Source organism: Pseudophryne corroboree, chromosome 7 (assembly GCF_028390025.1).
Source record: "Pseudophryne corroboree isolate aPseCor3 chromosome 7, aPseCor3.hap2, whole genome shotgun sequence".
Taxonomy (NCBI): Eukaryota; Metazoa; Chordata; class Amphibia; order Anura; family Myobatrachidae; genus Pseudophryne; species Pseudophryne corroboree.
Window position 1 is genome coordinate 1,000,974 of NC_086450.1, and position 65,604 is coordinate 1,066,577.

The window sequence follows — 65,604 nt, forward strand, 5'->3', positions numbered from 1 at the left end:
CCAGCACATGTATGGAACGTACCTCTCTCCTAGTAATGCCCCCGTACGGTATTGTACAGCGCCGTGCACCAGCACATGTATGGAACGTACCTCTCTCCTAGTAATGCCCCCGTACGGTATTGTACAGCGCCGTGCACCAGCACATGTATGGAACGTACCTCTCTCCTAGTAATGCCCCCGTACGGTATTGTACAGCGCCGTGTACCAGCACATGTATGGAACGTACCTCTCTCCTAGTAATGCCCCCGTACGGTATTGTACAGCGCCGTGCACCGAACGTACCTCTCTCCTAGTAATGCCCCAGTACGGTGTTGTACAGTGCCGTGCACCAGCACATGTATGGAACGTACCTCTCTCCTAGTAATGTCCCCGTATGGTATTGTACAGCGCCGTGCACCAGCACATGTATGGAACGTACCTCTCTCCTAGTAATGCCCCCGTACGGTATTGTACAGCGCCGTGCACCAGCACATGTATGGAACGTACCTCTCTCCTAGTAATGCCCCCGTACGGTATTGTACAGCGCCGTGCACCAGCACATGTATGGAACGTACCTCTCTCCTAGTAATGCCCCCGTACGGTATTGTACAGCGCCGTGCACCAGCACATGTATGGAACGTACCTCTCTCCTAGTAATGCCCCCGTACGGTATTGTACAGCGCCGTGCACCAGCACATGTATGGAACGTACCTCTCTCCTAGTAATGCCCCCGTATGGTATTGTACAGCGCCGTGCACCAGCACAAGTATGGAACGTACCTCTCTCCTAGTAATGCCCCCGTACGGTATTGTACAGCGCCGTGCACCAGCACATGTATGGAACGTACCTCTCTCCTAGTAATGCCCCCGTACGGTATTGTACAGCGCCGTGTACCAGCACATGTATGGAACGTACCTCTCTCCTAGTAATGCCCCCGTACGGTATTGTACAGCGCCGTGCACCGAACGTACCTCTCTCCTAGTAATGCCCCCGTACGGTATTGTACAGCGCCGTGTACCAGCACAAGTATGGAACGTACCTCTCTCCTAGTAATGCCCCCGTACGGTATTGTACAGCGCCGTGCACCAGCACATGTATGGAACGTACCTCTCTCCTAGTAATGCCCCCGTACGGTATTGTACAGCGCCGTGCACCAGCACATGTATGGAACGTACCTCTCTCCTAGTAATGCCCCCGTACGGTATTGTACAGCGCCGTGCACCAGCACATGTATGGAACGTACCTCTCTCCTAGTAATGTCCCCGTACGGTGTTGTACAGTGCCGTGCACCAGCACATGTATGGAACGTACCTCTCTCCTAGTAATGTCCCCGTACGGTATTGTACAGCGCCGTGCACCAGCACATGTATGGAACGTACCTCTCTCCTAGTAATGCCCCCGTACGGTATTGTACAGCGCCGTGCACCAGCACATGTATGGAACGTACCTCTCTCCTAGTAATGCCCCCGTACGGTATTGTACAGCGCCGTGCACCAGCACATGTATGGAACGTACCTCTCTCCTAGTAATGCCCCCGTACGGTATTGTACAGCGCCGTGCACCGAACGTACCTCTCTCCTAGTAATGCCCCCGTACGGTATTGTACAGTGCCGTGCACCAGCACATGTATGGAACGTACCTCTCTCCTAGTAATGCCCCCGTACGGTATTGTACAGTGCCGTGCACCAGCACATGTATGGAACGTACCTCTCCTAGTAATGCCCCCGTACGGTATTGTACAGCGCCGTGCACCAGCACATGTATGGAACGTACCTCTCCTAGTAATGCCCCCGTACGGTATTGTACAGCGCCGTGCACCAGCACATGTATGGAACGTACCTCTCCTAGTAATGCCCCCGTACGGTATTGTACAGCGCCGTGCACCAGCACATGTATGGAACGCACCTCTCCTAGTAATGCCCCCGTACGGTATTGTACAGCGCCGTGCACCAGCACATGTATGGAACGTACCTCTCTCCTAGTAATGCCCCCGTACGGTATTGTACAGCGCCGTGCACCAGCACATGTATGGAACGTACCTCTCTCCTAGTAATGCCCCCGTACGGTATTGTACAGCGCCGTGCACCAGCACATGTATGGAACGTACCTCTCTCCTAGTAATGCCTCCATACCGTATTGTACAGCGCCGTGCACCAGCACATGTATGGAACGTACCTCTCTCCTAGTAATGCCCCCGTACGGTATTGTACAGCGCCGTGCACCAGCACATGTATGGAACGTACCTCTCTCCTAGTAATGCCTCCATACCGTATTGTACAGCGCCGTGCACCAGCACATGTATGGAACGTACCTCTCTCCTAGTAATGCCCCCGTACGGTATTGTACAGCGCCGTGCACCAGCACATGTATGGAACGCACTTCTCTCCTAGTAATGCCCCCGTACGGTATTGTACAGCGCCGTGCACCAGCACATGTATGGAACGTACCTCTCTCCTAGTAATGCCCCCGTACGGTATTGTACAGCGCCGTGCACCAGCACATGTATGGAACGTACCTCTCTCCTAGTAATGCCCCCGTACGGTATTGTACAGCGCCGTGCACCAGCACATGTATGGAACGTACCTCTCCTAGTAATGCCCCCGTATGGTATTGTACAGCGCCGTGCACCAGCACATGTATGGAACGTACCTCTCTCCTAGTAATGCCCCCGTACGGTATTGTACAGCGCCGTGCACCAGCACATGTATGGAACGTACCTCTCCTAGTAATGCCCCCGTATGGTATTGTACAGCGCCGTGCACCAGCACATGTATGGAACGTACCTCTCTCCTAGTAATGCCCCCGTACGGTATTGTACAGCGCCGTGCACAAGTATGGAACGTACCTCTCTCCTAGTAATGCCCCCGTACGGTATTGTACAGCGCCGTGCACCAGCACATGTATGGAACGTACCTCTCTCCTAGTAATGCCCCCGTACGGTATTGTACAGCGCCGTGCACCAGCACATGTATGGAACGTACCTCTCTCCTAGTAATGCCCCCGTACGGTATTGTACAGCGCCGTGCACCAGCACATGTATGGAACGTACCTCTCTCCTAGTAATGCCCCCGTACGGTATTGTACAGCGCCGTGCACCAGCACATGTATGGAACGTACCTCTCTCCTAGTAATGCCCCCGTACGGTATTGTACAGCGCCGTGCACCAGCACATGTATGGAACGTACCTCTCTCCTAGTAATGCCTCCATACCGTATTGTACAGCGCCGTGCACCAGCACATGTATGGAACGTACCTCTCTCCTAGTAATGCCCCCGTACGGTATTGTACAGCGCCGTGCACCAGCACATGTATGGAACGTACCTCTCTCCTAGTAATGCCCCCGTACGGTATTGTACAGTGCCGTGCACCAGCACATGTATGGAACGTACCTCTCTCCTAGTAATGCCCCCGTACGGTATTGTACAGCGCCGTGCACCAGCACATGTATGGAACGCACTTCTCTCCTAGTAATGCCCCCGTACGGTAAAGTACAGCGCCGTGCACCAGCACATGTATGGAACGTACCTCTCTCCTAGTAATGCCCCCGTACGGTATTGTACAGCGCCGTGCACCAGCACATGTATGGAACGTACCTCTCTCCTAGTAATGCCCCCGTACGGTATTGTACAGCGCCGTGCACCAGCACATGTATGGAACGTACCTCTCTTCTAATAATGCCCCCGTACGGTATTGTACAGCGCCGTGCACCAGCACATGTATGGAACGTACCTCTCTCCTAGTAATGCCCCCGTACGGTATTGTACAGCGCCGTGCACCAGCACATGTATGGAACGTACCTCTCTCCTAGTAATGCCCCCGTACGGTATTGTACAGCGCCGTGCACCAGCACATGTATGGAACGTACCTCTCTCCTAGTAATGCCCCCGTACGGTATTGTACAGCGCCGTGCACCAGCACATGTATGGAACGTACCTCTCTTCTAATAATGCCCCCGTACGGTATTGTACAGCGCCGTGCACCAGCACATGTATGGAACGTACCTCTCTCCTAGTAATGCCCCCGTACGGTATTGTACAGCGCCGTGCACCAGCACATGTATGGAACGTACCTCTCTCCTAGTAATGCCCCCGTACGGTATTGTACAGCGCCGTGCACCAGCACATGTATGGAACGTACCTCTCTCCTAGTAATGCCCCCGTACGGTATTGTACAGCGCCGTGCACCAGCACATGTATGGAACGTACCTCTCTCCTAGTAATGCCCCCGTACGGTATTGTACAGCGCCGTGCACCAGCACATGTATGGAACGTACCTCTCTCCTAGTAATGCCCCCGTACGGTATTGTACAGCGCCGTGCACCAGCACATGTATGGAACGTACCTCTCTCCTAGTAATGCCCCCGTATGGTATTGTACAGCGCCGTGCACCAGCACATGTATGGAACGTACCTCTCTCCTAGTAATGCCCCCGTACGGTATTGTACAGCGCCGTGCACCAGCACATGTATGGAACGTACCTCTCTCCTAGTAATGCCCCCGTACGGTATTGTACAGCGCCGTGCACCAGCACATGTATGGAACGTACCTCTCTCCTAGCAATGCCCCCGTACGGTATTGTACAGCGCCGTGCACCGAACGTACCTCTCTCCTAGTAATGCCCCCGTATGGTATTGTACAGCGCCGTGCACCAGCACATGTATGGAACGTACCTCTCTCCTAGTAATGTCCCCGTACGGTATTGTACAGCGCCGTGCACCAGCACATGTATGGAACGTACCTCTCTTCTAATAATGCCCCCGTACGGTATTGTACAGTGCCGTGCACCAGCACATGTATGGAACGTACCTCTCTCCTAGTAATGCCCCCGTACGGTATTGTACAGCGCCGTGCACCAGCACATGTATGGAACGTACCTCTCTCCTAGTAATGTCCCCGTACGGTATTGTACAGCGCCGTGCACCAGCACATGTATGGAACGTACCTCTCTCCTAGTAATGCCCCCATACAGTATTGTACAGCGCCGTGCATCGTTTTATAAATAACGTCTGATTGTCACTTCTCTGCCCCCATACAGTAATGTACAGCACCGTGCACCTGTGTATAAATAACGTCTGATTGTCACTTCTCTGCCCCCATACAGTATTGTACAGCACTGTGAAGAGAAAATGGCGCCAGTGTGCTGAGGGAGATAGCTCCGCCCCTTTTTCGCTGACTTTTCTCCCGCTTTTATATGGATTCTGGCAGGGGTATTATATCACAATATATAGCCCCAGAGGCTATATATGTGATAATTTGCCAGCCAAGGTGTTTTTATTGCTGCTCAGGGCGCCCCCCCCTAGCGCCCTGCACCCTCAGTGACCGGAGTGTGAAGTGTGTATGAGGAGCAATGGCGCACAGCGGCAGTGCTGTGCGCTACCTTGGTGAAGACTGATGTCTTCTGCCGCCGATTTTCCGGACCTCTTCTTGCTTCTGGCTCTGTAAGGGGGACGGCGGCGCGGCTCCGGGAACGAACACCAAGGCCAGTTCCATGCGGTCGATCCCTCTGGAGCTAATGGTGTCCAGTAGCCTAAGAAGCCCAATCCGGCTGCAAGCAGGTAGGTTCGCTTCTTCTCCCCTTAGTCCCTCGATGCAGTGAGCCTGTTGCCAGCAGGTCTCACTGTAAAATAAAAAACCTAAAATAAACTTTCTTTCTAGGAGCTCAGGAGAGCCCCTAGTGTGCATCCTGCTCAGCCGGGCACAAAATCTAACTGAGGCTTGGAGGAGGGTCATAGTGGGAGGAGCCAGTGCACACCAGGTAGTCTAAAAGCTTTCTTTTAGTTGTGCCCAGTCTCCTGCGGAGCCGCTATTCCCCATGGTCCTTTCGGAGTTCCCAGCATCCACTAGGACGTTAGAGAAAGTCTGATTGTCACTTCTCTGCCCCCATACAGTAATGTACAGCACCGTGCACCTGTGTATAAATAACGTCTGATAGTCACTTCTCTGCCCCCATACAGTATTGTACAGCACCGTGCACCTGTGTATAAATAACGTCTGATTGTCACTTCTCTGCCCCCATACAGTATTGTACAGCACCGTGCACCTGTGTATAAATAACGTCTGATTGTCACTTCTCTGCCCCCATACAGTATTGTACAGCACCGTGCACCTGTGTATAAATAACGTCTGATTGTCACTTCTCTGCCCCCATACAGTATTGTACAGCACCGTGCACCTGTGTATAAATAATGTCTGATTGTCACTTCTCTGCCCCCATACAGTATTGTACAGCACCGTGCACCTGTGTATAAATAACGTCTGATTGTCACTTCTCTGCCCCCATACAGTATTGTACAGCACCGTGCACCTGTGTATAAATAACGTCTGATTGTCGCTTCTCTGCCCCCATACAGTGTTGTACAGCACCGTGCACCTGTGTATAAATAACGTCTGTCACTTCTCTGCCCCCATACAGTGTTGTACAGCGCCGTGCATCGTTTTATAAATAACGTCTGATTGTCGCTTCTCTGCCCCCATACAGTGTTGTACAGCACCGTGCACCTGTGTATAAATAACGTCTGTCACTTCTCTGCCCCCATACAGTGTTGTACAGCACCGTGCACCTGTGTATAAATAACGTCTGATTGTCGCTTCTCTGCCCCCATACAGTGTTGTACAGCACCGTGCACCTGTGTATAAATAACGTCTGATTGTCACTTCTCTGCCCCCATACAGTATTGTACAGCGCCGTGCACCTGTGTATAAATAACGTCTGATTGTCACTTCTCTGCCCCCATACAGTAATGTACAGCACTGTGCACCTGTGTATAAATAACGTCTGATTGTCACTTCTCTGCCCCCATACAGTAATGTACAGCACCGTGCACCTGTGTATAAATAACGTCTGATTGTCGCTTCTCTGCCCCCATACAGTAATGTACAGCACCGTGCACCTGTGTATAAATAACGTCTGATTGTCGCTTCTCTGCCCCCATACAGTATTGTACAGCACCGTGCACCTGTGTATAAATAACGTCTGATTGTCGCTTCTCTGCCCCCATACAGTATTGTACAGCACCGTGCACCTGTGTATAAATAACGTCTGATTGTCACTTCTCTGCCCCCATACAGTAATGTACAGCACCGTGCACCTGTGTATAAATAACGTCTGATTGTCGCTTCTCTGCCCCCATACAGTGTTGTACAGCACCGTGCACCTGTGTATAAATAACGTCTGATTGTCGCTTCTCTGCCCCCATACAGTATTGTACAGCGCCGTGCACCTGTGTATAAATAACGTCTGATTGTCACTTCTCTGCCCCCATACAGTATTGTACAGCGCCGTGCACCTGTGTATAAATAACGTCTGATTGTCGCTTCTCTGCCCCCAGCTGTAAGGCTCCTCTCTACGATTTAGCTGCACATGAGGATAAAGTTCTTGCTGTTGACTGGACAGAACCCGGGGTGAGTACAGTGCTGCACATGAGCTAGAAGTCTGTACTGCTCTGATACTTACACCCTTTCTCCCACAGCTGATCCTGAGTGGAGGAGCGGACAACAAATTGTATTCATACAGATACACAGCGCCGCCTTCAGACGCGGGAGCGTGAAGAGCCACATCCAAATAGTCCCTTAATTTTATCACCGCTGCCGGACCTATTGCAAATCAAACTGTTTTGAAACCTGGGGCCAAATGTAATAGAGGGAGAGTGTCAGGAAGTGAGAGAGTTGGTAAGTGGCCATCACTCACACTGCAGAACCAGGCTGATCTCGCTGCCACTTACCTCTCCCTCTATTAGATCACATTTGGCCCCTGGTCTGTTTTATTAGTAAATTGTGTTTATACAGAACAGTAAGTGTGTGTGTGTTTATTGCTGCAGTTTTGTTTCTGATCAAACAGTCATTACTCTCCTCTGAAGTGCACATGGTATATTAGATGAACAGGCTGTAGTATTTGCCATTCTAATTTTGGTAGGTCACCAAGCAATTTCCGGCAGTCTGGGGATACATGTTATAAGGTATAAAGGTCGCCATGCACTCGTGCCGTTACCGCACTGATAAGATTGATACTATCATGGTTAGGGTTTCTGAGACAATGGGATGTAGTTAATATCCCGGTGGTCAGAATACAGACGCCGTGATCCCGACCGCCGAGAATGCCAACAGCTGCGCCAGGGCTATTCCGACTCATGGCTGTCCACAACACCCGTAGAGTGGGAATAGAACCTGTGGCGAGCATTCTAACAGGCTGGAGATGAATCCTGGCGGTCAGTATACGGTGTGGTTATGTGCTGTCTGTTAGACTGTTGGTATACAACGTGGATATGTGCTGTCTGTTAGACTGTTGGTATACAATGTGGATATGTGCTGTCAGACTGCTGGTATACAATGTGGATATGTGCTGTCAGACTGCTGGTATACAATGTGGTTATGTGCTGTCTGTTAGACTGTTGGTATACAATGTGGATATGTGCTGTCAGACTGCTGGTATACAATGTGGATATGTGCTGTCAGACTGCTGGTATACAATGTGGTTATGTGCTGTCTGTTAGACTGTCGGTATACAATGTGGTTATGTGCTGTCTGTTAGACTGTTGGTATACAATGTGGTTATGTGCTGTCTGTTACTGTCAGTATACGGTGTGGTTATGTGCTGTCTGTTAGACTGTTGGTATACAACGTGGATATGTGCTGTCTGTTAGACTGCTGGTATACAATGTGGATATGTGCTGTCTGTTAGACTGCTGGTATAAAATGTGGATATGTGCTGTCTGTTAGACTGCTGGTATAAAATGTGGATATGTGCTGTCTGTTAGACTGCTGGTATACAATGTGGATATGTGCTGTCTGTTAGACTGCTGGTATACAATGTGGTTATGTGCTGTCTGTTAGACTGTTGGTATACAATGTGGTTATGTGCTGTCTGTTACTGTCAGTATACGGTGTGGTTATGTACTGTCTGTTAGACTGTCAGTATACAATGTGGCTATATGCTGTCTGTTAGACTGTCAGTGTTCATGCTGCATAGCGGATAGCGTTCCAGCATTCTCTGCCAAGCATTAGGTAAGTGTGAGAGAGTAACAACATGGCAGAAGCCAGACGACTCTTCCACAGCTTATTGTGAGCTCAAATTGAGGAACAAATGTGTTTCTTATTCGTTATAACCCCAACTGATAGGAATATGAGGTGATGTAGTTAGGATCGAGGCAGTCAGAATGCCGACGCTGGAATCCCATAACACAGACATACTGGGAGGGTTAGGATTAGCGTTACCTGCCTACTGCGCCTCTGTTGCGTAGTGAAGCATTTGGGATGCAGGTATCCCGTATCCGACCCTGTATGAATGCACACGTTGTGGTTTTTTGCTCGGGGTAATTTCCGCTATGCTGGCCGGTACAGAGGTGTGGCGTTACTCTCACCGCTCGGTTGTTGCTCGGGGTAATTTCCGCTATGCTGGCCGGTACAGAGGTGTGGCGTTACTCTCACCGCTCGGTTGTTGCTCGGGGTAATTTCCGCTATGCTGGCCGGTACAGAGGTGTGGCGTTACTCTCACCGCTCGGTTGTTGCTCGGGGTAATTTCCGCTATGCTGGCCGGTACAGAGGTGTGGCGTTACTCTCACCGCTCGGTTGTTGCTCGGGGTAATTTCCGCTATGCTGGCCGGTACAGAGGTGTGGCGTTACTCTCACCGCTCGGTTGTTGCTCGGGGTAATTTCCGCTATGCTGGCCGGTACAGAGGTGTGGCGTTACTCTCACCGCTCGGTTGTTGCTCGGGGTAATTTCCGCTATGGTGGCCGGTACAGAGGTGTGGCGTTACTCTCACCGCTCGGTTGTTGCTCGGGGTAATTTCCGCTATGCTGGCCGGTACAGAGGTGTGGCGTTACTCTCACCGCTCGGTTGTTGCTCGGGGTAATTTCCGCTATGCTGGCCGGTACAGAGGTGTGGCGTTACTCTCACCGCTCGGTTGTTGCTCGGGGTAATTTCCGCTATGCTGGCCGGTACAGATGTGTGGCGTTACTCTCACTGCTCGGTTGTTGCTCGGGGTAATTTCCGCTATGGTGGCCGGTACAGAGGTGTGGCGTTACTCTCACCGCTCGGTTGTTGCTCGGGGTAATTTCCGCTATGCTGGCCGGTACAGAGGTGTGGCGTTACTCTCACCGCTCGGTTGTTGCTCGGGGTAATTTCCGCTATGCTGGCCGGTACAGAGGTGTGGCGTTACTCTCACCGCTCGGTTGTTGCTCGGGGTAATTTCCGCTATGGTGGCCGGTACAGAGGTGTGGCGTTACTCTCACCGCTCGGTTGTTGCTCGGGGTAATTTCCGCTATGCTGGCCGGTACAGAGGTGTGGCGTTACTCTCACCGCTCGGTTGTTGCTCGGGGTAATTTCCGCTATGCTGGCCGGTACAGAGGTGTGGCGTTACTCTCACCGCTCGGTTGTTGCTCGGGATAATTTCCGCTATGCTGGCCGGTACAGATGTGTGGCGTTACTCTCACTGCTCGGTTGTTGCTCGGGGTAATTTCCGCTATGGTGGCCGGTACAGAGGTGTGGCGTTACTCTCACCGCTCGGTTGTTGCTCGGGGTAATTTCCGCTATGCTGGCCGGTACAGAGGTGTGGCGTTACTCTCACCGCTCGGTTGTTGCTCGGGGTAATTTCCACTATGCTGGCCGGTACAGAGGTGTGGCGTTACTCTCACCGCTTGGTTGTTGCTCGGGGTAATTTCCGCTATGCTGGCCGGTACAGAGGTGTGGCGTTACTCTCACCGCTCGGTTGTTGCTCGGGGTAATTTCCGCTATGCTGGCCGGTACAGAGGTGTGGCGTTGCTCGGGGGGATTTCCGCTATGCTGGCCGGTACAGAGGTGTGGCGTTACTCTCACCGCTCGGTTGTTGCTCGGGGTAATTTCCGCTATGCTGGCCGGTACAGAGGTGTGGCGTTGCTCGGGGGATTTTCCGCTATGCTGGCCGGTACAGAGGTGTGGCGTTGCTCGGGGGAATTTCCGCTATGCTGGCCGGTACAGAGGTGTGGCGTTACTCTCACCGCTCGGTTGTTGCTCGGGGGAATTTCCGCTATGCTTGCCGGTACAGATGTGTGGCGTTGCTCGGGGGGATTTCCGCTATGCTGGCCGGTACAGAGGTGTGGCGTTACTCTCACCGCTCGGTTGTTGCTCGGGGTAATTTCCGCTATGGTGGCCGGTACAGAGGTGTGGCGTTACTCTCACCGCTCGGTTGTTGCTCGGGGTAATTTCCGCTATGCTGGCCGGTACAGAGGTGTGGCGTTACTCTCACCGCTCGGTTGTTGCTCGGGGTAATTTCCGCTATGCTGGCCGGTACAGAGGTATGGCGTTACTCTCACCGCTCGGTTGTTGCTCGGGGTAATTTCCGCTATGGTGGCCGGTACAGAGGTGTGGCGTTACTCTCACCGCTCGGTTGTTGCTCGGGGTAATTTCCGCTATGCTGGCCGGTACAGAGGTGTGGCGTTACTCTCACCGCTCGGTTGTTGCTCGGGGTAATTTCCGCTATGCTGGCCGGTACAGAGGTGTGGCGTTACTCTCACCGCTCGGTTGTTGCTCGGGATAATTTCCGCTATGCTGGCCGGTACAGATGTGTAGCGTTGCTCGGGGGGATTTCCGCTATGCTGGCCGGTACAGAGGTGTGGCGTTGCTCGGGGGAATTTCCGCTATGCTGGCCAGTACAGAGGTGTGGCGTTACTCTCACCGCTTGGTTGTTGCTCGGGGGAATTTCCGCTATGCTGGCCGGTACAGAGGTGTGGCGTTGCTCGGGGGAATTTCCGCTATGCTGGCCGGTACAGAGGTGTGGCGTTGCTCGGGGGGATTTCCGCTATGCTGGCCAGTACAGAGGTGTGGCGTTACTCTCACCGCTTGGTTGTTGCTCGGGGGAATTTCCGCTATGCTGGCCGGTACAGAGGTGTGGCGTTGCTCGGGGGGATTTCCGCTATGCTGGCCGGTACAGAGGTGTGGCGTTACTCTCACCGCTTGGTTGTTGCTCGGGGGAATTTCCGCTATGCTGGCCGGTACAGAGGTGTGGCGTTGCTCGGGGGGATTTCCGCTATGCTGGCCGGTACAGAGGTGTGGCGTTACTCTCACCGCTCGGTTGTTGCTCGGGGGAATTTCCGCTATGCTGGCCGGTACAGAGGTGTGGCGTTGCTCGGGGGATTTTCCGCTATGCTGGCCGGTACAGAGGTGTGGCGTTGCTCTTACCGCTCGGTTGTTGCTCGGGGTAATTTCCGCTATGCTGGCCGGTACAGATGTGTGGCGTTACTCTCACCGCTCGGTTGTTGCTCGGGGGAATTTCCGCTATGCTGGCCGGTACAGAGGTGTGGCGTTACTCTCACCGCTCGGTTGTTGCTCGGGGTAATTTCCGCTATGCTGGCCGGTACAGATGTGTGGCGTTACTCTCACCGCTCAGTTGTTGCTCGGGGGAATTTCCGCTATGCTGGCCGGTACAGAGGTGTGGCGTTGCTCGGGGTAATTTCCGCTATGCTGGCCGGTACAGAGGTGTGGCGTTACTCTCACCGCTCGGTTGTTGCTCGGGGTAATTTCCGCTATGCTGGCCGGTACAGAGGTGTGGCGTTACTCTCACCGCTCGGTTGTTGCTCGGGGTAATTTCCGCTATGCTGGCCGGTACAGATGTGTGGCGTTACTCTCACCGCTCGGTTGTTGCTCGGGGGAATTTCCGCTATGCTGGCCGGTACAGAGGTGTGGCGTTGCTCGGGGTAATTTCCGCTATGCTGGCCGGTACAGAGGTGTGGCGTTACTCTCACCGCTCTCACACATTTGTTAATCACTATAGTGGTGTTGGAATCTGCCAGGTTTCAGTAGGCTCAGAATCTGCCCTTCCCCCTCACAGCTCTGCTCTGTCCTGCCTCCGCATAGCATTTGAGGAAGCAATATCATTGATGTTTTATGGCCGATAGTGAAGAAGAGAACCCCACCATCGATGGAAGCCAGGGTTCAGATAGTGTTTTTTTTTTTTTGCTGTTTATATAGAAACATAGGATTTAACAGCAGATAAGAACCACTTGGCCTATTTATTCTGCCTCCTTTTTTTTTTCTACTTGAGGTAATCTCAATCCCTTTTGATCCTAATATATAAAAAAAAGGTTATTTTATCCTGCGCTAAAAAAACAACAATGTATTGTGCTGCTCTCCTCAAAGAGTCTCATGTTAGTGGAACAAGAGGTCACTATGGTTTTATAGTGTCTAAAAGGAGGCGCTTCAGTGAATTGGATCTAGTAGGTATTTCCTCATTGGTTCATGGATGTAAAATGACTTGACATGGGTATATACCCCACCTATCCCTCTGTGGGATCTGTCTTTGGTATCGGTGGGACCTCCATTTTGAACAACTGGTGTCTGTGTCTCACCTGGAAGGTTTGTGTTCTTGTGGCCTTTTCTTCGGCTAGAGGTGTCTCAGAGTTGGCTGCTTTATCTTGTAAGCCTCCGCTGGTTATTTTTCAGTCAACAGTGTAGTTTTTTAGGCAAAACACTTTTTATTTTATTTTATTTTTTTACCAGAGGTGGCGTCAGTGTTTTATTTCAGTCAGGTTATTGTTCTCCTGTCTTTTTGCGGCAAAAGCCTCATCTTCTTTGACTTTAGATTCTTCTTTCCATCATTTCAGATAAACTTGTCCTGGCTCCCCGCTGGGCTCTTTCCACTCGTACAGTGGGGTCTCTTTGGCAGTGCGCCATGGGACCCTAGTGGAGTACCTTTGGTATGGGGGGGCAGTAGTTTTAGGTGTAAAGTTCTTTGTGCGGCTTTTTCTGAGCAGTCTCCCCCTTTTCTCTTGCGTCCTAGAGGATACTGGGGTCCACATTAGTACCATGGGGTATAGACGGGTCCACTAGGAGCCTTGGGCAATTTAAGAAATCAATAGTGTGGGCTGGTTCCACCCTCTATGCCCCTCCTATCAGACTCAGTTTAGAAAATGTGCCCAGAGGTACCGGTCACGCTTAGGGAAGCTCCTGAAGAGTTTTCTGCATTTATTTTTTCTGTTTGTTATTTTCAGGCAGGACTGGTTGGCAGCAGCCTGTCTGCTTCGTGGGACTTCGGGGGGAGAACGGCCGGACCTCCTTATAGGGTTAATGGTCCCGTTCCCCGTTGACAGGACACTGAGCTCCTGAGGAAGCCATTAGCAAGCCCTACCGTGGCGAGTGTAAACTCCCGCAGCACGCCGCCACCCCTAACAGAGCCATAAGTCATAAGAGTAGTGAGTAGATGGCAGGCGTCTGGGTTAGCGGGTCGCCGGCGGTAATGGCGGCATGAGGGTAGCAGCGCTAACAGGCAGGCTGCGGCTCCAGGGACATAACATATTCTGCTGTGAGGGGCGCGCTGAAGCCACAACTAAATACCCACACTGGCAATGTAGCTTACAGGGGTTCTTTATATATTTAGTCTACGACCCAGTTAAGCTCAGCTTTAGCAAGAAGGGCGCTGTGTGGCTGGCTCCATCATACTCTGTCTCCCTAGAAGGGCTCTGTGTGGGTTAACTGGCCTTAACTTTTCTCGTGTGTGTGTGTACTTTCACATTACAATGGCAGGCAAGGAGTGTTTCATGCACTGCAGAGTGTTTTTCTTCCCCAGGGGGATCACTACAATGTACTCGGTGTAGTACACATTCTCTGACTAGTGGATCCGAACGAGCATGGTTGGATTCTCTAAAAGGGATGATCTCAAATATTTAAATTGTCCCATTATGAGAAAGACGCAACAATTAAGACAGTCTATGGATTACCTGATGAATAGAAATTCAGGTCCCATGCCAGAGTCTCATGCCCCTGCCATTTGTACACAAAAGCGTACACTGGCCCAAATATTGCAGGCTGACACTGATGATGAGGTGTCAGACCCAGAGGAGGGTGAGGTGGACTTAGGTGGGGGGATGCAGCCCTTTCACAAGGAATACAGGCCCTGATAGAATCTATTAGGGAGGTCCTGCACATCACAGATGACACAGTGACAGGAGAGGATGAGGAATCTTATTTTCTTTTTCATCCACTAGGGGTCACTGGAGTACTCTTGGGATATGGACGGCTTCCGTAGGAACAGCACTGAATATTTAAATTTAGAACACTCCACCCCTCCATATCCCCGAGTACCTCACTGTTTTTTCTGTGCTCGATAGCAACAGTTCGTTTGTGGCTGGGTCCACAATTACTTTGAATATTTCATTTTTATTTTTATATTTTTCTATTTCTCTGACGTCCTAGTGGATGCTGGGAACTCCGTAAAGGACCATGGGGAATAGCGGCTCCGCAGGAGACTGGGCACAAAAGTAAAGCTTTAGGACTACCTGGTGTGCACTGGCTCCTCCCCCTATGACCCTCCTCCAAGCCTCAGTTAGATTTTTGTGCCCGGCCGAGAAGGGTGCACACTAGGGGCTCTCCTGAGCTTCTTAGTGAAAAGTTTAGTTTTAGGTTTTTTATTTTCAGTGAGACCTGCTGGCAACAGGCTCACTGCATCGAGGGACTAAGGGGAGAAGAAGCGAACTCACCTGCGTGCAGAGTGGATTGGGCTTCTTAGGCTACTGGACACCATTAGCTCCAGAGGGACCGAACACAGGCCCAGCCTCGGAGCTCGGTCCCAGAGCCGCGCCGCTGGCCCCCTTACAGAGCCAGAAGCAAGAAGAGGTCCGGAAAAATCGGCGGCAGAAGACATCCTGTCTTCACCAAGGTAGCGCACAGCACTGCAGCTGTGCGCCATTGCTCCTCAGCACACTTCACACTTCGGTCACTGAGGGTGCAGGGCGCTAGGGGGGGCGCCCTGAGCAGCAATAAAAACACCTTGGCTGGCGAAAATACATCACATAGCCCCCAGGGCTATATGGATGAATTTTAACCCCTGCCAGATTCCACAGAAAAACGGGAGAAAAGGCCGCAGAGAAGGGGGCGGAGCCTATCTCCTCAGCACACTGGCGCCATTTTCTCTCACAGCTCCGTTGGAGGGAAGCTCCCTGGCTCTCCCCTGCAGTTACTACACTACAGAAAGGGGTTAAAAAAGAGAGGGGGGCACTAATTAGGCGCAGTATAACAATACAGCAGCTATAAGGGGAAAAACACTTATATAAGGTTATCCCTGTATATATATATATATATATATATATATAGCGCTCTGGTGTGTGCTGGCATACTCTCCCTCTGTCTCCCCAAAGGGCTAGTGGGGTCCTGTCCTCTATCAGAGCATTCCCTGTGTGTGTGCTGTGTGTCGGTACGTTGTGTCGACATGTATGAGGAGGAAAATGAGGTGGAGGCGGAGCAATTGCCTGTAACAGAGATGTCACCCCCTAGGGAGTCGACACCTGAGTGGATGAGCTTATGGAAGGAATTATGTGACAGTGTCAGCTCTTTACAAAAGATTGATGACATGAGACAGCCGGCGACTCAGCCTGTGCCTGTCCAGGTGTCTCAAAAGCCATCTGGGGCTCTAAAACGCCCGTTACCGCAGATGGCAGATACAGACGCCGACACGGATACTGACTCCAGTGTCGACGATTAAGAGACGAATGTGACTTCCAGTAGGGCCACACGTTACATGATTGAGGCTATGGAAAATGTTTTTACACATTTCTGATAATACCAGTACCATTAAAAAGGGTATTATGTTGGGTGAGAAAAAACTGCCTGTAGTTTTTCCTGCATCTGAGGAATTAAATGAAGTGTGTGATGATGCGTGGGTTTCCCCCGATAAAAACTGTTTATTCCTAAAAAGTTATTAGCATCATACCCCTTCCCGCCAGAGGATAGGGCACGTTGGGAAACACCCTTTAGGGTGAATAAAGCGCTCACACGCTTGTCTAAACAGGTGGCACTACCGTCCCCGGATACGGCCGCCCTTAAGGAACCTGCTGACAGAAAGCAGTAAAATATCTAAATGTATATACACTCACACGGGTGTGATACTGCGACCAGCAATCGCCTCAGCCTGGATGTGCAGTGCTGGGGTGGCTTGGTCGGATTCCCTGACTGACAATATTGATACCCTAGATAGGGACAGTATATTACTAACTATAGAGCATTTAAAAGATGCATTTCTATATATGCGTGATGCACAGAGGGATATTTGCCGACTGGCATCAAGAGTAAGAGCGCTGTCCATTTCTGCCAGAAGAGGGTTATGGATAAGACAGTGGTCAGGTGATGCTGATTCCAAAAGGCATATGGAAGTATCGCCTTATAAAAGGGAGGAGTTATTTGGGGTAGGTCTAACAGACCTGGTGGCCACGGCAACGGCTGGAAAATCCACATTTTTACCCCAGGTAGCTTCTCAACCTAAGAAGACGCCGTATTATCAGGCGCAGTCCTTTCGGCCCCATAAGGGCAAGCGGGCAAAAGGCGCCTCATTTCTGCCCCCTGGCAGAGGGAGAGGAAAAAGGCTGCAGCAAACCGCCAATTCCCAGGAACAAAAGCCCTCTCCCGCCTCCGCAAAGTCCTCAGCATGACGCTGGGGCTTTACAAGCGGTCTCAGGCACGGTGGGGGCCCGTCTCAAGAAATTCGAGACGTCTCCCCCTCGCCGTTTCATAAAGTCTGCTTTACCGACGTCTCCCTCAGACAGGAGACAGTATTGCAAGCCATTCACAGGCTGTATTCCCAGCAGGTGATAATCAAGGTACCCCTCCTGCAACAGGGAAAGGGGTACTATTCCACACTATTTGTGGTACCGAAGCCGGACGGCTCGGTGAGACCAATTTTAAATCTAAAATCCTTGAACACTTACATACAAAGGTTCAAATTCAAGATGGAGTCACTCAGAGCAGTGATTGCAAACCTGGAAGAAGGGGACTATATGGTCTCTCTGGACATCAAAGATGCTTACCTACATGTCCCAATTTACCCTTCTCCAAGGGTACCTCAGGTTTGTGGTACAGAACTGTCACTATCAGTTTCAGACGCTGCCGTTTGGATTGTCCACGGCACCCCGGGTCTTTACCAAGGTAATGGCCGAAATGATGATACTCTTTCGAAAGAAGGGAGTTTTAGTTATCCCTTACTTGGACGATCTCCTGATAAGGGCAAGATCCAGGGAACAGTTGGAAGTCGGGGTAGCACTATCTCAGATAGTGCTGCGGCAGCACGGTTGGATTCTCAATATTCCAAAATCGCAGCTGATCCCGACGACACGCCTTCTATTCCTAGGGATGATCCTGGACACAGTCCAGAAAAAGGTGTTTTCTCCCGGAGGAGAAAGCCAGGGAGTTATCCGAACTAGTCAGAAACCTCCTAAAACCAGGCCAAGTGTCAATGCATCAGTGCACAAGGGTCCTGGGAAAAATGGTGGCTTCCTACGAAGCAATTCCATTCGGCAGATTCCACGCAAGAACTTTCCAGTGGGACCTGCTGGACAAATGGTCCGGATCGCATCTTCAGATGCATCAGCGGATAACCCTTTCACCAAAGACAAGGGTGTCTCTCCTGTGGTGGTTGCAGAGTGCTCATCGTCTAGAGGGCCGCAGATTCGGCATTCAGGACTGGGTCCTGGTGACCACGGATGCCAGCCTGCGGAGCAGTCACACAGGGAAGAAATTTCCAGGGCTTGTGGTCAAGCCTGGAGACATCACTTCACATAAATATTTTGGAGCTAAGGGCCATTTACAATGCCCTAAGCCAAGCAAGACCTCTGCTTCAAGGTCAGCCGGTGCTGATCCAGTCGGACAACATCACGGCAGTCGCCCACGTAAACAGACAGGGCGGCACAAGAAGCAGGAGGGCAATGGCAGAAGCTGCAAGGATTTTTCGCTGGGCGGAAAATCATGTGATAGCACTGTCAGCAGTGTTCATTCCGGGAGTGGACAACTGGGAAGCAGACTTCCTCAGCAGGCACGACCTCCACCCGGGAGAGTGGGGACTTCACCCAGAAGTCTTCCACATGATTGTAAACCATTGGGAAAAACCAAAGGTGGACATGATGGCGTCCCGCCTAAACAAATAATTGGACAGGTATTGCGCCAGGTCAAGGGACCCTCAGGCAATAGCTGTGGACGCTCTGGTAACACCGTGGGTGTACCAGTCAGTGTATGTGTTCCCTCCTCTTCCTCTCATACCAAAAGTACTGAAAATTATAAGACGGAGGGGAGTAAGAACTATACTCGTGGCTCCGGATTGGCCAAGAAGGACTTGGTAACCGGAACTTCAAGAGATGCTCACGGAGGACCCGTGGCCTCTACCTCTAAGAAGGGACCTGCTCCAGCAAGGACCCTGTCTATTCCAAGACTTACCGCGGCTGCGTTTGACGGCAGGGCGGTTGAACGCCGGATCCTGAAGGAAAAAGGCATTCCGGATGAAGTCATCCCTACCCTGGTCAAGCCAGGAAGGATGTAACCGCAAAGCATTATCACCGCATTTGGCGAAAATATGTTGCGTGGTGCGAGGCCAGTAAGGCCCCGATGGAGGAATTTCAACTAGGTCGATTCCTGCATTTCCTGTAAACAGGAGTGTCTATGGGCCTAAAATTGGGGTCCATTAAGGTTCAAATTTCGGCCCTGTCAATTTTCTTCCAGAAAGAACTAGCTTCACTACCTGAAGTTCAGACGTCTGTAAAAGGGGTACTGCATATACAGCCTCCTTTTGTGCCTCCAGTGGCACCTTGGGATCTCAATGTAGTTTTGGGGTTCCTAAAGTCACATTGGTTTGAACCACTTGAATCTGTGGAGTTAAAATATCTCACATGGAAAGTGGTCATGTTGTTGGCCCTGGCCTCGGCCAGGCACGTGTCAGAATTGGCGGCTTTATCCTGTAAAAGCCCTTATCTGATCTTCCATTCAGACAGGGCGGAATTGAGGACTCGTCCTCATTTTCTCCCTAAGGTGGTTTTAGTGTTTCATCTGAACCAACCTATTGTGGTACCTGCGGCTACTAGTGACTTGGAGGACTCCAAGTTGTTGGACGTAGTCAGGGCCTTGAAAATATATGTTTCCAGGACGGCTGGAGTCAGGAAATCTGACTCGCTGTTTATCCTGTATGCACCCAACAAGCTGGGTGCTCCTGCTTCTAAGCAGACTATTGCTCGTTGGATTTGTAGTACAATTCAGCTTGCACATTCTGTGGCAGGCCTGCCACAGCCAAAATCTGTAAAAGCCCATTCCACAAGGAAGGTGGGCTCATCTTGGGCGGCTGCCCGAGGGGTCTCGGCGTTACAACTTTGCCGAGCAGCTACTTGGTCAGGGGCAAACACGTTTGCTAAATTCTACAAATTTGATACCCTGGCTGAGGAGGACCTGGAGTTCTCTCATTCGGTGCTGCAGAGTCATCCGCACTCTCCCGCCCGTTTGGGAGCTTTGGTATAATCCCCATGGTCCTTACGAAGTTCCCAGCATCCACTAGGACGTCAGAGAAAATAAGAATTTACTTACCGATAATTCTATTTCTCGTAGTCCGTAGTGGATGCTGGGCGCCCATCCCAAGTGCGGATTGTCTGCAATACTTGTACATAGTTATTGTTACAAAAATCGGGTTATTATTGTTGTGAGCCATCTTTTCAGAGGCTCCTCTGTTATCATGCTGTTAACTGGGTTCAGATCACAGGTTGTACGGTGTGGCTGGTATGAGTCTTACCCGGGATTCAAAATCCTTCCTTATTGTGTACGCTCGTCCGGGCACAGTATCCTAACTGAGGCTTGGAGGAGGGTCATAGGGGGAGGAGCCAGTGCACACCAGGTAGTCCTAAAGCTTTTACTTTTGTGCCCAGTCTCCTGCGGAGCCGCTATTCCCCATGGTCCTTACGGAGTTCCCAGCATCCACTACGGACTACGAGAAATAGAATTATCGGTAAGTAAATTCTTATTTTTATACACATCCCTTTCCCCCTTCCAACAGGCAGGGTCAGGGATAGTGCAAGCTGCTGATAGCAGCAGGGGCGTGTCGGTCCTCTCTAAAAGAGCACCCTCACAGCCACACACACACAGCTCTCCTGCAGGCTGGCCGGCTCTTACTGAGAAGCCCCGTCGGAGCCTCATCACAAGAAGTGCAGGTATGTGAGCGGGGCGGTAAGCTTCCGCTGCCGCCCCGAGGTGTGGGGAAGGCGCTGGGTTCCCTCTGCTGACGGAGCCGCCGCTGCTCCGGCCGCCGTGTCTAATAGCCTGCCCGCTGCTCCGGCCGCCGCCTCTCATAGCCCCACCGCTGCTCGGCCGCCGCTTCTCATAGCCCACCGCTGCTCGGCCGCCGCTTCTCATAGCCCCACCGCTGCTCCGACCGCCGCTTCTCAGAAGCCGTCCGCTGCTCCGCCCGCCGCTTGTTCATCATAGCGCTTCACAGCGCGCTCCCTGTCCCGCTTCCAAGTCCTGCTGGCGGCCCCACGAACTCGCTGGCCGGCCCGCACTGCATTCACAACGGAGCAGGCGCGGGGGGGGGGGGGGGGGGGGCGAGAGGTACAGCAGCAACATCAGCAGTGAAATATATATATAATATATATATCTGTTTTACTAACAGGGATGGTTACACAGCCGGTTTATAATATCAGTATGAATACAATAGCCTGCACTGTGATTATAAGTTAAGCATGGCAGCCATTTTAACCATGCTTCCTGTGTCTTCCTGCTGTGATTCCAGAACGTTCCAGTACTACATCTCTACTCCACCGGAGGCGCAGGGGTGTTAGTGGGAATTTGGGATCACATTTCATAGTACTGGCCACGTGTACTGCACTTGGCCAGATATATATATATATATATATATACAGAGACGTGCAAGTGTCTGTTTTTTGTGTATTGTATTGTCTGTCGCCATAATGAGTAAGGCACCAGCAAAAACTAAAAAGCATAATTGCAAAGTCTGTAGCAGTGTGTTACCGGATGGATCTACCACATGTACAGTATGTTTTGTGGATTCGGTTCAGAATACGATTTCTGCTCCAGTTTTACAGCCAATTTCCTCACCGAACCCTCCGTGGGAAATGTTAGTAAATGTACTGGATAGGTTACAATCAGAATTGACCGCCGCTCGACAGGAGCGGGAAACGGCAAGATCTGAGTCTAGGGTGAGACCGCCAGAACTACCGGAGGCGTCTCAGCCTTGCGTAAGGTCCAAATCCATTTTGGGTAAACGGGATAAATTTCATGTGTCTTATGATTTTCCGGTTTCTGCTATGTTGCATTCTGATGATTCCATGCCAGATCTCACGGAACAAGATGAGGGTAAGGAGGGCGAAGTGGAGTCAGATGGGGAGGATTTTAACAGTTCCGGCATTGATGATCTCATCAGAGCGGTACGTCAGTCTCTGAAGTTTACTGAAACTGAGGAGCCTCTCACAAATGATCAGGTCGTATTTACTAAACGACAAAGAACTCCAATAAGTTTTCCTGTCTCGGAATCTCTGAATCAGATGTTAGTAGAAACACGACAGAATCCAGATAAACGGTTTTCTATACCTCGCAGATTTAAGTCTAGTTACCCGTTTCCAGACTCGGTAACATGTACATGGGAGAATCCACCAATAGTTGATTCGTCAGTGTCGAAGCTTACCAAGAAATTAACCATACCAGTGCCAGCAGCTACTACGCTTAAAGACCCTTCAGATCGCAAGATAGAAACTATGCTAAAGTCCATGTATGTAGCAGCAGGTGTGATGCTGAGACCTGGATTGGTTGGCATCTGGGTCACTAAGGCGCTCATAATATGGATTACAGAACTCAAATCTGCTTTACATGACGAAAACCTGATACTTCTTGCAAATCAAATGAGTGAGGCTGTAGAGTATCTCTGTACAGCGTCTACTGACGTCTGTCAACTCACTTCTCGTATTTCATCGTCGCTAGTTACGGCACGAAGAGCACTCTGGCTGCGTGCTTATCATGCGGAGGCAGAGGTCAAACGAGGTATAGAGGCGTTGCCTTACGATGGCAAGAAGTTGTTTGGTTCTGAATTGGACGCATGGATTGCTGAGGCTACCGGACGTAAGTCTGTTTTCTTACCATTGCCTCCACCGGTATCAAGAAGGAGGTACGCTGGACCTTCGTTCAAATCCTTTAGACCTCAGTCCTTTCGAGGACGTGGCAGAGGAACAGCCACGCCTGCTAGACGTGGACGTGGTTTCCAACAAACCAACACAAGTCGCCAGGACGCTAAGGTTACCGACAAACCAGTGGCATGACGGGCTACCAGCCCATCTCGGTTCTCCGATTGTGGGAGCACGCCTTCAGACGTTCCATTTGGCGTGGTCCACACATCCGCGGATGGGTGGATCTGCAATTTAGTGTTAAAAGGGTACAAAATAGAGTTCGACTGTCTTCCGCCTCTGCGGTTTTTCAAGACAGGATTGCCTCTGTCGGACGACAAGAGGGCGGTTCTGCAAATTGCCATTCAGTCCCTACTGGATTCAGCAGTTTTGATTCCGGTCCCTGTACATCAGCAGGGTCAGGGTTATTATTCCAGTCTGTTTGTGGTACCGAAGCCGGATGGCTCAGTCAGACCAATATTGAACTTAAAGGGTCTCAATCAGTACGTAACTTACTACAGATTCAAGATGGAGTCTCTGCGTTCGGTGATTGCGGGTTTAGAGCCAAAGGAATTTATGATTGCGCTAGATCTCAAGGATGCGTACTTACACATTCCAATTTGGCAGCCTCATCAGAAATTCTTACGGTTTGCAATACGCCAGAACCATTACCAGTTTCAGGCTCTAACGTTTGGCCTGTCGTCAGCGCCTCGGGTATTCACCAAAGTGATGTCTGTGATGATAGCTCATCTTAGATCCCTGGGAGTGACAATAGTTCCGTATTTAGACGATCTGCTCATCAAAGCTCCGTCTCAACAGATGCTTCTCCAACATGCGCTGCTAACGTACAATGTACTGGTTCACCACGGTTGGATTGTCAACTTCAAGAAATCACATCTAATTCCGTCTCAACGCCTTCAATTCCTAGGTATGATTCTCGATACGGTCAATCAAAGAATTTACCTACCACAACAGAAAGTACAAGTTCTACGCCACCTAGTACAGTTAGTGCTCAAGCCACGCACAGTGTCTGTACACTTGTGCATTCGCCTCTTAGGCACAATGGTGGCAGCTTTCGAAGCGCTTCAGTTCGGAAGATTTCACTCGCGTCCATTTCAACTGAATGTGCTCGCCCAGTAGTCGGGCTCGCATCTGCAGATTCACCACAGGGTGAGGTTGTCGCCAAGGGCAAGAGTGTCTCTGCTCTGGTGGCTCAAGGAACACAATTTAACCGCAGGAAGACGGTTCGGAGGCTGGAATTGGATAATTCTAACTACGGACGCCAGTCTCAGAGGTTGGGGAGCGGTAATTCAAAATTGTCAGCTCCAGGGTCTCTGGGCGGATCACGAAAGATTGCTGTCTATAAATGTCCTGGAACTCCGCGCAGTTTACAATGCGCTACGACAAGCAGTGCACATGCTTCGCTCTCAGCCTGTCCAAGTGCAGTCAGACAATGCGACGGCGGTCGCATACATCAACAAACAAGGAGGAACGAGAAGCCGCATGGCAATGCGGGAAGTAGCTCGAATCCTCAATTGGGCGGAATACCACCAGGTGATATTGTCGGCCGTGTTCATTCCGGGAATGGACAACTGGGAAGCGGATTATCTCAGTCGTCGGGATTTTCATCCAGGAGAATGGGCATTAAATCCAGAAGTGTTTCACATGTTGGTTCAGCGATGGGGTTATCCTCAGGTGGACCTGATGGCGTCTCGCCACAATCACCAAACGCTCCAGTATGTGTCCAGAACAAGAGATCCAAAGGCAGTGGCGGTGGATGCTCTCACCGTTGCGTGGCCGTACAGCCTTGTGTATCTGTTTCCACCGTTTCCATTGCTCCCTCTGGTGCTAAAACGGATCAAAAGAGAGTCTGTCACAGTCATACTAGTGGCGCCTCATTGGCCTCGGAGAGCTTGGTTCTCGGATCTCCGAGGACTACTCGCAGACGATCTTTGGCCGCTCCCACTACGTCCAGACCTGTTACAACAGGGTCCGTTCCTTTACCCCGATTTAGCGCGGCTGCGTTTGACGGGGTGGCTGTTGAGACCGCCCTCTTAAGAAGAGAGGGCATCCCAGAATCGGTTATATCAACCATGTTACGAGCTAGGAAGCCGGTTACGGCAGCTCATTATTACAGAATATGGCGTGCCTATATAGGTTGGTGTGAAGCTCGGAAGTTTCCGACATCATCTTTCAAGTTATCCCGCCTTTTGTTGTTTCTACAAACAGGGTTGGATGGAGGACTGCGATTATCTACACTAAAGGTGCAGGTATCTGCTTTGTCAATTTACTTTCAAAGACGATTGGCTCTATTGCCGTCTATACGCACTTTTCTCCAAGGTGTCCTCAGAGTACAGCCTCCATTCATTCCACCTACAGCGCCATGGGACTTGAATCTGGTTTTAGATTTCTTACAGTCTTCATATTTTGAACCCTTACAGCAAGTGGATATAAAGTTTCTCACTTGGAAAACAATTTTTCTTCTAGCCTTAGCTTCGGCAAGGTGTGTTTCGGATTTGGGTGCCTTGTCATGCAAGTCACCGTATTTGGTGTTTCATGATGACAGAGCGGAACTTCGGACGAATCCCGCTTTCTTACCAAAGGTAGTGTCATCTTTTCACATCAATCAACCAATAGTAGTTCCTGTGTTGACAGCACATTCTGGAACTCTGGATGTGGTACGCGCATTACGCGTTTATGTATCCCGAACGTCTTCAGTTCGTAAGACGGATACGTTGTTTGTTCTCTATGATGCTGCCAAGATGGGTTGGCCAGCGTCTAAACAAACCTTATCCAGATGGATAAAACTGACCATACGTCAGGCTTACCTTCATGCTAGGTTACAGCCGCCTACATCAGTAACCGCTCATTCCACACGTTCTGTGGGAACTTCATGGGCAGCTGGTCGGGGAGCTTCTACGACGCAGCTTTGCCGTGCGGCTACATGGTCTTCGGTGCACACGTTTGTGCGCTTTTACAAGTTTGATACGTTTGCGGCATCAGCATCTAGCTTTGGCCGCCTAGTGTTACAGGTGCCAAACAGCTCTCCCGCCCACGGGGGAAGCTTTGGTACGTCCCAAGAGTACTCCAGTGACCCCTAGTGGATGAAAAAGAAAATAGGATTTTGGTACTTACCAGGTAAATCCTTTTCTTTGAATCCATAGGGGGCACTGGACGCCCACCCAGAGCAGTTTTACCTGGTTTGTGGTAAGTTCAGAGGATCTTATGGTAACACACACTCACCGACTGGTTCAAATTTATCAAGTGCTGGTTATGGTGTCAACTGTTTAGTTGTCAGTAACGTTATGTGTCAACTTCGTTGTTGTCCGTTATGTTATATGTAATACTCCATTGTCAACCTCTCTATAGTTCCTGTTCGGCTCAGTAAAAAACACTGAGGTACTCGGGGATATGGAGGGGAGGAGTGTTCTAAATTTAAATATTCAGTGCTGTTCCTACGGAAGCCGTCCATATCCCAAGAGTACTCCAGTGCCCCCTATGGATTCAAAGAAAAGGATTTACCTGGTAAGTACCAAAATCCTATTTTAATGTGATAAAGAAATCCTCTGTTACTTTCCCTGCATCTCAGGAATTAAATTCCCTATTTGAAGAAACTTGGGTTAATCCTGACAAGAAGTTTCAGATCCCTAAAAGGTTAATTACATCCTTCCCTTTTCCTCAGGATGATAGGAAAAAATGGGGAAACCCACCGATTGTTGATGCATCTGTATCTAGATTGTCACGCAAGATAGTCTTGCCTGTCCCGGGGGCAGCCTCCTTAAAAGACACGGCTGACCGCAAGATAGAGACCACTCTCAAATCTCTGTACACAACTGCGGGAGTAGCCTATAGACCTATTATAGTTTGTGTTTGGATCACAAGAGCCATTGCAAAATGGTCAGGTAACCTACTTGAGGGATTAGATTCCTTACAAAAGGGGGAGATTGTTTTACTCCTACACTATATACATGACTCTGGAAGTTTTATGGTAGAGGCCAAAAAAAGAGAGGCTTGCTAAATGCACACACCATGGCCATGGCAGTGTCAGCACGCAGAGGGCTATGTCGGTGGACTGCGAATGCGGATCCCAGAAAAGGTGTGGAAAGCCTACCATTCACAGGTGAGGCCCAGTTTGGAGATGAACTGGATACGTGGATATTCAAGGCTACGGCGGGTAAGTCTACATACCTTCCTTCCGCAGCTCCTCCACCTAGGAAGACCCACTTGGCTCCGACTCTGCAGTCTTTTCAGACAGCAACATGTAAAAATAAGACCAAAGGTTCTTCTACAGCCTTCAAAGGTTATAGAAGTAAACCCAAGAAACCAGCGACTGCAGGTTCACAGGAACAGCACTCAGGTTCTGCTTCCTCTAAGCCTTCAGCATGACTGTCGACCGCACTGCCTGGAAGACAGGCAGGAGGGAGCCCGATTAAGAGATTTCAGTCACACATGGGCGACATCATGCCAGGATCCCTGGGTCATAGAGCTTATTACCAAGGGTTACAGACTGGAGTTTAAGGAACTCCCACCTCACAGATTCTTCAAATCAGGCTTACCAGCTTCTCAAGGGGCAAGTATTATTTTACAGGATGCAATTCAAAAACTGGTACAGACTCAGGTTATTGTTCCAGTTCTGCCTCAGCTGCAGAATAAAGGTTATTATTCCAACCTGTTTGTGGTACCAAAGCAGGACGGTTCAGTGAGACCCATTTTAAACCTCAAGTCATTGAACCCGTATTTACGGGTGTTCAAATTCAAGATGGAGTCGCTGAGAGCGGTGATCTCGGGTCTGGAGAAAGGGAAATTCTTGGTGTCTCTGGATATCAGAGATGCGTACCGTCATATTCCAATCTGGCCGCCTCATCAGGCTTATCTAAGGTTTGCATTACAGGACTGTCACTACCAGTTCCAGGCCCTGCCATTTAGCCTCTCCACAGCACCGAGGGTGTTCACCAAGGTAATGGCAGAGATGATGTTTCTCCTCCGCAAACAGGGAGTGAACATACTTCCGTACCTGGACGACCTGCTGATCAAGGCACCATCCAGGGAGAGGTTGTTGGACAACATTGCCCTCTCAACTTGACTATTCCAGCATCACGGGTAAATTCTGAACCTACCAAAATCTCACCTGGAACCAACACGGAGGCTTCTGTTCCTGGAGATGATACTGGATTTTGCTAACCACAGACGCAAACCTCAGAGGTTGGGGAGCAGTCACCCAGGTGGAACAGTTCCAAGGAAAACGGTCAAGTCAGGAAACCATTCTTTCAATCAACATTCTGGAACTAAGGGCCATATACAACGCCCTTCTACAGGCATCACATAATCTACAAGTTCAGTCGGACAATGTGACGGCAGTAACGTACATAAACCGACAAGGCGGAACGAAGAGCAGAGCAGCAAAGTCAGAGTTGACAAGAATTCTCCTCTGGGCAGAAAGACACGCGGTAGCGTTGTTGGCAATCTTCATTCCGGAAGTAGACAACTGGGAAGCAGACTTCCTCAGCAGACACGACCTCCACCCAGGAGCGTGGGGCCTCCACCCGGACGTGTTCGGGTGCTTGACACGTCGGTGGGACATTCCACAACTCAACATGATGGCCTCTCGTCTAAACAAGAAGCTCCAGCGGTATTGTTCCAGGTCGAGGGACCCACAGGCAGTGGTGGTGGAAGCTCTGGAGTCCCCATGGGTCTACCAGATGGTGTATGTGTTTCCGCCACTTCCGTTGATCCCAAAGATTTTGAAAAGAATAAAAAGGGAAAAGGGTCAAGCAATTCTCATTGCTCCGGACTGGCCAAGAAGGTCTTGGTACGTGGATCTACTAGACATGCTCCTGGAGGATCCGTGGCCTCTTCCTCTTCGAGAGGGGGCCATTCATCTATCAAGACTTACCACGGCTACGTTTGACGGCATGGAAGTTGAGCGTCTAATTCTAGCCCGGAAAGGAATCCTAGATAAGGTTTTTCCGACTTTGATCCAAGCATTACCACTGTATTTAGAAAAAAATACGTCTCTTGGTGTGAGAACAGGAAATTTCCTGCGGTGGAATTTCAACTGGGATGTTTTCTGCTTTTTCTGCAAGCAGGTGTGGATGTGGGCCTGCGCCTGGGCTCCATAAAGGTCCAGATTTCGGCCTTATCCATTTTCTTCCAGAAACAATTGGCTTCCCTCCCTGAGGTTCAGATGTTCTTTAAGGGTGTTCTGCACATCCAACCGCCCTTTGTGGCTACCACGGCCCCTTGGGATCTCAACGTGGTGTTGCAGTTCCTCCAAACAGAATGGTTTGAGCCCTTACAGGAGGTGGTAGTTTCTTACGTAGAAAGCCGTCAAACTGTTGGCCCTGGCTTCAGCCAGGCGGGCGTCGGAACTGGGGGCATTGTCGCACAAGAGCCCCTATTTGATTTTTCATGAGGATAGAGCCGAACTCAGAACTCGTCAGCAATTTCTTCCAAAGGTGGTGTCTTTGTTTCATATCAACCAACCTGTTGTGGTTTCGGTGGTTACCGACACCTATTTACCTCAAAGTCCCTAAAGGTTGTGCGGGCTTTGAAGATTTATGTGAAGCGGACAGCTCGTCACAGAAAATCGGACTCGCTGTTTGTGCTCTATGATCCCAATAAAATGGGGTGTCCTGCTTCAAAGCAGTCTATTGCTCGTTGGATCAGGCTCACTATCCAGCATGCTTACTCTGCGGCAGGTTTGCTGGTTCCAAGATCTGTACAGGCCCACTCTACTAGGTCAGTGGGTTCTTCCTGGGCGGCTGCCTGGGGTGTCTCTGCTTTGGTCGGGTTCAAACACGTTTGTTAAGTTCTACAAGTTCGATACTTTGGCCGCAGAGGACCTTCAGTTTGGTCAATCAGTTCTGCAGAAACCTCAGCACTCTCCCACCCCGTTTGGGAGCTTTGGTACATCCCCATGGTACTAATGTGGACCCCAGTATCCTCTAGGACGTAAGAGAAAATAGGATTTTAATTACCTACCGGTAAATCCTTTTCTCGTAGTCTGTAGAGCATGGGTCTTCAACCTGCGACCCTCCAGCTGCTGTGGAACTACACATCCCAGCATGCCCTGCCTCAGTTTTAGCATACCTTAATAGCAAAACTGTGGCAGGGCATGCTGGGATGTGTAGTTTCACAGCAGCTGGAGGGCCACAGGATGAAGACCCATGCTGTAGAGGATACTGGGCGCACGCCCTGTGCTTCGTGTTTTCCTGCACTGTTTCTTCAGTAAAGTACTGTTGATTCAGCTGTTGCTGTTCCTGTCAGTTTGGTGAGCTTGGCTTTCCTCTTGTTTTGTGTGTGATGGTTCGAGTCTCACCACTGTCCTTTTAAATCCTTCTCTCAAGGTATGTATGTCTCCTCGGGCACAGTTTCTAGACTGAGTCTGGTGGGAGGGGCATAGAGGGAGGAGCCAGCCCACACTGTTAATTTCTTTAAGTGCCCAAGGCTCCTACTGGACCCCTCTATAACCCATGGTACTAATGTGGACACCAGCATCCTCTGCAGACTACGCAAAAAGGATTTACCGGTAGGTAATTAAAATCATATTTTTGCCTTGCTTTAGCCATTATATGTGGGAATTCCCAAACACAATGTCCCCTAGATCGATGATAGAAGAAATTGGATTTATGTACTCACCATAAAATCCCTTCCTCAAAGGCCATCTGGGGGACACTGATCCCTCCCTGAATTGATGCTCTTGTGTTTTTGGGCTCTTGCCCCTTTTCTTGAAGGGGAATGTTTTATATGGGGTGGGGGAAGAGGTTATAGAGGATGGGGGAGGTGTGTGTCTGTGTCTCTCTCTTTTAACTGGTTCCTGCATAGCCATATCTCCCAACATGACCCTCTCCAGGAGGACACAATGCTTTGCTCCTGCTCTTCCCTCTTACTGTATGATTACCATCACATGTGCTGAAACATCTTTATTATCCATTACCCTGTTCAAAACCAGTGATGATAAACATAAATTAAGAGGGAAGAGCAGGAGGACAGCATTTTATCCTGGAAAGGGGCATGTTGGGAGGTATGAAATAGGTATGAGCACTGGGTCAGTATTAGGGTACAGCACAGGTGATGGTAATCATACAGTAAGAGGGAAGAGCAGGAGCAGAGCATTGTGTCCTCCTGGAGAGGGTCATGTTGGGAGGTATGACATAGGTATGAGCACTGGGTCAGTATTAGGGTACAGCACAGGTGATGGTAATCATACAGTAAGAGGGAAGTGCAGGAGCAGAGCATTGTGTCCTCCTGGAGAGGTCATGTTAGGAGGTATGACATAGGTATGAGCACTGGGTCAGTATTAGGGTACAGCACAGGTGATGGTAATCATACAGTAAGAGGGAAGTGCAGGAGCAGAGCATTGTGTCCCTCCTGGAGAGGTCATGTTGGGAGGTATGACATAGGTATGAGCACTGGGTCAGTATTAGGGTACAGCACAGGTGATGGTAATCATACAGTAAGAGGGAAGAGCAGGAGCAGAGCATTGTGTCCTCCTGGAGAGGTCATGTTGGGAGGTATGACATAGGTATGAGCACTGGGTCAGTATTAGAGTACAGCACAGGTGATGGTAATCATACAGTAAGAGGGAAGAGCAGGAGCAGAGCATTGTGTCCTCCTGGAGAGGGTCATGTTGGGAGGTATGACATAGGTATGAGCACTGGGTCAGTATTAGGGTACAGCACAGGTGATGGTAATCATACAGTAAGAGGGAAGTGCAGGAGCAGAGCATTGTGTCCCTCCTGGATAGGTCATGTTGGGAGGTATGACATAGGTATGAGCACTGGGTCAGTATTAGGGTACACCACAGGTGATGGTAATCATACAGTAAGAGGGAAGAGCAGGAGCAGAGCATTGTGTCCTCCTGGAGAGGTCATGTTGGGAGGTATGACATAGGTATGAGCACTGGGTCAGTATTAGGGTACAGCACAGGTGATGGTAATCATACAGTGAGATTGAAGAGCAGGAGTAGAACATTGTGTCCTCCTGGAGAGGTCATGTTGGGAGGTATGACATAGGTATGAGCACTGGGTCAGTATTAGGGTACAGCACAGGTGATGGTAATCATACAGTAAGAGGGAAGTGCAGGAGCAGAGCATTGTGTCCTCCTGGAGAGGTCATGTTGGGAGGTATGACATAGGTATGAGCACTGGGTCAGTATTAGGGTACAGCACAGGTGATGGTAATCATACAGTGAGATTGAAGAGCAGGAGTAGAACATTGTGTCCTCCTGGAGAGGTCATGTTGGGAGGTATGACATAGGTATGAGCACTGGGTCAGTATTAGGGTACACCACAGGTGATGGTAATCATACAGTAAGAGGGAAGAGCAGGAGCAGAGCATTGTGTCCTCCTGGAGAGGTCATGTTGGGAGGTATGACATAGGTATGAGCACTGGGTCAGTATTAGGGTACAGCACAGGTGATGGTAATCATACAGTAAGTGGGAAGAGCAGGAGCAGAGCATTGTGTCCTCCTGGAGTGGGTCATGTTGGGGTGTATGACATAGGTATGAGCACTGGGTCAGTATTGGGGTACAGCACAGGTGATGGTAATCATACAGTAAGAGGGAAGAGCAGGAGCAGAGCATTGTGTCCTCCTGGAGAGGTCATGTTGGGAGGTATGACATAGGTATGAGCACTGGGTCAGTATTAGGGTACAGCACAGGTGATGGTAATCATACAGTAAGTGGGAAGAGCAGGAGCAGAGCATTGTGTCCTCCTGGAGTGGGTCATGTTGGGGTGTATGACATAGGTATGAGCACTGGGTCAGTATTGGGGTACAGCACAGGTGATGGTAATCATACAGTAAGAGGGAAGAGCAGGAGCAGAGCATTGTGTCCTCCTGGAGAGGTCATGTTGGGAGGTATGACATAGGTATGAGCACTGGGTCAGTATTAGGGTACAGCACAGGTGATGGTAATCATACAGTAAGTGGGAAGAGCAGGAGCAGAGCATTGTGTCCTCCTGGAGTGGGTCATGTTGGGGTGTATGACATAGGTATGAGCACTGGGTCAGTATTGGGGTACAGCACAGGTGATGGTAATCATACAGTAAGAGGGAAGAGCAGGAGCAGAGCATTGTGTCCTCCTGGAGAGGTCATGTTGGGAGGTATGACATAGATATGAGCACTGGGTCAGTATTAGGGTACAGCACAGGTGATGGTAATCATACAGTAAGAGGGAAGTGCAGGAGCAGAGCATTGTGTCCTCCTGGAGAGGTCATGTTGGGAGGTATGACATAGGTATGAGCACTGGGTCAGTATTAGGGTACAGCACAGGTGATGGTAATCATACAGTAAGAGGGAAGAGCAGGAGCAGAGCATTGTGTCCTCCTGGAGAGGTCATGTTGGGAGGTATGACATAGGTATGAGCACTAGGTCAGTATTGGGGTACAGCACAGGTGATGGTAATCATACAGTAAGAGGGAAGTGCAGGAGCAGAGCATTGTGTCCTCCTGTAGAGGTCATGTCGGGAGGTATGACATATCCATCCTATATAACCCACATGTAATGGCTGAATGCAGTATCCCTCAGAAGAGATTTTGCAATGAGTACAAAACTCCAATTATTATTCTGATACTCTGCAGTTATTGGGATGATTATCAGAATTATAAATGTGCAGTTATTGGGCCCGTCACCCAGCTGTGAGGGGCAGATGTATTAAGCATGGAGAAGTGATAAAGAAGTGATAAGTAGAAGGTGGTAACGCACCAGCCAATCAGCTCCTAACTATCATTTCTCTAACCTGTAATGATTGGCTGGTGCGTTATCACTTCTCCAGGCTTAATACATCTGCCCCTCAGAGCGGTACACATCAGGTCAGTAACTGAGCAGTGCATCAAACTGTCGGGCATGAGAAGTCTTCCTCCATACCTGACCGATGTGATATCGGGGTTTGGATCAGACTGTGGATATTCTCCCCAGTGGACAGACGCGCTCATTATACATTTGTCTTTTCTGAAGGAGTGGCATTCACAGTCCTGATTTACACAACAATTTCCAAAAACATAAATGTGTAGTGTATGGAAGAAGGACATCGATGCTGGGAGGTTAATCTATTTATTATTTAAGCCGAATCAGTTCTAAATAAATAATAATAAGTTGAATTCACTGATTTCATTCCCTGTATGAGATGCATTTCCACAGCACAGTCTTCCTGCATTATTGTGAGTGGAGGCTGCTGCCTGTGATGTTATTTTCCCTGGTGCTTTCTGCTCTTTTCCAGGAAGTGGCTGCTTCCTGCATCTCCTGACATACTCTGTGCTGCTGTGAGTATTCTGATGGCTTGCTAAAGGTTATTCTGTCTCTGCCGTCTACACACTCAGTAGCTCCTCTCTATCTAAGGTCTGCACTAAGTAACATAATATTCCCATGGCCGCTAAGCCTTTGATAACTCGTCTTTACTTCGTTGACTATTATGAATCGGAGCAGATCCAAGATGCTGGGATCCACTGTGGTTCATCCTGTGCCCGCCGGACAATGGACATGAGCTGGATACAAGCCGACTGCAGATCATCATTCACCAACACATGGTCAAAAAACTGATGAAACTGAGCTTCCATCTTTGCTGCAGATTCTTCTATCTCCTGGAAGTCTTCTTCCTACAGAGAAGAGAATTTCTCAGATATCACCCACAATACCGTGTCCACCCCGGAACCACAACACCGTGTCCACCCCGGAACCACAATACCGTGTCCACCCCTGCTGCATGCGGTGTGACATTACTGTACAACATCACAGCCCGGCAGAGGAAACGCTAGATATCTTTCACGGAGCGAAACGTCTAGTGTGTATGCACCTTTAGCTGCTAGCCCAGTGCTTCTCACACCGTGGGCCGGGGCAGTAGAATTAGTGGGCCAGGATCAAGTAAAATTATTTATGGTCAGTGGAATAGGCGAAACAGAGCTGGTGCCTCTCCTTAATAAAATATGTGGACAAACCGAAGCATATCCTGTCCCTCACCTCACAATATAAACACGATTTATTTAATTAAATAATTATTTCTAGATTTCTCAATAAGAAACAAACGTTTGGGCTAGGGGTGCCGTGGAAAAATAAAATCTGGATACTCTAGGGCGCTGTGACTCAAAAGTTTGGGAACCACTGTCCTAGCCAACAGGGATCAGGGTACACTGAATTCTGGCTTTAGCTTGGCTGATTTGTGTGCAAGCTAACAGAGCTCTCCCTCATATCTAGCTGTGTGGAGTTTGTGTGTTCTCCCCAGGGTCAGGGCTATTTTTGAAGTTGTATTAAAGACCACAGATTGCAGAGGGGAGGAGCAACTTTTAACGTTATACTAGTCTAAGTGCCAGCTCCTACTAGACTGGACTCAGAGAAAAAGATTTAATGGTAAATACATAAATTCAATTATTATTTATATAGCGCACACATTCCGCAGCGCGTTACAGAGAATATTTGTTTATTCACATCAGTCCCTTCCCCAGTGGTGCTTACACTCTATATTCCCTATCACATGTACACACACATTACAGAGAGTGTATCAGTCCCTGCCCCAGTGATCTTACACTCTATATTCCTTATCACATGTACACACACATTACAGAGAGTGTATCAGTCACATCCGCCTCTGCCCCAGTGAGCTTACACTCTATATTCCCTATCACATGTACACACACACATTACAGAGAGTGTATCAGTCACATCAGCCTCTGCCCCAGTGAGCTTACACTCTATATTCCCTATCACATGTACACACACATTACAGAGAGTGTATCAGTCACATCAGCCTCTGCCCCAGTGAGCTTACACTCTATATTCCCTATCACATGTACACACACATTACAGAGAGTGTATCAGTCACATCAGCCTCTGCCCCAGTGAGCTTACACTCTATATTCCCTATCACATGTATACACACACACACATTACATAGAATGTTTCTTCTTCATCCACTAGGGGTCACTGTAGTACTCTTGGGATATGGACAGGACGTTAGCAGGACAGACACAGGGGGGCGGGGGGGGGGGGGGGGGCGGGGGGAGATAATGCCCATGCAGCACTATGCAGGCCATTAAGCTTATATTAAGAAAGACTGCATTATATTGAGAAAAGGCTGCATTATGTTAACCTGTCACTGTTAAGGGCATGGTTTTAAGGGCACGGCTTTAAGGGCACATATTTATAACTTGGATATTGATATGTTATACATGGAATGTAAGCACACGGCTGGGGGCCATTTTAACCATGCTTCCTGCTTCCAGGAAGGTGTTGTCCTACAATACTACTCCACCGGATGGCGCAGGGGTGTTAGTAGGACTTTTGGTTCAGGTTTCATATAGTCTGGCCACGTGCACTGCACTTCGGCCGTATACACACCTTAGTAACATTTTACTGAGTCGTGGGACTTGTCTGTCTTTGTATATTTGTGTTGTCTGTGTACATAATTAGTAAGACACCGGCAAAATCAAAAAAGCAGTTTAACTGCAATGTCTGTAAGTGTGTGTTACCTGATGGATCTACCACATGCACAGTATGTTTTGTAAATTCAGCTACACATACGGTTTCTACTCCGATTTCATCCCCGGATCCTCAATGGGCAATACTAGCGGATGTAATGGCTGGGTTGCAATCAGAATTGGCCTGCCGCTCGACAAGAGCGGGAAGCGGCAAGATCTGAGGCTCGGGTGAGACCGCCAGAGATACCAGAAGGGTCTCGGGAAATGTCTCAGTCCTTGCAAAGGTCCAAGTCTAGTTCAGGTCACAAAGTTATCATTTGTCTTATAATTTACCAGTTTCTACTATGTTGCATTCTGACAATTCAATGCCAGACCTTACTGAGCAAGATTAACATGAGGAAGGTGAATTGGACCAGCAGTCAGATAGTGAGGATATTGACAGCCCGGGCATTGATAATCTCATCAGGGCGGAATGTCAGTCTCTGAATTTTACAGAGACTGAAGACCCTCTTACAAATGATGCGGTGGTATTTGCTAAACGACAGATCTCCAGTATGTTTTCCTTTTTCAGAATCTCTTAATAAGCAGTTCATAGAGGCATGGAAGAATCTGGATAAACTGTTTTCTATACCTCGCCGGTTTCTGTCTAGTTACCCGTTTCCAGAGTCTGTGACATCTAAATGGGAAAATCCTCCAATGGTGGATTTGTCGGTGTTAAAACTTTTTAAAAAGTTAACCATTCCAGTACCAACTGCTACTACACTTAAAGACCCGTCAGAGCGTAAATTCAGCACGGTTGGATTGTCAACTTCAAGAAATCAAATCTGATTCCGTCGCAACGACTGCAATTCCTAGGAATGATTCTCGATACGGTGAATCAAAGAATTTACCTGCCAGAACAGAAGGTACAGAGTATTCGTCATCTGGTACAGTTAGTGCTCAAGCCACGCACAGTCTCAGTACATTTGTACATTCGACTGTTAGGGAAAATGTCACCAGGTGATATTGGGGCAGATGTATTAACCTGGAGAAGGCATAAGGAAGTGATAAACCAGTGATAGGTGCAAGGTGATAAAGGCACCAGCCAATCAGATCCTAACTGTGAATTTACATATTGGAGATGATTGGCTGCTGCCTTTATCACCTTGCACCTATCACTGGTTTATCACTTCCTTATGCCTTCTCCAGGTTAATGCATCTGCCCCATTGTCGGCAGTGTTCAGTCCGGGAGTGGACAACTGGAAGGCGGATTATCTCAGCTGTCGGGATTTTCATCCAGGAGAATGGGCATTAAATGCAGAAGTGTTTCACATGTTGGTCCAGAGGTGGGGTTACCCATAGGTGGACCTGATGGCATCTCGCCAAAATCATCAAACACCCCAGTATGGTCCAGAACATGAGATCCAAAGGCAGTGGCAGTGGATGCTCTCGCGATCGCATGGCCGTACAGCCTTGTGTATCTGTTTCCTCTGCTTCCTCTGTTGCTAAAGCGGATCAAGCGAGAGTCCACCACAGTCATACTAGTGGAGCCTCATTGGCCACGGAGAGCATAGTTCTTGGATCTCCGCGGGCTACTCGCAGATGATCCTTGGCCGCTCCCGCTACGTCCGGACCTGTTACAACAGGGTCCGTTCCTTTACCCCGATTTAGCGCGGCTGCTGAAATCGCCCTCTTAAGAAGAGAGGGCATTCCAGAATCTGTTATACCAACCATGTTACGTGCTAGGAAGCCAGTTACGGCAGCTCATTATCACAGAATTTGGCGTGCCTATATAGGTTGGTGTGAAGCTCTGAAGTTTCCGACGTCATCTTTCAAGTTATCCCGTCTCTTGTTATTTCTACAGACGGGGTTAGATGGAGGTCTGCGTTTATCTACACTTAAGGTGCAGGTATCTGCTTTGTCAATTTACTTTCAAAGGCGTTTGGCTCTTTTGCCAACTGTACACACCTTCCTGCAAGGTGTCCTCAGAGTACAACCTCCATTTCTCTGACGTCCTAGTGGATGCTGGGGACTCCGTCAGGACCATGGGGAATAGCGGCTCCGCAGGAGACAGGGCACAAAAGTAAAAGCTTTAGGATCAGGTGGTGTGCACTGGCTCCTCCCCCTATGACCCTCCTCCAAGCCTCAGTTAGATTTTTGTGCCCGGCCGAGAAGGGTGCAATCTAGGTGGCTCTCCTAAAGAGCTGCTTAGTGTAAAAGTTTTGTTAGGTTTTTTATTTTCAGTGAGTCCTGCTGGCAACAGGCTCACTGCAACGAGGGACTTAGGGGAGAAGAAGTGAACTCACCTGCGTGCAGGATGGATTGGCTTCTTAGGCTACTGGACACCATTAGCTCCAGAGGGAGTCGGAACACAGGTCTCACCCTGGGGTTCGTCCCGGAGCCGCGCCGCCGACCCCCTTGCAGATGCCGAAAAGTGAAGAGGTCCAGAAACCGGCGGCAGAAGACTTTTCAGTCTTCATAAGGTAGCGCACAGCACTGCAGCTGTGCGCCATTGTTGTCAGCACACTTCATAGCAGCGGTCACTGAGGGTGCAGGGCGCTGGGGGGGGGCGCCCTGGGCAGCAATGATAGTACCTTATTCTGGCTAAAAATACATCACATATAGCCCCTGGCAGCCCATTCCCAGAAACAGAAGCCCTCCACCGCTTCTGCCAAGTCCTCAGCATGACGCTGTGGCCGTACAAGCGGACTCAGGTGCGGTGGGGGGGGTCGTCTCAAGAGTTTCAGCACGCAGTGGGCTCACTCGCAAGTGGACCCCTGGATCCTACAAGTAGTATCCCAGGGGTACAGATTGGAAATTCGAGACGTCTCCCCCTCGCAGGTTCCTGAAGTCTGCTTTACCAACGTCTCCCTCCGACAGGGAGGCAGTAGTGGAAACAATTCACAAGCTGTATTCCCAGCAGGTGATAATCAAAGTACCCCTCCTACAACAAGGAAAAGGGGTATTATTCCACACTATATTGTGGTACTGAAGCCAGACGGCTCGGTGAGACCTATTCTAAATCTGAAATAGTTGAACACTTACATACAAAGGTTCAAATCAAGATGGAGTCACTCAGAGCAGTGATAGCGAACCAAGAAGAAGGGGACTATATGGTGTCCCGGGACATCAGGGATGCTTACCTCCATGTCCCAATTTGCCCTTCTCACCAAGGGTACCTCAGGTTCGTGGTACAGAACTGTCACTATCAGTTTCAGACGCTGCCGGTTGGATTGTCCACGGCACCCCGGGTCCTTACCAAGGTAATGGCCGAAATGATGATTCTTCTTCAAAGAAAATGGACGATCTCCTGATAGGGGCAAGGTCCAGAGAACAGTTGGAGGTCGGAGTAGCACTATCTCAAGTAGTTCTACGACAGCACGGGTGGATTCTAAATATTCCAAAACCGCAGCTGTTTCCGACGACACGTCTGCTGTTCCTAGGGATGATTCTGGACACAGTCCAGAAAAAGGTGTTTCTCCCGGAGAAGAAAGCCAGGGAGTTATCCGAGCTAGTCAGGAACCTCCTAAAACCAGGAAAAGTGTCAGTGCATCATTGCACAAGGGTCCTGGGAAAAATGGTGGCTTCTTACGAAGCGATTCCATTCGGTAGATTTCACGCAAGAACTTTTCAGTGGGATCTGCTGGAAAAATGGTCCGGATCGCATCTTCAGATGCATCAGCGGATAACCCTGTCTCCAAGGACAAGGGTGTTTCTTCTGCGGTGGCTGCAGAGTGCTCATCTACTAAAGGGCCGCAGATTCGGCATTCAGGACTGGGTCCTGGTGACCACGGATGCCAGCCTGAGGAGCTGGGGAGCAGTCACACAGGGAAAAAATTTCCAGGGAGTGTGATCAAGTCTGGAGACTTCTCTCCACATAAATATACTGGAGCTAAGGGCAATTTACAATGTTCTAAGCTTAGCAAGACCTCTGCTTCAAGGTCAGCCGGTATTGATCCAGTGGGACAACATCACGGCAGTCGCCCACGTAAACAGACAGGGCGGCACAAGAAGCAGGAGGGCAATGGCAGAAACTGCAAGGATTCTTCGCTGGGCGAAAAATCATGTGATAGCACTGTCAGCAGTGTTCATTCCGGGAGTGGACAACTGGGAAGCAGACTTCCTCAGCAGGCACGACCTCCACCCGGGAGAGTGGGGACTTCATCGGGAAGTATTCCACATGATTGTGAACCGTTGGGAAAGACCAAAGGTGGACATGATGGCGTCCCGCCTGAACAAAAAACTGGACAGGTATTGCGCCAGGTCAAGAGACCCTCAAGCAATATCTGTGGACGTTCTGGTAACACCGTGGGTGTACCAGTCGGTGTATGTGTTCCCTCCTCTGCTTCTCATAACCAAGGTACTGAGAATTATAAGACGTAGAGGAGTAAGAACTATACTCGTGGCTCCGGATTGGCCAAGAAGGACGTGGCACCCGGAACTTCAAGAAATGCTCACAGAGGACTCATGGCCTCTGCCGCTAAGAAGGGACTTGCTTCAGCAAGTACCAGGTCTGTTCCAAGACTTACCGCGGCTGCGTTGACGGCATGGCGGTGGAACGCCAGATCCTAAGGGAAAAAGGCATTCCAGAAGAGGTCATTCCTACCCTGGTCAAAGCCAGGAAGGAGGTGACCGCAAAACATTATCACCACATGTGGCGAAAATATGTTGCGTGGTGTGAGGCCAGGAAGGCCCCACGAAGAAATTTCAACTCGGTCGATTCCTGCATTTCCTGCAAACAGGAGTGTCTATGGGCCTCAAATTGGGGTCCATTAAGGTTCAAATTTCGGCCCTGTCAATTTTCTTCCAGAAAGAATTGGCTTCAGTTCCTGAAGTCCAGAAGTTTGTCAAGGGAGTATTGCATATACAACCCCCTTTTTGTGCCTCCAGTGGCACTGTGGGATCTCAACGTAGTTCTGGGATTCCTCAAATCACATTTTAAACCGCTCAAATCTGTGGATTTGAAATATCTCACATGAAAAGTGACCATGCTGTTGGCCCTGGCCTCGGCCAGGCGAGTGTCAGAATTGGCGGCTTTGTCTCACAAAAGCCATATCTGATTGTCCATTCGGACAGGGCAGAGCTGCGGACTCGTCCCCAGTTTCTTCCTAAGGTGGTGTCAGCGTTTCACCTGAACCAGCTTATTGTGGTACCTGCGGCTACTAGGGACTTGGAGGACTCCAAGTTGCTAGATGTTGTCAGGGCCCTGAAAATATAGGTTTCCAGGACGGCTGGAGTCAGGAAAACTGACTCGCTGTTATCCTGTATGCACCCAACAAACTGGGTGCTCTTGCTTCTAAGCAGACGATTGCTCGTTGGATTTGTAGCACATTTCAACTTGCACATTCTGTGGCAGGCCTGCCACAGCCTAAATCTGTCAAGGCCCATTCCACAAGGAAGGTGGGCTCATCCTGGGCGGCTGCCCGAGGGGTCTCGGCATTACAACTCTGCCGAGCAGCTACGTGGTCGGGGGAGAACACGTTTGTAAAATTCTACAAATTTGATACCCTGGCTAAAGAGGACCTGGAGTTCTCTCATTCGGTGCTGCAGAGTCATCCGCACTCTCCCGCCCGTTTGGGAGCTTTGGTATAATCCCCATGGTCCTGACGGAGTCCCCAGCATCCACTAGGACGTCAGAGAAAATAAGATTTTACTTACCGATAAATCTATTTCTCGTAGTCCGTAGTGGATGCTAGGCGCCCATCCCAAGTGCGGATTGTCTGCAATACTTGTACATAGTTATTGTTACAAAAATCTGGTTATTATTGTTGTGAGCCATCTTTTCAGAGGCTCCGCTGTTATCATGCTGTTAACTGGGTTCAGATCACAGGTTGTACAGTGTGATTGGTGTGGCTGGTATGAGTCTTACCCGGGATTCAAAATCCTTCCTTATTGTGTACGCTCGTCCGGGCACAGTATCCTAACTGAGGCTTGGAGGAGGGTCATAGGGGGAGGAGCCAGTGCACACCACCTGATCCTAAAGCTTTTACTTTTGTGCCCTGTCTCCTGCGGAGCCGCTATTCCCCATGGTCCTGACGGAGTCCCCAGCATCCACTACGGACTACGAGAAATAGATTTATCGGTAAGTAAAATCTTATTTTATATCACCTACAGCGCCATGGGAACTTGAATCTGGTTTTAGATTTCTTACAGTCTTCATATTTTGAACCCTTACAACAGGTGGATGTTAAGTTTCTCACTTGGAAAACAGTTTTTCTCCTAGCCTTAGCTTCAGCAAAGCGTGTTTCAGAATTGGGTGCCTTGTCATGCAAGCCAACGTATCTGGTGTTTCATGATGATAGAGCGGAACTTCGGACGAATCCCGCTTTCCTACCAAAGGTAGTGTCATCTTTTCACATTAATCAAACAATCGTAGTTCCTGTGTTATCAGAAGGGGCAGGAACTTCAGCTGCTTTGGATGTGGTACCTGCACTACGCGTTTATGTAGCCTGAATGTCTACAGTACGTAAAACGGATACATTGTTTGTTCTCTATGATGCTGCCAAGATGGGTTGGCCAGCGTCTAAACAAACCTTATCCAGATGGATTAAACTGACCATACGTCAGGCTTGCCTTCATGCCAGGCTACATCCGCCGACATCAGTAACAGCTCATTCCACACGTTCTGTGGAAACTTCATGGGCAGCTGGTCGCGGGGCTTCTACGACGCAGCATGGCCGTGCGTCTACATAGTCATCAGTGCACACGTTTGTGCGCTTTTACAAGTTTGATACGTTTGCGGCATCAGCATCTAGCTTTGGCCGCCTAGTGTTATAGGTGCCAAACAGCTCTCCCGCCCACGGGGGAAGCTTTGGTACGTCCCAAGAGTACTCCAGTGACCCCTAGTGGATGAAAAAGAAAATAGGATTTTGGTACTTACCAGGTAAATCCTTTTCTTTGAATCCATAGGGGGCACTGGACGCCCACCCAGAGCAGTTTTACCTGTCTTGTGGTAAGTTCAGTGGATATTATGGTAACACATTCTCACCGACTTGTTCAAAGGTTCAGGTTATATCGGTTATGGTGTCAACTGTTAGTTGTCAGTTACGTTATGTGTCAACTTTATTGTTGTCCATTATGTTATATGTAATTCTCCATTGTTCATCTTCTCTATCGCTCCTGTTCGGCTCTGTAAAAAACACTGAGGTACTATGGGAGTATGGAGGGGAGGCGAGTTACTAAATTTAAATAATCAGTGCCTGTCCTGCTAAAGCCGTCCATATCTCAAGAGTACTCCAGTGCCCCCTATGGATTCAAAGAAAAGGATTTACCTGGTAAGTACCAAAATCCTATTATCAGTCACATCAGCCCCTGCCCCAGTGGTGCTTACACTCTATATTCCCTATCACATGTACACACACACATTACAGAGAGTGTATCAGTCACATCAGCCCCTGCCCCAGTGAGCTTACACTCTATATTCCTATCACATGTACACACACATTACAGAGAGAGTATCAGTCACATCAGCCCCTGCCCCAGTGATCTTACACTCTATATTCCCTATCACATGTACACACACATTACAGAGAGTGTATCAGTCACATCAGCCCCTGCCCCAGTGAGCTTACACTCTATATTCCTATCACATGTATACACACATTACAGAGAGAGTATCGGTCACATCAGCCCCTGCCCCAGTGAGCTTACACTCTATATTCCCTATCACATGTACACACACATTACAGAGAGTGTATCAGTCACATCAGCCCCTGCCCCAGTGAGCTTACACTCTATATTCCCTATCACATGTACACACACACATTACAGAGAGTGTATCAGTCACATCAGCCTCTGCCCCAGTGATCTTACACTCTATATTCCCTATCACATGTACACACACATTACAGAGAGTGTATCAGTCACATCAGCCTCTGCCCCAGTGAGCTTACACTCTATATTCCTATCACATGTACACACACATTACAGAGAGAGTATCAGTCACATCAGCCCCTGCCCCAGTGATCTTACACTCTATATTCCCTATCACATGTACACACACATTACAGAGAGTATCAGTCACATCAGCCCCTGCCCCAGTGAGCTTACACTCTATATTCCCTATCACATGTACACACACACATTACAGAGAGAGTATCAGTCACATCAGCCCCTGCCCCAGTGGTGCTTACACTCTATATTCCCTATCACATGTACACACACATTACAGAGAGTATCAGTCACATCAGCCCCTGCCCCAGTGAGCTTACACTCTATATTCCCTATCACATGTACACACACACATTACAGAGAGTGTATCAGTCACATCAGTCCCTGCCCCAGTGAGCTTACACTCTGTAATGTGTGTGTACATGTGATAGGGAATATAGAGAGTGTATCAGTCACATCAGCCCCTGCCCCAGTGAGCTTACACTCTGTAATGTGTGTGTACATGTGATAGGGAATATAGAGAGTGTATCAGTCACATCAGCCCCTGCCCCAGTGAGCTTACACTCTATAATCCCTATCGTACGTACGTACGTACATACGCACACATTACAGAGAGAGTATCAGCCACATCAGCCTCTGCCCCAGTGAGCTTACACTCTATATTCCTATCACATGTACACACACACACACACACACACACACACACATTACAGAGAGTGTATTAGTCACATCAGCCCCTGCCCCAGTGAGCTTACACTCTATATTCCCTATCACATGTACACACACACATTACAGAGAGAGTATCAGTCACATCAGCCCCTGCCCCAGTGAGCTTACACTCTATATTCCCTATCACACATTCACACTAGAGTTAATTATTGTTGGGAGCCAATTAACCTACCAGTATATATTTGGGTTGTGGGAGGAAACCGGAGTACCCGGAGGAAACCCACGCAAGTACGGGGAGAATATACATTGTGTATAAATCACACACAATGAAACATGTCAGGGTCAGATATTACATCACCTGTTCGCAAGGATTGTGTACGGGATTAGTCAGGATGCTGACCCTCCCCCCTGATACTTACATTCAGAATCTAATTGTCGGGACGCCAGCTATATCCCATTAGCAATGTGTGCGGCCCATGTAATATAGTATATGAGCAGGAGTTACCTTATATCTCAGGTTCACATAGTAATCTGTGATGATGCGGGCGTTCTCTCTGGTCTGCCTCATGCAGTGTCTGCTTGGTGGTTTAATAAATATGATATACGGTTTAAGTTCATGTGTTCGGGCCCCTGGAATACACTGTAATAAAGCAGAAAAAGAAAAAGCTGAAAACTCATTGGCAGCAATAGACACTAATACAAGTGCTGTGCCCTGGATTCCCTACATCGTGCTTTGCTGCTCAGCGGTTGTAAAGTCTAGAGAATGGAAAACAACTATGCTTCCAGCAGGGTTTCTTTTCTTTCTTTTTCATCCACTAGGGGGCACTGGAGTACTCTTGGGATATGGACGGCTTCCGCAGGAACAGGGCACTGAATATTTAAATTTAGAACACTCCACCCCTCCATATCCCAGAGTACCTCAGTGTTTTTTCTGTGCTCATCGTAGCAACAAGGCTTGTGTGGCTCATCCACACTTCTTTTGAATTTATTTTTATTATATTTTTTATTTTTTCACTTTCTCCACATCCCTTCCAAAAGACGTTGGTCCGGGATAGTGGAAGCTGCTAGAAGCAGCTGCTGGCGTGTCGGTCCTCACTACAGAGCACCTTCACAGCCAAGTGCAGACATCCTGCAGAAAAGGCTGGACGGTGCTTTCAGAGAAGCCCCGTCATAGCCTCACCACAGGAGTCCAGGTATGTTGGAGGATGGGGCGGTCAGCTCACGCTGCCGCCCCGCAGTGTGGGGACACTTTCTGAGAGCGCCGCCCGCCACAATGTAAGCCGCCCGCCGCCGCTGCTTAATGCCCCGCCGCTCAGAGCCGCGCCGCCCGCAGGTCTTTCATTCATAGAGCTGCTTCACGGCTCTATGGAGCGCGCTCCCCGGCTCCCGCTGTCCGTTCTTTGGCTCCCGCTGGCCATCCCCCGGCTACCGCTACCCGCTCCCTGGCCCCTTTTAGATGCGCCTGGTGTTCCAGTACACGGAGCACATGGTGGGGGGAGAAGCTCACAGCAAACGCAGCTGCACGGGGGGGGGGGGGGGGGGGGGTGAATCAGCAGCAGTATGCTAGGCTGCACAGATTATAGGAAAAGTATAGACTATTAGGCTTTTGCTACCACTATCCCAGGTTATATATCTGCTTTAAAAGATTATAACCTGTACTGTGATTATCAGTGTAAGCATGGCATGGTGGCCATTTTAACCATGCTTCCTGTTGTGATTCCAGAACGTTCTTGTCCTACATCTCTACTCCACCGGAGGCGCAGGGGTGTTAGTGGGAATTTGGGATCACATTTCATAGGACTGGCCACGTGTACTGCTCTTGGCCAGATAGATATATATATATATATATATACACACACACACACACACACACCTTAGTACTATTTTACTGAGTCGTGTAAGTTGTCTGTCTTTGTCTATTGTATTGTTTGTCTGCATAATGAGTAAGGCACCAGCAAAAACTAAAAAGCAGTTTCACTGCAATGTCTGTAACAGTGTGTTACCGGATGGATCTACTACATGTACAGTATGTTTTGTGAATTCAGCTACGAATACAATTTCTGCTCCGGTTTTAAAGCCAGTTTCCTCCCCGGACCCTCCATGGGAAATGCTAGCCAATGTACTGGCTGGGCTGCAATCAGAATTGGCCGCCGCTCGTCAAGAGCGGGAAGCGGCAAGATCTGAGTCTAGGGTGAGCGTCTCAGCCTTGCCAAAAGTCCAAATCCATTTTGGGTAGACGGGATAAATTTCATATGTCTTATGATTTACTAGTTTCTGCTATGTTGCATTCTGACAATTCCATGCCAGACCTCACTGCGCAAGATGAGGATGAAGAGGGCGAAGTGGACCAGCAGTCAGATAGTGAAGATATTGACAGCCCAGGCATTGATAATCTCATCAGAGTGGTGCGTCAGTCTCTGAAGTTTATAGAAACTGAGGAGCCTCTGACAAATGATGAAGTCGTATTTACTAAACGACAGAGATCTCCAATGTGTTTTCCTGTTTCGGAGTCTCTTAATAAGATGTTAGTAGAAACACGAAAGAATCCAGATAAACGGTTTTCTATACCTCGCAGATTTGTCTAGTTACCCGTTTCCAGACTCGGTGACATGTACATGGGAGAATCCGCCAATGGTGGATTTGTCTGTGTTAAAACTTACAAAGAAATTAACCATACTAGTGCCAACTGCTACAACGCTTAAAGACCCTTCAGACCGCAAAATAGAAACTATGCTAAAGTCCATGTATATATCAGCAGGAGTGCTGCTGAGACCTGGGTTGGTTGGCATTTGGGTCACTAAGGCGCTCATAGTATGGATAACAGAACTCAAGTCTGCCCTACATGACGATCACCTTATACTTCTGGCTGATCAAGTCTGTGAGGCTGCGGAGTATCTATGTACAGCTTCTACTGACGTCTGTCAGCTCACTTCTCGCATTTCATCGTCACTGGTTACAGTACGACGAGCACTCTGGCTGCGTTCTTGGCAAGCGGAGGCAGAGGTCAAAAGAGGTATAGAGGCGTTAAGTTGTTTGGTCCTGAATTGGACAAATGGATTTCTGAGGCCACGGGAGGAAAGTCTGTTTTCTTACGATTGCCTCCAACGGTACCAAGACGGAGATACTCTGGCCCGGTGTTCAAATCCTTTAGACCTCAGCCCTTTCGCGGGCGTGGCAGAGGAACAGCCATGCCTGGTAGACGAGGTCGAGGACGTGGTTTCCAACAAACCAACAACAGTCGTCAGGACGCTAAGGTCACCGACAAGCCAGTGGCATGACGGGCTCCCAGCCCATCTCTGATCTCCAATTGTGGGAGCACGCCTTTAGACGTTCCAGTTGGCATGGTTCTAGACATCCACAGATGGGTGGATCCGCAATTTAGTGTTAAAAGGTTACAAAATAGAGTTCGACTGTCTTCCGCCACTGCGGTTTTTCAAGACAGGACTGCCTCTCTCGGACAACAAGAGGGCAGTTCTGCAAATTGCCATTCAGTCCCTGCTGGATTCAGCAGTTTTGATTCCGGACTCGGTACAACAACAAGGTCAGGGTTATTATTCCAGTCTATTTGTGGTACCGAAGCCGGATGGCTCCGTCAGGCCAATATTGAACTTAAAGGGTCTCAATCAGTACCTCACTTACTACAGATTCAAGATGGAATCTCTGCGGTCAGTAATTGCAGGTTTAGAGCCACAGGAATTCATGATTGCGCTAGATCTCAAGGATACGTACTTACACATTCCGATTTGGACACCTCATCAGAGGTTCTTCCGTTTTGCAATACGGCAGAACCATTACCAGTTTCAGGCTCTACTGTTTGGCCTCTCGTCAGCGCCTCGGGTATTCACCAAAGCAGGGGCGGATCCAGAAGAAAATGTTAGGGGGGGCACCATGGAAGGGGCAAGTACATTTGCGTGCGGCTTCGGTGCATGTGAGGTGGCGCTTCTTATACAATGCCCACAGTTGTAGCGCTCATTATGCAATGTCCACTGTACTGGTAGTGCCCCTTATATAGACCCCATAGTAGTGGTGCCCCTTTTGCAATGCCCGTATTGCCCCCAGTAGTAATGTTGCCTGTAGTAATGCCCCCAGTGCTAATTCCCCTGCAGTTATGACCCCAGTAGTTTACCCCCCCCCTTTAGTTTAGCCTCCCAGTGGTAATGCCCCCAGTAGTTTAGCCACCAGTAGTAATGCCCCCCTGTAGTTTGCCCCATTGTAGTTTAGCCCCCTTGTAGCATAGCCTTCAGTAGTAATGCCCCCAGTAGTTTGGCCCCTGTAGTCATCCCCCAGTAGTTTGGCCCCTGTAGTTAAGCCCCCAGTAGTTTGGCCCCCTGTAGTTTAGCCCCCAAGTAGTAATGCCCCTGTAGTTAAGCCGCCAGTAGTTAGCACCTTTGTAGTTGGGCCCCAGTAATAGTCCCACAGTAGTTTGCCCCCAGTAGATGCCACCCGGTAATAATGTCCCCCAGCAGTTTGCCCACAGTAGATGCCCCCCAGTAATAATGCCCCCAGTAGATGTCCCCCAGTAGCTGCCCCCAATAGATGACTCCCCAGTAATAATGCCCCCTACGAGGACGCCCAGTAGATGGCCCCAATAGATGACCCCTCAGTAGTGATGCCCCCAGTAGTTTGCCCCCCCCAGTAATAATGCCCCTTGTTGATGCCCCCCAGTAGTAATGTCCCCCGTAGTTTGCCCCCAGTAGATGCCCCCGCTGCATTAAGGAAGAAAAAAAACATACTTACCGAGCCCCGTTCCCGCTTCCAGGCCGCTGCAGTTCTCCTCCTCCCTGGGCGTCCGCTCCTCAGTCAGCACTATGAGAGAGACGTCATGACTGACGTCTCTCCCATAGCGCACGCCGCACAGTGACCGCGCCGGAAGCCGGAGCTCAGTACTGAGCTCCTGCCTCCGGCTGCCGCTGTGCAGGGAGACGGGCGCCCGCTGGTAACACAATCTCAGCGGGCGCCCGTCATCTCCCTGTGCGGCGCCGGGGTGGGGGGGGGGGACAGAAGGCCACAAATGACAGGGGGGGCACGGGCCCGAGTGCCCCCCCCCCCTGGATCCGCCACTGTACGCGCACTACGCGTTTATGTATCCCGAACGTCTACAGTTCGTAAGACGGATACGTTGTTTGTTCTCTATGATGCTGCCAAGATGGGTTGGCCAGCTTCTAAGCAGATCTTATCCAGATGGATAAAACTGACCGTACATCAGGCTTACCTTCATGCTAGGTTACAGCCGCCTATATCAGTAACAGCTCATTCCACACGTTCTGTGGGAACTTGATGGGCAGCTGGTCGTGGAGCTTCTACGACGCAGCTTTGCCATGCGGCTACATGGTCTTCAGTGCACACGTTTGTGCGCTTTTACAAGTTTGATACGTTTGCGGCATCAGCATCTAGCTTTGGCCGCCTAGTGTTACAGGTGCCAAACAGCTCTCCCGCCCACAGGGGAAGCTTTAGTACGTCCCAAGAGTACTCCAGTGACCCCTAATGGATGAAAAAGAAAATAGGATTTTGGTACTTACCAGGTAAATCCTTTTCTTTGCATCCATAGGGGGCACTGGACGCCCACCCAGAGCAGTTTTACCTGGTTTGTGGTAAGTTCAGGGGATCTTATGGTAACACACTCTCACCGACTGGTTCAAATTATCAAGTTCTATCGGTTATGGTGTCAACTGTTTAGTTGTCAGTAACGTTATGTGTCAACTTTATTGTTGTCCGTTATGTTATATGTAATTCTCCATTGTCAACCTCTCTATAGCTCCTGTTCGGCTCAGTAAAAAACACTGAGGTACTCTGGGATATGGAGGGGTGTAGTGTTCTAAATTTAAATATTCAGTGCCCTGTTCCTGCGGAAGCCGTCCATATCCCAAGAGTACTCCAGTGACCCCTATGGATTCAAAGAAAAGGATTTACCTGGTAAGTACCAAAATCCTATTTTCTTTTTCATCCACTAGGGGTCACTGGAGTACTCTTGGGATATGGACGGTGTTGGCAAGGACTGGGCACTGAATATTCAAATTTCAGTAACTCTCCTCCCCTCCATACTCCCAGAATACCTCAGTGTTTTTTCGGTGCTCACATGGATAGGAGCACAAAGTGTGGAGCTCCTCCACATATTCTATTTTTATTTATATATATATTTACAATCCTTTCCCAGCTTCCACAAAAGCTATGGGTCCGGGATTACAGAAGCTGCTGCGTGCAGCTCTTGGCATGTCGGGCCTCACAAAGGAGCCCCCTCACAGCCACAAGCAGCTCAGCTAACAACAGCTGAGACTGCAGAAAGGACTGGACGGAGCTTGCTGTAGAAGCCCCGTCAGAGCACAGGAACCCAGGTATTTATGACCGGGGCGGTCAGCTCACGATGCCGCCCCACCGTGTGGGGGGACTGCTATGTGCGTCGCCCGAGGCATCCCGCTGATCCGTCTCCGCCACCGCTGTTATCAGCTCCCCGCCGCCGCCGCTCCCCTATTCCCGGCCGCCGCTCAGAGGGACGCGCTGGACGGCCGCTGCAAGCGCCGTTCTCAGCGCTCCCTGCCTGTAGTGCAAAATCAGACCGCGGACAGCGTGCAGTGCTGCCGCGGTCTGTCCCTGTAACAGCCGGAGGCTCCGTCGCTTAGGGGAAGGTAACTGCTCCCTCAGACCGCGGACAGCGTTCACTACTGCCGCGGTCTGTCTCAATAACGGCCGGCAGCTCAGCACTGCCAACGCTCCCTGCACACGCTAAGGGGGTAGCAGGGGGGGGGGGGGAGATGCCGGCGCCTCTGATCACTCAGACCGCGGACGGTGCACACTGCTGCCGCGGTCTGTCCCTGTAAAACAGCCCTCTAGTAGCTAGTGGGCTCATGCTGGGCGGTCAGGAGTTTCCCTGTCCCTATTACTTGTAGTGCAGCTGCAGGGGGGGGGGGGGGGAGATTATGCCACAGCAGCAGCAAGACACAGCCTATGCTAAAGGGGCTGCATTGTGTTATATATGCATTCGTGTGGCACTTGTTATACCATAGACAATGTATGTAAAATACTGTATGTATATATGGTCATGTAAGGAAATATGCTATATGTTCTTTGACTATAAGCACATGGCTGGAGGCCATTTTAATCATACTTTCTGTTTCTTTTCCAGAACGTTCCTGTCCTACAACACTGCTCCACTGGATGGCGCAGGGGTGTTGGTAGGAATTTTTGGATCAGGTTTCTTATGGTCTGGCCACGTGCACTGCACTTTGACCATATACACATTTTTCGCAATTTTACTGAGGTGGAATTGGTCTGTCTTTGTCTATTTATTTGTCTGGTTACATAATAAGCAAGTCACCAGCAAAGACGGAAAAGTTGTTTCACTGCAATGTCTGTACCAGTGGGTTCCCGGTGAGTTCTACCACATGCACAGTATATTTTATACTCCCATTTCATCTCCTATTTTGCAAAGATAGTTCTCATTTGCCTTAGAAATTCCCAGTTGCTGCTATGTTGCAATTCTGACGATTCTATGCCAGGCCTAACTGCGCAAGATGAATGTGAGACGGGTGAATAGACCAGCAGTCAGATAGTGTGGGTGCGTCAGTCTCTGAAGTTTACAGGGACTGAAGAGGCTCTGACAATTTATAAGGTGGTCTTTACTAGACCACAGATCTCCAGCGTGTTTCTTATTTTTTTTTCGGAATCTCTAAATAAGATGTTAATAGGATCCTTATACACAGGTTTCTAAACCTCGCCGATTTCAGTCTAGTTAACCGTTTCCAAAGTCAGTGACATCTCCATGGGAGCTATGCTAGAGTCGCTGTATACAGCAGCAGGGGTGTTGCTTCGACCGTGTTTGGTTGGCATTTGGGTAACTACAGCGTTGCTTGTCTGGATAACAGGACTCAGGTCCGCCCTACAAAACGTCCACCTTATGCTTCTCGCTGATCAAATCTGCGAAGCTGCTGATTATCTATGTACAGCTTCTACAGACGTCTGCCTAGTCAGTTCTCGCCTTTCAGCGTCACTCGTTGTGGCACGACAAGCGCTCTGGCTGCGTCCTTAGCAGGCGGAGGCAAAGGTCGAGAGAAGAATAGAAGCATTACCTTATGCGAAGGTTGTTTGGTCCTGATTTGGACAAAGGTATTTTTCACGGAAATACTCTGGACCAGCGTTCGAATCCTTTAGACCTCAGCCCTTTCGAGGCCGTGGCAGAGAAACAGCCACGCCTGGTAGGCGAGGTCGAGGACGTGGTTTTCAACAAACCAACACCAGTCGTCCGGACGCTAAGGTCACCGGCAAGCCAGTGGCATGACGGGCTCCCAGCCCATCTCGGTTCTCCAGTTGTGGGAGCACGCCTTCAGACGTTTCATTTGGCGTGGTTCCAGACATCCACAGATGGGTGGATCCGCAATTTAGTGTTAAAAGATAAGAGTTCGACTGTCTACCGCCTCTGCGGTTTTTCAAGACACGACTGCCTGTGTCGGACGGCAAGAGGGCGGTTCGGTAAATTGCCATTCACTCTCTGCTGGATTCAGCAGTTTTGATTCCGGTCCCTGTACACCAACAAGGTCAGGGTTATTATTCCAGTCTGTTTGTGGTACCAAAGCCGGATGGCTCGGTCAGGCCAATATAGCATACTTACTACAGATTCAAGATGGAATCTCTGCGGACAGTACTTGCAGGTTTAGAGCCACAGGAATTCATGATTGCGCTGGATCTCGAGGATGCGTACTTACACATTCTGATTTGGCCACCTCATCAGAGGTTCTTGCGTTTTGCTATACGGCGGATCCATTATCAGTTTCAGGCTCTACCGTTTGCCCTCTCGTCGGCACTTAGGGTATTCACCAAAGTGATGTCTGTTATGATGGCTCATCTCATATACCTGGAAGTGATAATAGTTCCGTACTTAGACGATTTGCTCATCAAAGCTCCGTCTCACCAAATGCGCCTTCAACATGCCTTACTAACGTACAATGTGCTGGTTCAGCACGGTTGGGTTGTCATCTTCAAGAACTCACATCGGATTCCGTCTCAACGACTTCAATTCCTAGGGATGATTCTCGATACGGTAGATCGAAGAATTTGCCTACCAGAACAGAAAGTACAGACTATTCGTCATCTGGTACGATTAGTGCTCAAGCCTCGGTACATTTGTGCATTCGCCTCTTAGGCACAATGGTGGCGGCTTTCAAAGCGCTTCTGTTCGGAAGATTTCACTCACGTCCTTTTCAACTGCATGCGCTCGCACAGTGGTCGGCCTCGCATCTGCAGATTCACTAGAGTGTGAGGTTGTCTCCACAGGCCAGAGTTTCTGTACTCTGGTGGCTCCAAGTACACAATCTAACCGCAGGAAATTGGTTTGGCGTCTGGAATTGGATAGTTCTAACCACAGACGCGAGTCTCAGAGGTTGGGGAGCTGTAGTTCAAAATTGTCAGCTCCAGGGTCTCTGGGCGGATCACGAAAGATTGCTGTCTATAAATGTCCTGGAACTCTGGGCAATTTACAATGCGCTATGACAAGTAGTGCACATGCTTCGGTCTCAGACTGTCCAAGTGCAGTCAGACAACGCAACGGCGGTCGCGTACATCAACAAACAAGGAGGAACGAGAAGCCGCATGGCTTGCGGGAAGTAGCTTGAATCCTCAATTGGGCCGGCCATTACCAAGTGATATTGGCGGTAGTGTTCATTCCGAGAATGGACAACTGGGAGGCGGATTATCTCAGCCATCGGGATTTTCATCCAGGAGAATGGGCATTAAATCCAGAAGTGTTTCACATGTTGGTCCAGAGGTGGGGTTACCCTCAAGTGGACCTGATGGCATCTCGCCACAATCACCAAAAGCCCCAGTATGTGTCCAGAACGCGAGATCCAAAGGCAGTGGCAGTGGATGCTCTCACGATTGCGTGGCCGCACAGCCTCGTGTATCTGTTTCCACCATTTCTGCTGCTCCCTCTGTTGCTAAAACGGATCAAACGAGAGTCCGCCACAGTCATACTGGTGGCGCCTTATTGGCCTCGGAGAGCTTGGTTCTCGGATCTCCGCGGACTACTCGCAGACGATCCTTGGCCGCTTCCGCTACGTCCGGACCTGTTACAACAGGGTCCGTTCCTTTACCCCGATTTAGTGCGGCTGCGTTTGACGGGGTGGCTGTTGAGACCGCCCTCTTAAGAAAAGAGGGCATTCCACTATCGGTTATACCAACCATGTTACGTGCTAGAAATCCAGTTACAACAGCTCATTATTACAGGATTTGGCGTGCCTATATAGGTTGGTGTGAAGCTCGGAAGTTTCCGACATCATCTTTCAAGTTATCCCGTCTTTTGTTATTTCTACAGACGGGGTTAGATGGAGGTCTGCGTTTATCTACACTAAAGGTGCAGGTATCTGCTTTGTCAATTTACTTTCAAAGACGATTGCCTCTATTGCCGCCTGTACACACCTTTTCTGCAAGGTGTCCTCAGAGTACAGCCTCCATTCATTCCACCTACAGCGCCATGGGACTTGAATCTGGTTTTAGATTTTGTACAGTCTTCATACTTTGAACCCTTACATCAAGTGGATATTAAGTTTCTCACTTGGAAAACGATTTTTCTCCTAGCCTTATATTCGGCAAGGCGTGTTTCAGATTTGGGTGCATTGGCATGCAAGCCACCGTTTTTAGTGTTTCATGATGACAGAGCGGAGTTTCGGACGAATCCTGCTTTCTGGCCAAAGGTAGTGTCATCTTTTCACATCAATCAACCAATAGTAGTTCCTGTGTTAACAGGACATTCTGGAACTTTGGTTGGGGTACGCGCATTACGCGTTTATGTATTTCGAACGTCTACAGTTTGTAAGACGGATACGTTGTTTGTTCTCTATGATGCTGCCAAAATGGGTTGGCCAGCTTCTAAGCAGACCTTATCCAGATGGATAAAACTGACCATACGTCAGGCTTACCTTCATGCTAGGTTACAGCCGCCTACATCAGTAACGGCTCATTCCACACGTTCTGTGGAAACTTTATGGGCAGCTGGTCGTGGGGCTTCTACGACGCAGCATGGCCGTGCATCTACATAGTCATCAGTGCACACGTTTGTGCGCTTTTACAAGTTTGATACGTTTGCGGCATCAGCATCTAGCTTTGGCCGCCTAGTGTTACAGGTGTCAAACAGCTCTCCCGCCCACGGGGGAAGCTTTGGTACGTCCCAAGAGTACTCCAGTGACCCCTAGTGGATGAAAAAGAAAATAGGATTTTGGTACTTACCAGGTAAATCCTTTTCTTTGAATCCATAGGGGGCACTGGACGCCCACCCAGAGCAGTTTTACCTGGTTGTGGTAAGTTCAGGGGATCTTATGGTAACACATTCTCACCGATTTATCGGTTATGGTGTCAACTGGTTAGTTGTCAGTTACGTTATGTGTCAACTTTATTGTTGTCCGTTATGTTATAATATTATAGGTAATTCTCCATTGTTCATCCCCTCTATCCTGTTCGCCTCAGGAAAAAACACTGAAGTATTCTGGGAGTATGGAGGGGAGGAGAGTTACTGAAATTTGAATATTCAGTGCCCAGTCCTTGCTAACACCGTCCATATCCCAAGAGTACTCCAGTGCCCCCTATGGATTCAAAGAAAAGGATTTACCTGGTAAGTACCAAAATCCTATTTTTTTCTTTAAATGATATTTAAATATGTTGATCTAAAAAACCTTTGTGTAGGTCTCTATTAGTCATTGTCTGAAGAGAAACATAAGTGTAACTCATACTACAATCAGTTATACGCAGTAGCGGATCTTGCCACGGGCAAGCAGGACTTTTGCCCGGGGCGCCGGCACCATCCGGAGGGTGCCGCACCATGGCAAGATCCGCTGCTGCTGTCAGTGCTGTGCCCCCCACCGTGAAGGGAACTAGATGCGTAGCGTCTAGTTTCCCTTCGTGGAGAGGACCTTTGCTGTGCGGTGCACGATGACGTCATCGCGCACCGCACGTCATTCCAGCCATGCCCCTATTGCCCGCCTGGGGCGCTGAAAACCCTTGAGCTGGCCCTGGTTATACGCTAAGGTTCAGCTGTTCAACCTCAGTTTCAGAACCACTTCCCTAAGGTAAGCTCGGCAATATCACTCCAAACCCAGCAGGTCCACTCATTACTCACTGACACATTTCCCAAGTAACCCAGCAGGAGCACAGGTGTACTCATTACAGACACATTCCCCAGGTCAACTAGCAGGCACACAGGTGTAATCATTACTCACTGACATTTTAAACAATATCGCTTAGAAGGGTGAAAATGAGCGATATTGTCTAAAATATCGCATAGTATGGATGCACCTTAAAAGCGGGATTGTACTAAAGGAAAAATGCTGTAAATCCCCTGTTTTCAGGGGTTTTACAGTATCTTCAAATGTACTAACCCCCGTCCGCCCGCGTAATGATGCGGAGTGTATCTCCATAAATAGATGCCTATGGGCTTCTTACCGCATCCCGCTGCTCAGTGCTGCTGACGCCAACCCCCCCACCATACCTTAGAGCAGACAGCCTCCCAGTCCCGGATCCCAGCCTCCTTCTCCCCCAGCAACACAGCCAGATGTCCTTCCTGCTGCAGGGAGGAGGATCTCGGAGCTGGGAGGTGACGGAGACCTCTACACACCCTCTACTCTGGAGAGCACCAAGCTTCGCAGGGGTCCTCTGGCATTGCATTACCATACTAATATGTTAGTACATATGCGATTAGCATCAGTGCAATGGCCCATGAAGACTTTTAGTACATCCCGCTGTTGGCATATGCCTGGTGGGTGACCTGGGGCAGCAGATACTGATAGGTACTTATGGGTCTGCTCAGTGTAGCTAGGGCTGGAGTGTGGGGTGTGTCTGAGCTGGAGGTATGTCCTGTGGAACCATCTAGCGCATCCTGCCTGGACATCCCGCCCTATTTTATGTTGTGCTGCAGGAAAGAACGGCTGCACCCATCCTACCAGTGGGATCTCAGGGGGCCTTATGTCTGTGTTATTGGAAGGGAGGATAATGGGTTACAGGAGGCCCCCATCCAGGCCTGGGGTGTTGAGTTAGCAGATGGCGGTATCATGAGTTGGGGGATTCGTTCCTCAGCAGCGCAACGATAGAGAACGTTTGTGTTACCATGTTATTGGTGCACGCTACGGCGTTTATATCAGAGTGTGATGGTATTAATATAATGCGAGTGTGTGACGGCAACAACTTGGGGGAAGAAAAGCCCCACTCAGTCCACGTCCGCTCCCCCCAATCCGGGCCTGTACTTGGCTGAAGGAAATATTAATATTACATTTGTTTTCCAGCTCGGAGTAATCCGGCGAGCAGAATTCAGCGGGAATATTTTACATACGAGGCAGAAACATGATAACAGGTTTCGTATACAGATCAATGTAAATCATACTCACCTACCCTCCTGCAAAGGCCGAGCAAGTCCCCAGCATCTGCCACCAGCCCCCCCCTCCCCGGCCGCTCACAACAGAGCACATGTGGGTGGTCCGAGAAGACCCGATGATGTGATTCACACTGAATCGTGTCATCAAAGCACTGCCCAACCCCCCCACTATACAGCGCCAGTTCTCTCTGCTTTGTATAGTGGGGAGGTGGAGCCACAATGCCGCATTTGTGCCGACACGACTCCCAAACAGCCACGCCCACTATGCTCCGCCCAGGCAATGTTCTATTGCACATTTGTACAGGTTCGGTAGTAGTGAGGCCAGATTAACAATGGGGTGGGCGGGGCTACAGCTCCAGGCGTCCATATCACCATGGCAGCAGGATTACCAGCGGTCCAGCTGCCACATATAGTCGCCATAAATCGTAAGTATTTAAATAGTTTTTGTAGCGTTCCCACAAAATGATGCAATTTTTCTTTTTGTATGTTTTTAGGGAGACAGGGCTGATTGTACAGAGGGTGTACTGGCCACACCCACACTGCACTGGCCACACCCACACCACTGGCCACACCCACACTGCGCTGGCCACACCACACTGGGCTCTGCTCCTTCCCTTCTCAGTATAGCGCACAGTCCCGCTTTTTGGGCACTATCCCACTGTCCTCCCGCGGACTGCAGTGCCCCTTAGGCATGAGGAAGGTTGGGGGAGTATAACATCGCTCGCTGCTCTTGTACAGCAGGTGAATCCTGAATAGATGCAGCGTGGGATGTAAGCCTGGGTGCAGCACAGCTGCTCGGGCAATACTGGCACGCCCTCCCATCAAGACCATGCCCCAGCCCCATGTGGCCCTTAATCCGGCCCTGATAGTAATCTATACCTCCCAACTGTCCCGATTTTCGCGTGACAGTTCCGTTTTTTGTGACTGTCCCACCCACGGGCCGTGGCGGCGGTCAGTTGGGAGGTCTCCTGTCACCCTGCTCTGCATAGTAGAGCAACTGTGGATAGACGCTGTGCACATTCCCGGGAGACAGAGGGGCTGGGGCATGCCTAAGTGATGAAATTGGGAGGCGTGGCTTGCAGATGCAGCATCCCGGCTAAGCTGCGCCACCTTTCCCCAGGCCACGCCCCCTTTGCACCTTCCTTGACGTTGGGAGGTGTGGCACTCTAACCTGTGGCTCCAGATCAATTATGCAGATTTTTCCAGCATCCATGACGTCTTTCACCGTCTCCACACTTGTACCATACAAATTCCCTTTGTGTTCTCCGTACTCCAGGAAACTGGAGAGAATTAAACATTGGAAAAAGTGTCAAAAATATATACATGAAAGTGATTAATGATGATGTTTATCTAATGGGCAAATGATGGTTACCCGAATCCCGATTGCCAAGATCTAATGTGTAAAATAATTGGTTGGTGGTTGAGAGCTCGACACTGAAAGGTTTAAAAGGTCGACACATTTTTATGGTTTTTTTTTTCATGTTTTTACAACTTGCTGTATTTACTATCCACATCACAAATGATTAACCTTGTGTTGAGCAAAGCGGCCGCCACCCTTTAATTGCGGCGAGTGGATGCATTTTAGCAAATTTGGATCAAATATGTTTAAAAACACAAATAACACCCCCAATTTTTGTTTGTGTTGACCTTTAGTGAATAGACTAATGGGAGTGACAACTGAACTGCAGGCATATGTCACAGCTTGTGACTGCGGTACAGTGGCGCCAACGTCTTACTTCCAGTGGCCATGGCGTGTGACAATAGGGAATCCCGAAAATCTAATGGCAGTGATTACGCGATTGTACCTCCACGCCACCCGCGATCAATAGGTCTAAATTAGCATTATTTTAGGAAAAACATGGACAATTAATGATTGTGGGTATCCTAGAGGTTTGAGAAAACAAATCTGAAATAAATACACTGTGGGAGAGATATATCAAACATTGGAGCTAGATAAAGTGAAGAGAGATAAAGTGCCAACGAATCAGCTCCTGTAAAGTCTCTAAGTTTTTATACAACTGCCCCAGTTACCGGCTGACCCTCCCGGGGACCCCACATTGCTCTTCTCACCTTCCGACCCTGTAAGTAAAATGATAACAATGCTGTAATATATCCTGAACGGAGACCTACCTGTGGCTATATACCAGACATACCTGTGGCTATATACCAGACTTTCAAATGTCTCTTTAGATACAAAGAAATATTCCCGACCATTCTCTTCATAACTCTTCTTATGGCGAGTAGTATCTGCCGGGACATAGATGATAGTGTTACATACAGATACACGTTACATACAGAAACACATTACATACAGATACACGTTACGCACAGATACACGTTACATACAGATGCACGTTGCGCACAGATACACATTGCGCACAGATACACGTTACGCACAGATACACATGTTACGCACAGAAACACGTTACGCACAGAAACACGTTACGCACAGAAACACGTTACATACAGAAACACGTTACGCACAGAAACACGTTACATACAGAACTGTCACTTTTACTTCAATGCTATTAGTATGACATGGAGAATAAATGAGGGACGCGGCATCTCCTGATAGAAGCTTCATGCGCTGATGCAGTCTGCTAATGACCATATCGACCAATAATGGTCGACCTAACGACTGTCGACCTAAGTGTGGTTGAGCTGATGACCCATACCAGCTAATATGGGTATATGAGTAGGAGGAACGCCTTTCATGTCATTGATTTCCTATTTATGATGCACTTTTACAGTATTTTATTCTATCCTATATACTGGAGGGCGGAGCAAAGAAACACTTCACCAGCATGACCTGGTTTCTGATTGGCTGTCTGCATTCCGACCTCTCCAGCTGATACTAGTAATTAGCGTTTACGCTATAACGGGCGTTTTCAGAGGGGAGGAGGCCGTGTGTAGCCTCATACATCAGGGTCCTCCTCTCTGACTGATGCACAGGATTTAATACTTACCTCTCCGGAGTCCCCCGACGGTGCCATCCTTCTCCGCGGCAGTGGCAATAGAGTCTGAGAACAGATTCTATTGCGCATGCACAAACCTCCGGGAACACGGCGCGGTGGCCATTTTCCCGTAGATTTTGCTAATGCGCAAAACTCCGGAAAAATGGCCGCCGTGCCGTCTTTCTGGAGTTTTCATCAGGCGTAATAGAGTTTGTTCCCCCTATTGTTCAAACTCTATTGCGCTGCCGAAAAGGGATGGCTTGGACAAGGGACTTCTGAGAGGTAAGTATTAAGCAAATGGTTGGTTCTAAATCGGAGTGGGAGAAGGGATCTTCTGACGTCACTAGGGGAGGAGCTACAGCACTAGGGGGAGGAGCTACGGCCGAACAGGGTACCCGAAAAGTACCATCGCGGGATCGCTTCGCTCGACACGCTTTAGGCTCGCTCCGCTTCGCTCGCCATCTGATTATTAAAGGTAATGGTGGCGTGGATAGTAGAGGAACTATCCCGCTGGCCTAGCTCCTCCCCCTTGTGTTGTGGCTCCTCCCCCTGGCGTAAAAGGTCCCTTAGGCCACTTGAATCTAGCATCTACCTTAAGCAAATGGGTGCAGTGTGTGCGGGGTGGGGGCCCGTGTGCCTCGCACACACTGCACCCATTATAGAAACGCCAATGCGCTATAATATATAACGTGGCCGGCTAGTCTCATTACATTTTCTACTGCAGGAAAGTAGATTCCCTTTTATAAAAGGGTAACCAATGTATGTGCATAACACGTCATTACATTATCACATTATGTACACAGAGGGTACACTTACTATTTACATTGTGACAAGTGACATATCTGCGTTACCATTAAGCTAAAGTATATACCTGACATAAGCTTGGCGCTAATACTACTGGTAGGAGTTAGATGCCTGTAGAGATACCTGTGACTCAGCATACAAACATAAGGGTGCCTGTAGAGATACCTGTGACTCAGCATACAAACATAAGGGCACCTGTAGAAATACCTGTGACTCAGCATACAAACATAAGGGCACCTGTAGAAATACCTGTGACTCAGCATACAAACATAAGGGCACCTGTAGAAATACCTGTGACTCAGCATACAAACATAAGGGCGCCTGTAGAGATACCTGTGACTCAGCATACAAACATAAGGGCACCTATGTAGAGATACCCGTGACTCAACATGCAAACATAAGGGCACCTGTAGAAATACCTGTGACTCAACATACAAACATAAGGGCACCTGTAGAAATACCTGTGACTCAGCATACAAACATAAGGGCACCTATGTAGAGATACCCGTGACTCAACATGCAAACATAAGGGCATCTGTAGAAATACCTGTGACTCAATATACAAACATAAGGGCACCTGTAGAAATACCTGTGACTCAACATACAAACATAAGGGCACCTATGAAGAGATACCTGTGACTCAATATACAAACATAAGGGCGCCTGTAGGGATACCTGTGACTCAACATACAAACATAAGGGCATCTGTAGAAATACCTGTGACTCAATATACAAACATAAGGGCACCTGTAGGGATACCTGTGACTCAGCATACAAACATAAGGGCACCTATGAAGAGATACCTGTGACTCAGCATACAAACATAAGGGCACCTGTAGAAATACCTGTGACTCAACATACAAACATAAGGGCGTATGTAGAGATAACAGTGTCTCAACATACAAACATAAGGGCATCTATGTAGAGATACCTGTGACTCAGCATACAAACATAAGGGCATCTGTAGAAATACCTGTGACTCAATATACAAACATAAGGGCACCTGTAGGGATACCTGTGACTCAGCATACAAACATAAAGGCACCTGTAGAAATACCTGTGACTCAACATACAAACATAAGGGCACCTGTAGAAATACCTGTGACTCAACATACAAACATAAGGGCACCTATGAAGAGATACCTGTGACTCAATATACAAACATAAGGGCGTATGTAGAGATAACAGTGTCTCAACATACAAACATAAGGGCACCTATGTAGATACCCGTGACCCAACATACAAAAACATAAGGGCATCTGTAGAAATACCTGTGACTCAACATACAAACATAAGGGCACCTATGTAGATACCCGTGACTCAACATACAAACATAAGGGCATCTGTAGAAATACCTGTGACTCAATATACAAACATAAGGGCACCTATGTAGATACCCGTGACTCAACATACAAACATAAGGGCATCTGTAGAAATACCTGTGACTCAATATACAAACATAAGGGCACCTGTAGGGATACCTGTGACTCAGCATACAAACATTAGGGTGCCTGTGGAGATACCTGTGACTCAGCATACAAACATAAGGGTGCCTGTGGAGATACCTGTGACTCAGCATACAAACATAAGGGTGCCTGTAGAGATACCTGTGACTCAGCATACAAACATAAGAGCACCTGTAGGGATAACTGTGACTCAGCATACAAACATAAGAGCACCTGTAGGGATAACTGTGACTCAGCATACAAACATAAGAGCGCCTGTAGAGATACCTGTGACTCAGCATACAAGCTTAAGGGCGCCGGTAGGGATACCTGTGACTCAGCATACAAGCTTAAGGGCACCTGTAGGGATACCTGTGATTCAACATATAAACATAAGAGCGCCTGTAAATACCTGTGACTCAGCATACAAACATAAGAGCACCTGTAGAGATACCTGTGACTCAGCATACAAACATAAGAGCACCTGTAGAGATACCTGTGACTCAGCATACAAACATAAGAGCACCTGTAGAGATACCTGTGACTCAGCATACAAACATAAGAGCACCTGTAGAGATACCTGTGACTCAGCATACAAACATAAGAGCGCCTGTAGATACCTGTGACTCAACATACAAACATAAGAGCGCCTGTAGATATCTGTGACTCAGCATACAAACATAAAGGCACCTGTAGAAATACCTGTGACTCAACATACAAACATAAGGGCACCTGTAGAAATACCTGTGACTCAACATACAAACATAAGGGCACCTATGAAGAGATACCTGTGACTCAATATACAAACATAAGGGCGTATGTAGAGATAACAGTGTCTCAACATACAAACATAAGGGCACCTATGTAGATACCCGTGACCCAACATACAAAAACATAAGGGCATCTGTAGAAATACCTGTGACTCAACATACAAACATAAGGGCACCTATGTAGATACCCGTGACTCAACATACAAACATAAGGGCATCTGTAGAAATACCTGTGACTCAATATACAAACATAAGGGCACCTGTAGGGATACCTGTGACTCAGCATACAAACATTAGGGTGCCTGTGGAGATACCTGTGACTCAGCATACAAACATAAGGGTGCCTGTGGAGATACCTGTGACTCAGCATACAAACATAAGGGTGCCTGTAGAGATACCTGTGACTCAGCATACAAACATAAGAGCACCTGTAGGGATAACTGTGACTCAGCATACAAACATAAGAGCGCCTGTAGAGATACCTGTGACTCAGCATACAAGCTTAAGGGCGCCGGTAGGGATACCTGTGACTCAGCATACAAGCTTAAGGGCACCTGTAGGGATACCTGTGACTCAACATACAAACATAAGAGCGCCTGTAGATATCTGTGACTCAACATACAAACATAAGAGCGCCTGTAGATACCTGTGACTCAACATACAAACATAAGAGCGCCTGTAGATACCTGTGACTCAGCATACAAACATAAGAGCACCTGTAGGGATACCTGTGACTCAGCATACAAACATAAGAGCGCCTGTAGGGATACCTGTTACTCAACATATAAAGATAAGTGTGCCTGTAGGGATAACTGTGACTCAGCATACAAACATAAAGGCACCTGTAGAGATACCTGTGACTCAACATATAAACATAAGAGCGCCTGTAGGGATAACTGTGACTCAGCATACAAACATAAGAGCGCCTGTAGAGATACCTGTGACTCAGCATACAAGCTTAAGGGCGCCGGTAGGGATACCTGTGACTCAGCATACAAGCTTAAGGGCACCTGTAGGGATACCTGTGATTCAACATATAAACATAAGAGCGCCTGTAGATACCTGTGACTCAGCATACAAACATAAGAGCACCTGTAGAGATACCTGTGACTCAGCATACAAACATAAGGGCACCTGTAGAGATACCTGTGACTCAGCATACAAACATAAGAGCACCTGTAGAGATACCTGTGACTCAGCATACAAACATAAGGGCACCTGTAGAGATACCTGTGACTCAGCATACAAACATAAGAGCGCCTGTAGATACCTGTGACTCAGCATACAAACATAAGAACGCCTGTAGGGATACCTGTGACTCAGCATACAAACATAAGAGCACCTGTAGGGATACCTGTGACTCAGCATACAAACATAAGAGCGCCTGTAGAGATACCTGTGACTCAGCATACAAACATAAGGGCACCTGTAGAGATACCTGTGACTCAGCATACAAACATAAGAGCACCTGTAGAGATACCTGTG

The 65,604-nt window shown here is 49.1% G+C and overlaps 2 protein-coding genes across 3 annotated transcripts in view; one reads left to right on the forward strand and one right to left on the reverse strand.

Annotated features, from left to right (window-relative positions):
* WDR12 (WD repeat domain 12) overlaps nucleotides 1–7,765 on the forward strand; it is a 35,051-nt gene extending 27,286 nt beyond the window's left edge. The window contains exons 4-5 of the mRNA XM_063932589.1: nucleotides 7,307–7,379; nucleotides 7,448–7,765. Of these exons, the coding sequence (XP_063788659.1) occupies nucleotides 7,307–7,379; nucleotides 7,448–7,525 (151 nt within the window). The 3' untranslated portion in view covers nucleotides 7,526–7,765. The remainder of the gene's footprint in view (nucleotides 1–7,306; nucleotides 7,380–7,447) is intronic.
* Nucleotides 7,766–33,896: 26,131 nt separating this feature from the next.
* Nucleotides 33,897–60,468, reverse strand: LOC134943205 (MAGUK p55 subfamily member 4-like). 2 transcript variants are annotated; one of them, XM_063932154.1, is made up of 4 exons: nucleotides 60,300–60,468; nucleotides 59,318–59,426; nucleotides 45,307–45,441; nucleotides 33,897–34,448 (listed from the first exon to the last, which is right to left on the reverse strand). In XM_063932154.1, exons 2-4 carry the CDS (start codon nucleotides 59,357–59,359, stop codon nucleotides 34,263–34,265), a joined length of 363 nt encoding a protein of 120 aa, XP_063788224.1. In that variant the 5' UTR covers nucleotides 59,360–59,426; nucleotides 60,300–60,468; the 3' UTR covers nucleotides 33,897–34,262. The 2 variants fall into 2 exon arrangements, with proteins under 2 accessions (XP_063788224.1, XP_063788225.1); XM_063932155.1 differs by having other exon boundaries at nucleotides 60,277–60,319.
* Between the last annotated feature and the right edge of the window lie 5,136 nt (nucleotides 60,469–65,604).

Excerpts from the sequence above, each read along its gene's own strand:
- LOC134943205 (XM_063932154.1), bottom strand. The coding sequence starts at position 59,359 with ATGGATGCTGGAAAAATCTGCATAATTGATCTGGAGCCACAG. Across the intron at positions 45,442-59,317 it reads TAATTGATCTGGAGCCACAG|TGTATTCCAGGGGCCCGAAC; the intron begins GTTAGAGTGCCA and ends GCTTTATTACAG. Across the intron at positions 34,449-45,306 it reads ATGTGAACCTGAGATATAAG|GAAGAAGACTTCCAGGAGAT; the intron begins GTAACTCCTGCT and ends TCTTCTCTGTAG.